The 71,407-nt window shown below is 45.5% G+C and overlaps 1 protein-coding gene and 4 gene segments (V, D, J or C); all 5 read left to right on the top strand.

The window, feature by feature from the left end:
- Window positions 1-11,322: 11,322 nt before the first annotated feature.
- Window positions 11,323-12,138, top strand: LOC141579982 (T cell receptor beta variable 27-like). The segment is given in 2 exon segments: window positions 11,323-11,500; window positions 11,630-12,138. Coding segments are annotated over 2 exon segments (558 nt in total).
- Window positions 12,139-16,671: 4,533 nt separating this feature from the next.
- On the top strand, window positions 16,672-19,729 carry LOC141580016 (T cell receptor beta variable 28-like). The segment is given in 2 exon segments: window positions 16,672-16,798; window positions 16,943-19,729. Coding segments are annotated over 2 exon segments (663 nt in total).
- A 9,346-nt stretch (window positions 19,730-29,075) lies between these two features.
- Window positions 29,076-70,334, top strand: LOC101037060 (T cell receptor beta constant 1-like). The segment is given in 8 exon segments: window positions 29,076-29,214; window positions 29,500-29,793; window positions 56,590-56,622; window positions 64,862-64,906; window positions 68,632-69,018; window positions 69,547-69,564; window positions 69,698-69,804; window positions 70,085-70,334. Coding segments are annotated over 8 exon segments (939 nt in total).
- Window positions 38,292-42,959, top strand: LOC101033484 (anionic trypsin). The gene is made up of 5 exons (XM_003929787.3): window positions 38,292-38,419; window positions 40,481-40,640; window positions 41,698-41,951; window positions 42,347-42,483; window positions 42,772-42,959. The coding sequence occupies exons 1-5, from the start codon at window positions 38,338-38,340 to the stop codon at window positions 42,922-42,924; spliced, it is 786 nt and encodes a 261-aa protein (XP_003929836.1). The 5' UTR covers window positions 38,292-38,337; the 3' UTR covers window positions 42,925-42,959.
- On the top strand, window positions 55,850-61,214 carry LOC101032951 (T cell receptor beta constant 1-like). The segment is given in 5 exon segments: window positions 55,850-56,115; window positions 59,099-59,485; window positions 59,929-59,946; window positions 60,392-60,498; window positions 60,826-61,214. Coding segments are annotated over 5 exon segments (699 nt in total).
- Window positions 70,335-71,407: the final 1,073 nt, after the last annotated feature.

Raw genomic sequence — 71,407 nt, 5'->3', positions numbered from 1 at the left:
TCACTTTACGCTATGGACTCCCCCTGAATTCTTTCTTGCATGAGATCCAAGAATCCTCTCTTGGGGTTTGGATAAGGAGCCTTTCCTGTAACTGCTTTCTGGTGACGATGAAGGGACTATAGTGGGGAAACCCCAGAATCAAAATAACTTTAGGTAAGTGTTGGGGTCCCATAACATCTTACCGGCAAACCCTGAAGGAAAGCTACTAAGGAGACCTCCCCACAACCCAAGGAAATAGACTGTAGCACTGATTGGACAACTTTGGATAAGCGGTGGAGAACCTACCCAGGTAAAGAATGAGATTGTGATGGAGGCCCAATAGGGAAGTTAGAGTCTCTCCTAAGGCAGAGTGGGTTAAAGTCCCTTCTTAATAAAAGGCAAGACTTGAAGGACTTTGGGTTAGAGGCCCAAATTAAGAGGGTTAGAGACCCTTTCTAAGATTTAGGGGGTTAGTGGCCCCTCTCAGAAAAATCCCTCTTGGTAAAATCCCTCTAAGAATAGGTTTTGCACTATGGGATGTTAACTGCTATTATCTTTGTATTAATCTGCCTTGAACTCCTTGCTGACAGCTGTGGGTGACAGGATTAGGCATGTATAGGATCATGGGACATGGGAAACTATTTCCTCCCTAAAAGGGAAAACTTGAGAGCCCTTCACAACCATCAAGTGGCCACATGAACTGTTCAGTGTCACTGCAATGGGTGGATCTTTCTCTCGGGCCTCTGAGTGCCTTGCCTTCCCAATCCTGCCTCAGGCAATGCTTTCCTTTTCTTCTTCTCTCCCCATCTGTCTCTTTCTCTGTGCAAACTGGTTGAATGAATGGTAAAAATCACTGTTTATCTCCTGTAAAGTTTTGATTAATGGAAAAAAGGATTTGTGAGGCTAGACATAAGTTTTAGTGAATCTGGTGTGCTCTGTGTGTTTTTCTGTATTGTTCTGTCATAAAGAGGGGTACTTTATCATAGAACACTGGCTTAGGAGACCTGTAAACTCACTTTTCAAGACAACTCAGCAAGTTTTTGGAAAAAAAAAAAAAAAAAAAAAAAACTAAATGAGGTTTCCTTCTTGTCTTGCATGTCCCTGGGAGCTTGAAGCTGTAACCAGGTGGCCACGTTTTCTCTTTTCACAATGGAAGTCTGTGTTCAGGGTTCTAGTCCTGTCTCAGGGGATGAGTTTTTGTATCTTCTTCTGTGGGTACTTATGTGTATTATGTGTGTGATGTTTATTTCTAAAAGAGCATTGATTAATGGATTTAACAACGAGAGCCTAAATCTAATATTTTGTCAAAAAAGTAAAAACTGTAATGCCTTTTAGTTCTTGTGACTTAGCAGTTTTCTGAAATAAAGACAGTTTTAAAGATTATCAGTAAAATAAAAATATCTTAAAAAAGGTAAACATTTGGCTTAAATTAGGCAGGTCAAATATTAAACTGCTAAATGCTTGAAGGTCATAAATGGCTTCTTTAACTTTTGAAAATTGTTCCATTTACTTACCTTGAAGCCGTTAGATTCTAGATAAGACCTGGGGACTTGTGGAGTTAGCCACACCCCCTAACTATACTGGAGTCAGCCTTTATCTGCACTTCTGCCTGGTGTGTCCCAGGCTAGGCTCCACACCTAGTACATAATTAAAACCCTAAACTTATCAAGGGTTTTCACCAAAAGTAAAAATTGCTAAGAGTTAGCATTATAAAATATAATTGATAGTACTGAAGCAACAGTTTTATATGCAACTTGTGTAAAGAAAGTGAAATGTATTTTTGGTAAAAAGTATATATATAAATTTAGACTTTATACATATGTGTATATATATGTGTGTGTGTGTACATTATATATATATATATAGAGAGAGAGAGAGAGAGAGAAAGAGAGAGAGAGAGAGTCATGGGAATTCAGATTTTTGTCTAGATTAAAGTATTAAAGAATCATTTCAAGTTAGGATAAAGCTGAGTGTTCAAGCAAGCTGTGGAAATCTTGTGAAAAAATAATTGTAAGAGAGATTGTGTGAGTATAGGCTAAAATTAAAAGGGTATTACTCAGTTACTCTGGAAACTGAACAGTGGAATAAAAGCACTAATCTGCTCTTTAACAAAAACTTGTAAAGGCTTATAAAAGGTTTATAAAAATCTTACCTTATGGTCAATATAATTAAGATTGAATCCATTTGTCTATAAAGTTTTACTAAGAATTGGGTTTGACATCAATAATGCATGAATGCAACAGTGACATTGGCTTATTTAATATTACAATCATACAAAAAGCATTATCAAATACAAAATGGTGTTTGGTTTTTTGGGGGCTGTATTTGCATAAATGTGTTATTGGTACATGTCCCACAATTATAAAAACCTTCCATAATTCTGATATGTCTTAGTATATGTTATTAATAATTGTTAATTAAAATAATTGTGTGCCACAAAGGCAACCAAATTTTTCTAGTCAATTTTGACTTTAATTGTGGCTGTCCTAAGACTTTGGTCATCCACAAACAATTGTCTCATTTTGGTCCCCTTTAAAAGGTGGTTTAGAATTAACTGTAGGACTCTATAGTGCTCTGAAATGCAGGTTTTCTGATAACTTCAGACATTGTGACATCAGAACAGAGGAAAACCTTTCAGCACTCAGGGAGAGCTGAAATGTTTATGAATATCAAGCAGAACAGAAGTTAATTTAACTTCATGGACTAAATTAGTAAAAGTCTAAAGTAGTATTTTTAACTTTTTGATAAAATATTGCTGATCTTTTTTGTTTCAAAGTCAAGGAAACTTTTCTTTTGAGCTACTATAGCTTTTAGCAATCAAGTAAAGTATGCTTGTGTGAACAAAATTGAGAGCATATTTTTTCTCTTTACCTGATTTCTCCAGATTTGGGGAATTCGCTGTGAGTATTATTAATTTATGGAAATATAGTTATTTGCATGAGTGCAATAAGAACCTGCTTTCTTTTGTAATAGGACACAATTGGAGCAACTGGTTGTTTTACCAAGACTTTGATAGAATGGTGTACTCTCCTTTAAGGAATCAAACTTAACTTGCCAAGTCAATAAAAGGCCCTTGGGGAACAGGCCTCAGAGCTTTGCTACAACAGTGCCTGTACATTATTTCTGACCTGTGGTGAGTTAACAATGTCACTTTCTAACAGGTCCAGGAGCCCCAAGTTATCTTGGGATCCCAAGAGGAGAGGAATTTACTCAACTCATAGATATTTGAGGGTACAAACCCATGGTAGGGCTCAGTCTTATCTAAGATTACTTCTAAGAAACAAAGTTCCATCAAACCCAATGTTAAAAATTGATATGAAAAACAATTTTTCTTGCTGCACTTTATACAAATAATCAGGCCAAATATAATAAAGCAAATTGGTCTTACTATGACTTGTTTTTAGTAAAAATGGGAAACAGGAGAGAGAATATGCTTCAAGAACTATGTTACACTTGTTATTAAATTCTAGTCTCATCAGTTGTTAAGTTTGTTTCTACAGTTTAGGCTAACCCTGCTTATTTCTGTGAACCAAACAGTGATCTCTGCCGGCTACTCTGAAAAAAACAAGACATTTTGTTAATGTAAAAATCTGGATCAGTAGTCTTATTCTGGGCATGTATTAGAATTGAATAGTCACCTCATGTCAGCTTGGTTCCAGTAGTTGCCCAGTTCATGAAGAGCCTTCTAATTAAGTTTACTTGGAATAATTTTGCTTATTTTGTTATATTGCTGTTTTATTTTTTAGGTAGGAATGCAGACCAACCTTACTAAACATTTTCTTAAACTGAATTCTTATTATTCTTTCAGATATCACCTTTTGTCAGGACTCAAGGGTTCTGAATGGCCCTCACCATACTGAAGCTTTCTGACTGCGTTCCTCTCTACTCTGAACAAAAGAGACCCTAATAGTTAGGAAAGAATATCGTTGCCCCTATTCAGCCTGAAGAAGTTATGGTAGATGGATCTTTGTCCCTCTACAACCTTAGGATTAAGGGTTCTCTTATAAAAGGGAAGGGGGAAATGTCTACAACATGTGAACTAGAGCAACTTCATCCTGAATAGGTGTTGAGTAAAGTAAGGCAGAGACTTACGGCGCTGCATTCCCAGACAGTCAAGGCATTCTAAACCACAGGATGAGATAGGAGGTCAGCACAAGATACAAGTTTTTAGAACCTTACTGATAAAAGAGGTTGCAGTGAAGAAGCCAGCCAAAACCCACCAAAACCAATATGGCCATGAGTGTGACCTCTGGTCATCCTCACTGCTACACTCCCACCAGCACCATGATAGTTTACAAATGCCATGGCAACATCAGGACGTAATCCTATATGGTCTAAAAAGGGAAGGTGTGAATAATCTACCCCTTGTTTAGCATATAATCAAAAAATAACCATAGAAATATGCAACCAGCAGCCCTCAGGACTGCTGTGTCTTTGAAGTAGCCATTCTCTTATTCCTCTTTCTTAATAAACTTGCTTTCACTTTACTCGGACTCCTCATGAATTCTTTCTTGTACAAGATCCAAGAACCCTGTCTTGGAGTCTGATTGGGACCTTTTACTTGTGACAGATTCTAACAGTTTCTGCTCTTGCAGGTTTCATTTCTACAAATTCCTCATCTGTACAGGTTTAGGATTAGAATGTTCCAGCAGAGAACCCTAGAGCTGTTTCTATCCTGAGAGAGAGTATTCATCATCTTGGGAATAACCCCTTCCTTTCCTGCAGCATAATGTGCTGCAGCTAAGTAGCACTCAGTCATAAAGGTGCTGCCACCGAGGAAAGTAAGGACGTTGTAATAAAAAAATGTAGAAAGTGACCCTCTGAACAGCAAGAGAGTAGAAACCATTCTCGTCATCAGAAATTTCAGAGAGGAAGCTCACTCACTGTCCAGCTTCCCTCTCACACAATGGAAGCACACAAATGCAAAGCCATTTTGTACAAGAAATTAGCACATAGCACCCCAGAAGAATTATACCCTGTGATGTTTGTTTCTGGAGGAGCATCTAGATAAACAGTTAAAACCATGTGCCATTCACAAAAGTCTATACATGAAACATGAATGTTTAGAAAATGAGCACATTTAGAACAATATCTGTTTCCATTTAAGATGCCAACCTGGGTACAAGCACACATGCAGTTTGACAAAAATTGCTGTAATAATGTAATAATCTAAAAGGAATACTAAAGGTAACGGATTCCTGCTGTTGATATGGAAATCACACTTTTAGCATGTAAACAAAGCCAATCCTGCTTGGGAGGTTCACCCTGAGCCTGCAAGAAACGTGGCGAGACAGTATGGGACGCCTGGATGTTACAGGTAGTTAGATAGCATGAGTGGGGCAGGAGAAGGCTCCCTTCCCCTCACAGACCAGGAAGGTCAGACAACCCGGTGTTGATTCAGAGGTAATCACATTGCCTCTCTAAAAATGATAATTCAGCAGCCTGAGCCAGGGAGAGACAAGCTCCTGCTGATCCACAGCTGTTACCATTAATGTGGCAATTGAAGGCAGGCACCAGGGAGAAGCATATAGGGCTGCCAATAAAATCTTAGGTATCTGGCAAGTGAACCCAGGCATGCACATTGAGAGACAAAATGGTAGCATATGACCTTCCAGGGGCACTTCGTCACAAAAAGGAAGATGTGCACACATAACAACTTCCTAAACACATTGCGCATGCTCACTTCCCAAGCATAAGGAGGGTACCGCATTCGGGCAGCCTGTCCTAAGGGAAGAATCATGAGAAAAGGGCACAGGATGGCAGCCTATGAAGTCCTAGGATCAAGGCTGAACACCGCACTTGTTCAAGTCACCTGCTTGGATCTCTTCCAAGTGCTTTTTATTTTCTTTCCTGTTCTAAAGCCTTTTTAATAAGCTTCCACTCCTGCTGTAAAACTTGCCTTGGTCTCTTTTGCTGCAGTATGCCCCTCAGTGGAATTTTCTTCTGAGGAGGCAAGAATTGAGGTTGCTGCAGACCAGCAGGGATTCACTGCTGATAACTCAGATACCTTCCACCAGTAACTTGGGGATGACTGACAGCAAGAGACAACACAGATAAACCAAAGTGTATTAATTCTGTTTTAGGTGTAGAAATTGGAGTGATTGGAAAACAATTCCTAAAAGAAATTGAAAAGTTGAATTGTCAAACAGTAAATTCACCATCATATTTAACAACAAGCATGTAGAGAAATTGAAATATTTACACATCATGGTTGAAAGTGCAGAATTTGCAGACAGTTAGTTTCTGGCACTTAGTAGCTTTAGAAAGTGACTTAAGCCCTCTAAGCCTTCAGTTTTCACATCTATAAAATGAAGTAAACAATATAAGCCTCCCAGAAGTGGGGTGAGGGTTGAATGAAACACTATGTGAGTAGTTCAACACAGAGACTGGCACAGACATGATAGTCAAGAAAGTATTGTGATAGAAGCAGCAGTAGAGAAAATATTTTGAACAGCTGTATACATGGCAATCTTTTCACCTCTTTATTCACAGCAACTCATTTAATTGCTACAACAAATATGTAAGATAAGTACTTTCTTTTTTTTTTTTTTTTTTTTTAAGATGGAGTATCACTCTTGTTGCCCAGGCTGGAGTGCAATGGTGTGATCTTGGCTCTCTGCAACCTCCGCCTCCAGGGTTCAAGTGATTCTCCTACCTCAACCTCCCAAGTAGCTGGGATTATGGGCATGTGCCACCACACCCAGCTGATTTTGTATTTTTGTAGAGACAGGGTTTCTTTCATGTTGGTCAGGCTGGTCTTGAACTCCTGACCTCAGGTGACCCGCCCATCTCAGCCTCCCAAAGTTCTGAGATTACAGGCATGAGCCTCTGTGCCTGGCCATTAACGTAAGTACTTTTATTATTTACATTGTTTTTGATTGAGCTGTGCTACCCTCTTCGATTCATATGTTGATGTCCTAAACCCCAGTGCCCTATGATGTGACTGACTATATTTGAAGATAGGTTCTTTACATAGGTAATTAAGTTAAAATGAGGTCGTTAAGGTAGGCCCTGATCCAATATGCCTGGTGTCCCCATCAGGAGGTTATGACACACACACAGGGAAAACCAGAAAAAAGATACAGAAAAAAAAAAAAAAAATCATTATCTGCAAGCCAAGGAGAGAAGCCTCAGAAGAAACCAACTTGACAAATTTTAAAAGGTGTCTTTTGGAGAACAGAACTGTGTTAGAAAATATGTAGAACAGAAAAAAACAATTTCTTCTAGAACTGAGTTGGTCTAAAAGTGCATGTCTTCCTAAGACTCTGTGAGGAAAAGACCTAATCTGGAGAGAAGCTGTTGGGGCACTCATCTGTGTGTGGCCTGTGGCCCACAGGGGCAGGTATTCTCAGAAAGCACATGGGAACATCACGGTCCTGGTGTCCGGGCTCTGGGAACAGGCTCTTCCACATGGCTTTCACATGGGGTTCTTGGTGGGCTATGTAGTCACTTTCTGCATCCTTTTTCTAAGGGCTCATGAATGTCAGAGTAACACAGACCCTGAGTAACAAAGTAACACCACTTCTCGAAGGTCCCCAAATATGTCTCCACTGCTGACACTCTTGGGTCTCCATCTACAACAGTCACTCTACCTAGAATACCATTTCTCTCTCTGGTATTCATCTGTTCTTTAGCTGCCCTCTTTGTGCAGAGGGCAGCTGGCTGTGCAGTGCTGTGAATAAACCTGGTCAGAGAAGCAGGAAACTTATATCGGAATGTTTTCAGATTATCAACCAGACCAAACGTTCTGGAATCCATAAGATCCAGGGCTGGGATAAATTTAGTCTATTAATTACTCCTCTGAAGTTGGCCGCTTTGAAAAAGATGCCCTGAGTCAGCATAGTCATTCCAACCAAAAAAAGGAAAAAATAATCATCTTTCCCAACTCTTAAATCATCCAGCACTAACCAGACATCTGTATCCCTCTGCAGCACAGTCTATCAGGGCAGCCACGTCCTCACTGAGTGGACATGTCAAACCCCAGGGGCGCAGGGACCTGCCCTATGAGTTCCCCACCCCCCACACACACTCAGGATGCCCCAGAAACTCCGCACTCTGATATTACTTGTTCCTCTACTGTTCTCATTCTAATTACTCTCTTACACATTTGGCCACAGATTTTTGGTCTGGTGCTTGTATTAGCTTTCTGTTGCTACTATACAAATTACCACGCATTTGGCGGCTTAAAACAATACAAATGTGTCATCTTACAGTTCTATACTTCAAAAACCAACATAGGTCTCACCCTGCCGATACCAAGGTGCCGACAGATCACTTTCCTTTCTGAAGGCTCTAGGGGAGAACCAATTTTCTTACCTTGTGGCTTGCTTTCTCTATCTTCAGAGGCAGCGTGTTCTGTTGCTCTGACCCTGCTTCCATACTTACAGCTCCCTCTAAACACTGCCGGGAAAGGTTCTCCAAATTTAAGGACCTGCGTGATTACATTGGACCCACCTGGATAATCCAGGAAACGCCTCCTATCACAAGGTCAGCTCATTAGCAGCCCTAATTGCACCTGCAGCCTTAATTCCCATCTGAGATCTAATTGAACATAGTTACAGGTTGCAGCGATTATCAGCACTTGGACATCTCTAAGGGATCATTTTGCCCACCACTGCGATATTCCACTAGAGGGCACTAACATATTCCTGTAATAGAAACATTAAAATGCAGATAATGGTGGGAGGGAAAGTTTGATAAAATTCAATACTGTATTATCAATTTTTCCAAAACCATAATATATAAGTATCTCTCATTGGGGTCTTTCAAAAGTTATCATATAGTACAAGAAAACATAGACTGGAGTGACTTTCTCAGAACTGAGATGGCCTGAGCATCAGTGAAATAGAATCCGAAGTGTGGTGAGAATTCTAGAGAATACCTGGGCTCAAAATCGTGGGAAAAAAAGGGACTATATATTTAAAGGGACAAAGCATAGGTTCTCTTACAAGGGTTTTTAAGAAACAGCTCATCAGTTTAGTAGGTGTAAGCCTAATTACTTGTGTCAGGATACTGTTGCCCTGGATGGGTGAATGAGCAGTCTCTAAAAGGAGGAGGAAGAGAGCGAACACCGAAAAAGTATGAAGGAGAGGAAGGGACAGCATGGCGGAGAATGAAATGCTTTCTATTAAAATGCAGAGACAAAGGGAGATGTTTCCGAGTGCCCAGCTGTCTAGAGGGTTCTGTTTGCTTTCCATTCCTACTGTTAGGAACACGGGAGTCTGCCCTACATTAGGGAAGTGGAATAGAGTACGTTTCCAAAATTCCCTACATTAGGGAAGTGGAATAGAGTACGTTTCCAAAATTCCCTTGTGGGGGAATTGGGTAGAAAAGATCAGAGGGAATGTCGCAGGGAGGAGGGCTGAGAAAGTCAAACAATGGCTGCTGCCGTCAGGCTACTGGGGCCTCGGGTTAACAGCATCATTTTCGTGCCTTTGGTTAATGTAGAAAAGAAAGAGAGAACGGAATAGCCTCATAGTCAAAGGGACAGAGAGGGAGAAGCCACATAGCTGAGGAGAGTGAATTAGTTGGTAGAGGGACAGAATATAGAATTAGCTACCTCCTAAATCTCAATAATATGAAAAGAGATTGGGAAAATTATAATACTCTGAAGTGTAATTATGCACCTCTTCGACTCTGAAACCACCACAGAATGTGGGGAAATCCAATGTCCACTAAGAGAGAGCTTAGCTATGTGGATACAAGTAAATTGTGAAAGGTTTTGCTATTTGGGATGGCAAAGTTTACTAAGTAACATGAAACTATTTATTTGCGGTGGGCTTTTAGAATCGAAGCGGTTTTCCCTGTCTTGAGACCACCGGAACTCACAGCTAGGATACGGAGGATTTGCCAGGACAATGCAAACACCTACAGCTGAAGCAGAGCCAAACTCTCTCCCTGTATTTCTTTCCAGAAAGGAGTGGTGCAGAAATAGAAAAAGAGAGAATACTCCTCCTTAGATCAGAGGTAAGGTCCTGATAGGAATGACTCCATCCTCAATGCATGCAATGGAAAACTGTTAGAGCTGCACCTCTCACCAGGAAGAGGTCTGGGGGCAAGGAACTCATCTCTGAGGTTTGAGGGTAGCCCTGAAAACTGGGAGGGGGGCCCCTTCTTGTCTGGAGATGATAATGATTTGGCAAAACAATGACAGGTTCTGTGAGGCTCTACCTGGGGGAGGAAGCAATTGGGAAGAATAGGGTAGCCTCCTTCCATTCCACCATCCAAAAGTACATCGGTTCCTACAAAGCACAAGGAGTCAAAGGTATACATGTGTCAAAAATCACAATGAGCACTGTAAGTATATACCTTAATTTAAAAAAACTAAGAAAAGCTCAAAGGTGTTCCAGGAGCAAGACATTCTGGGGAACTCTAGGAAAGACACTTCAGTGCAGGAAGAACATACTTAGGCTGAAAAGAGAGCAGCACCAGCAGCTTCTGGAAGTGCTAAGAGGAGCTTGACGCTCCTGGGCCCAAACACTGCCTGGCTACGACACAATATCCAGGGACAGAAACCTTCCGTGTACAGCAAGCTGGGGCGTGGCAAGAAAGCAAAGCACATACCAAAAGCAGGCAGGAAGCCAAGCTGGCTGGTGAGGCTCTGAGGTTATTGCAGGAAGCAGATGTTGCCTGTCTTTCACCAGCTTCTTCTAGGGAAGAAGAGAAGGAGAAAAGAAGAAAGGTGTTCCAGATGCCATCGTTGATGGAAGCAGCTGCTAGCTCTAGCAACGATGACTAAGTCAATTTTGCTAAAGAGCAAAGAAGCTGTGTGTCTTGGATTTTAAACAGCGTGTAGACTAGCAAAATAATCCATGATGTGAATCTGAGGTTTTATACTTTAGACTCTTTTAAAAGGTAATGACTACAAATCTATACTAGTGGATAAATGAAGTCAGGGATATACTTGGAATTTTTTCTGCCAGAGTAGAAATGACTTCAAAAAATATGATAATGCAGCTTTCATGTAATCCCAGCTACCTGAGCCAGGAGAATTGCTTGAACTCGGGAGGCAGAGGTTATAGCGAGTCAAGATCACACCACTGCACCACAGCCTGGGTGACAGAGCAAAACAAGACTCTGTCTCAAAAAAAAAAAAGAATGATGGAGCTTTCGATAGCATAAGCTTTATGTTCTCACACTTCTAAGTGATAATCAAATGTGTTATACCACTTTATACCCTGAGATCCAAAATACACAAATATTTGACAATTTGTACAAGACTGTATTAATAAGAAAATGTGGCACAAATATAAAAAGCAGCAGCCTCACACAAACTAAGAAAAATGACACTGATCACCAATGTCCCCAACCTGATTTGGCTGTGTCGCCTTTGTATACCTCAGCCCTCTGAGCTGCAGTGGGAGTGGTTTCTCTCCTGAAAATGTCTCTGAGGCTCAAATAGCTGAAGAGGTGGAGACATTACAGAAACCAACTGGAGCCCCCAGAACTGGCAGACACCTGCCTGATGATGCCATGGGCCCCCAGCTCCTTGGCTATGTGGTCCTTTGGCTCCTAGGAACAGGTGAGTCCCAGAACACGTGGACAACTCTCGGCCTTATTTCGTAGATCTCAGCCCAAGGCATCTCCTAAAGGCTTCAGCACTGGAGATCCCCTTCAGCTCTGCCTCTAACTGTGTCCCCTTCCTTTACAGGCCCCTTGGAAGCCCAAGTGACCCAGAACCCAAGATACCTCATCACAGTGACTGGAAAGAAGTTGACAGTGACTTGTTCTCAGAATATGAACCATGAGTATATGTCCTGGTATCGACAAGACCCAGGGCTGGGCCTAAGGCAGATCTACTATTCAAATAATGTTGATCTGGTTGATAAGGGAGATGTTCCTGAAGGGTACAACGTCTCTCGAAAAGAGAAGAGGAATTTCCCCCTGATCCTGGAGCGGCCCCGCCCCAACCAGACCTCTCTGTACCTCTGCGCCAGCAGTTTATCCACAGTGCTGCACAGCCAGCTGCTCTCTGCACAAAAACGGAGGGCAGCTGCAGGAACAAGGAGGCTCCTCCTTCAGGAGAGCCCTCTCCGACCAACAGGAAAAACTTCCTCCATCATCCCGCAGAAGCTCTTCCCCACGCCCCAGCCTCAGGGACTCTGCAGTGCAGCTGCTCTGCGGAACCAGGGGTCCATCCTCTACCTGCTGTACCAATGAGCTTTCAACGTTCAGGAGGACAAGCTAACTGTGTTAGGCCTAGTGCCAGGGTACGCTCCCCAATCCTTTCTTCTTGTGGAGCTTAAATCTTTAAATTCGACTAAGCTATTGCCCAAACTGAAGACTCCATTTCCAACCTAATGGCTCTCAACAATATTCGGTCCTGTATTCCAGGTCCTATTCAGGAGGTTTTGTCACTTGGAGGAACACCATGTTTGGGGTTATTGATGAAATCCAACACCTCCTATTTTCTTCCTCTCAGCATATGGTCCTGCCATCTGTCCAAATGCCCAAGCCAGAGACGCAGGACTGATCTTCACTGTCTCTCTGATTTTCTCCTTCCAGAACGAATCCACCACCCCATCCTGCATTTTTCTAAATACTAAATTCTTCACAAATTTTACTAACTTTTCTAACTTCACTGATCTCACCTGGATTCCTTTAGCCACCTTTCAAGTAGCCGCACATCTGCAAGCTTGCGACCTGCTCCCACCCACAAACACCCCCTCAAGCTTAAAACCCTTTGGCTTATTTCTATTAACTAGCTAACGTCTCAAGTTCATCTTAGTTTGCAAGCCTCTCAGCCCACTCCAGGATGTGACCTTTGCATATCTGTCCACAGTCTAATACTGACTTCCCCTACCCTTCAAGTACCACAACTGCCTGCATCTACTCCAGAAATTTTCCGCCTCTCACAGGTCCCCAAATGTCCACTGCTGACTCACTTCTGGATCTTCCCCTACAATGGTCACTCTACCTAGAATATCATTTCTGTCTCTGATATTCATCTGTTCTTGCAGCTGTCCTTTCTGTTTAGAGAACAGTGGTTGTGCGGCCCTGTGAAGAAACTCCTGGTGCAGACATACAGAGGTCTGGTTGGGACTGGGCAACTCCAGGATCAGGGGAAGTTCTCCTTCATAGACCAATTTAGAAGTCACTTCCTCCAAGACTATTTCCTTGAATCACTGACTGGGTTGTTTCTCTGCTGTGTGTTCTTGTAACAGCCTGAACAGAGCTAATACCAACACTGAGATACCACCATGAACTGACCAGCTGTTGACTTCTCTGTTCTATAGCTTTTTGTCTCCTTGGAATAGGTAGGTCACGAGTAGAAGTATGATGTCCTTGAACCTGTTTTGCTAGACCCTACATTAAGCCTTTTCCTGGTGGTTACACATCAGTATATTTCCCACATTCTCTCTTTTAATCCACAATGTCCATGAATGCTGGTGTCACTGACATTTTAGTTTATCAAGTTTCAGAGTCAGAAAAGAAAGTTTGCTAATACAACCAGAATATGTTTTATGACCTCTATGTGCTGAGCCAGACAAGAGCCAGGAATGAAGCTACAAGTAATCTATTTCTCAGTTGGTGCTTAGAGAATAAACAAATAGAAAGTCTCTAATAGACCTGTGTCTCTTGAGATAAGACCGAGCATTTCTTATAACCTCCAGACATCCAGCCCTTCGCAGACACTGCCAGCAGCAGTTACCTGCAGCACTGCACAGCCACTTCCTCTCTGCACACTAAAGGCTGCCACAGGGAGAGATGGTCTTACCTTCCTGAGCCTGCCCTTACCAGAAGAAGCCACTGACACCACAGAAGCACTCAGGAGCCTCTCCCAGATCCTTGCACTGAGACTTTTAGAGCTCTGAGGGCCCTGGTCTGTAAAAGTTTGTCCCCGGCCAGTTGCAGTGGCTCATGCCTGTAATCCCAGCACTTTGGGAGACTGAGGCAGGTGGATCACGAGGTCAGGAGTTTGAGACCAGCCTGGCCAACATGGTGAAACCTTGTCTCTACTAAAAATATAAAAAATTGGCCAGGCATGGTGGTGCTCACCTGTAATCCCAGCTACTTGAAAGGCTGAGGCAGGAGACTCTCTTGAACCTAGGAGGCAGAGGTTGCAGTGGGCCGAGATCAAGCCATTGCACTTCAGCCTGGGTGACAGGGTGAGACTCCATCTCAAAAAAAAAAAAAGTCCAACCTCAGGTAACAACGCACCTGTAGACTGAGCTGTCAATGTCTTCTTTCCCTTCGTTCTCATTTGCTGTCTCAACAGGGCTTCCTCAGCCTGGGCTCTTTATTAGAATTTACCTGCATCAATCCAGTGCTCCCTCACACTACCTACTAGAGAAGGCTACATTCTACGTACAGTCTTCAGGGATCCTCTCCAGGGCCCCTTTATGTTCACCTGTGTGCCAGAGACAATTTGAATCTTCGTCTAATACTTTCCATTTAAGTAGGTCAGACTACACTATGCACTTACAGATTTTGCCAGTAGAAGCTTTGAGACTTCGTGTCTTGTAAAATTAAAAAAAAAACTGTAATAAAGATAAGAATGTTTATGGATGTAAAATTCTGTGTAAGCAAATAGTCTAGTAAAACTGAAGTTCAAAGGGTGTTTGTGTTGGGTAGCTGTGTCAGTATGCTTGATTTGTGGTAAGGCCAAGTCTGTTGGATTAGATATTAGATGTTCACAGTAATGTCAAAACTGAGGAATATAGTCTGAATAATTAAAACTATTTTATATTACTGCAAACAACTTAAAAACTATTATACGACTATGATTGATGTGTATTGTGCGACTATGATTGATGTGTATTGTGCATAGATACAGTTTCAAAGAGTGTTTAGACCATCAGAACGTTTTAAGGAAAAATGTTAGCAAAATAACCACAAGTAAAACGTTACTGGAAAATGTAGTATAAGCATTGCACTGACAGTTGCATCTGACCCTTTTGTTCTGATCGGTGCTTCTCGATGTGTACCAGAATTACTTGGTGAGATTTCTTTGTATTGTGGGAATAACACTTAGCATAAAATCTAACCTTTAAACAAAACTAGTGTGAAGTATGATATTGTTAACTCTAGGGGTGATGTTGTATAGCAGATTTCTAGAATGTAATTATCTTGTATAATTGAAATTTTACACCAGTTGAATGGCAACTCAACAATACCCTCTCCCATTTTCCTGGCAATCATCCTTCTACTCTCTGCTTCTACGTGTTTGACATGATGCTAAGTGAAATCAGCCTGTCACAGAAGGACAGATGTTGCACTGAAGGAGTCTTTTATCACCAAAACTGTTTAGAATTTCTGGCACGTGGTGATAATAAAAGCAAAATCATTTCACTTGGATTTTATGATTATTTTCAAATGCTTTGCACTCTTTATGGCTTGCACCTGGGGCTAAATATCTACCTCTACAACTCCATTATTGGTCCCCCACCATCTCCCCAACCCGGTCAGGTAAACCTACACATGCGAGCACTCACATGAACCTACACATGTGGATTTGAACCAGGTTCAAACCCAGGCACTTATAGTTCCAAAGCCTGCCCTTCTAACCAATATGCAACTTGTAGTAATTATTAAGTATATTGTATGAGAAACTAAGACTTCTGTCAAGAAAATATATTTTGAAAGTGGGGGGCGGAGAGAGAGAGAGAGAGAAAAAAAAAATGGTAAGGTTCTCCTAATCACAGTTGGTCAGGAAAAAAAAATTACCTTCACTTTCAAAGACTGAGACTCACCAGAAGGATTCATGGGACTCGGCGTGTCCTTGTACCCATAGTAAAGATGTATTACAAGGATGTAGTAAGAATACTATGATCACAAGGAATAAAGACATGGTGGAGTTTGGAGAAATTCACATGAGACTTCCTCATGTGCTCTGCTTCCCCGAGACAGCACAGTCTCATCCCGACACTGAAAATGCAGCAACGTAAGAACCACATTTCTGCCCAGGGAAGCTCATTAGAGACTCAGCACCTCCAGAACTTTTGGTGGCTCGTGTTAGGAACTGAATTGTGTCATTAAATATTCACATGTTGAAATTCTAATCTCCAGTACTTGAGAATATGACTAAGTTTGGAGATAAGGATTTTACAGAGGTGGTCAAGGTTAAATGAGGTCTTCACTAGCATGCCTGGTATCCTTATTAGAGAAAATTAGGACACAAACATGCACAGAGGGACGGCAATGTGCAGGCACAAGGGGAAGCCATCTGCAAGCCAAGGAGAGAGACTTCACGAGAAACCAACCCTCCTGACACCCTGATCTTGGACATCTACTCTCCAGAAGTGTAAGAAAATTAATTTCTGTTGTTTAAACGACCCAGTCTGGGGTGACTTATGGCAGCCCTCAAAAAATAATTCAGCTGATCACAGCAGCACCCTCTGACTATCATGCAGCAGAATTCCAGACTTCAAGTGAAGCAGGTGTTCGGCCTAACCCACGCGGTTTGTGCAAGCAGCCTAGGCACAGTAAGCCACGCTTACCAGTTACTGATGGTGGGAACACTCCCCACATTCAAGTTCGCAGATGCAAATCAAGAGCCAACCATGCAATCTGGCCCTTCTAAGGACAGCAGTCTCAGGCCCGCTGTGTTAACTCTTTTCTATACACACACACACACACACACACACCCCACCCCACACAGTGACAATTCCATGAGAACAAGGGATTCCCTTCATTCTCTAGTGCCTCTATACCCTTTCTCGTCTAGACAGTGCCTGAGGGATTATGGGTGTGGGCTGGGACAATGACATCACAGACCATCAACCCACAGCCTGGTCCTGGAAGAAGACCTATTCTTTCTTCAAAACAGCCATGGGAATCAGGCTTCTCTGCAGTGTGGCCTTTTGTTTCCTGGAAGTAGGTGAGTCCTGGGAGTAGCTGGGTCTGGGGAGTTGGTGGCCACCCCTGTCCTGCTATTTTGAGGCCTTGCATACAAAGCTATTTTTCTCCTCAGGCTTCCTGGTGGCCTTTTTCTTTTTTCACCCTTGCTACCTGTCTCTCACAGGCCTCGTGGAAGTGAAAGTAACCCAGAACCCAAGATATCTAGTCAAAAGGGTGGGAGAGAAAGTTTTTCTGGAATGTGCCCAGGATATGGACCATGGAAGAATGTTCTGGTACCGACAAGACCCAGGTCTGGGGCTACGGCTGATCTATTTCTCATATGATATTAAAACCGATGAAGAAGGAGATGTTCCTGATGGGTACAGTGTATCTAGAGAGAAGAAGGAGCAGTTCTCCCTGATTCTGGGGTCTGCCCGCACCAACCAGACATCTGTGTACCTCTGTGCCAGCAGCTCATCCACAGTGCAGCACAGCCACATCCTCTCGGCCCAAAAAGAGCGGACGTCAGAGAGAAGAGGCCCTAACTCAGGGCTGGTGCTGGCTCCAACGGCACATTCGTGCTCAATAGAGAAAAGGGATCTCTCAGGAGAAACTAGCTCCATAAGCACATTTCTTTGCAAGGAGAAAATGAGGTATTATTCCTCACCCCTTTACAAGTCAGGGACTGTTCTAGATTTAGTCTTCCCAATCCAATGTGTTGTAAACTCCCGAGTCCCAACAAGGAGAAGCCCTCTGGCATATGCACACTTAGCCCGGTTCTACCATTTCTTTAATTAATGTTACCTTCCCTCTTCTATCCTTGTCTCTTGCTGTGCATTTTCTACTTTGCTTAGTGTTTTTTTTTTGGTTGATATTTCACGAGAGGACATTAACATATTCCAAATTCTTTAGATGCTTCTTACTGTCCATGTGCTGATTCAAGAGAAAGTTTAAGGAATTTGAATTCTGTTATTCAATTTAGAAAGAGAAAAACTGATTTTAAAAAATCTTCCTCCAGGTTCTCTGATCAATCTTATTTTGCTGGGAAAAAATATGATCACAGAAGGTTTAAATTACACTGCAGAAGGTGGAGGAATTAGGCTATAACTGTACTCACTATCTTCTGGAAAGTGTATATTTGTCTGTTTTTAAGAATAAAACACATACTCTCCTGCCAGTAAAAATTAACAGTGCTTTGGAAATACAAGTAAATGTAAAGGGTATTAGAAACCTCAAACTGCAGAGCACTTACACAATTATTATCGGCAAGACAAAACAGGCACATGAAAACGTATTTTGATTCAGTGCTAAATTTTTAAGTGAAAGAAGTCAGAGAAAAAAATCAAATCAATATGTATTACAATATTCAAGATTATGTTTGTATGAGATAGGACTTGAGCTGATTTTGAATACAAGTAAATGAGGGAAGAGAAACTACTGAAAGGAAGAAATACCCTGCAATGTTTCCATGACAGATTCTACAGGAATGAAGAGGAAGATTCTTTCCCTGAGAAAAGGCAGGAATCACAATTCTCCTGGCTGAGATCAACATCCAGAACGGAGAAATCACATCTTCCTAAAATATCATTAAATCCTTTCTCTTTTGCCCCAAGGATACAAGTTAGCAGTGCTGGAGGCTGCAGCGTTTAATGAAATAACACACAAGGTTTGATAGAAGAAATTCTTTCACCACCTTCTAAAAATTACAGTGCTTAACTACTACATCCTGTTCAAGAAGAATTCTGAGCACTTGATTAGCCATACAAGCTTCAAACTGACATTGATTAAAAGGGTGCTGAAAAAGCATCACGACCTAGGGCAGCAACGTCTCTGAGGTCGTCCATGCTCTGATGATGTCACACCTCTTTGCCTGTCTGGAAGAGGCTTCCCCGAGAGCATTACCACCAACATCAAAGAAACAAAACACAATGGGTCACTGCAACTTTTGCTGCTCGCCAGTGACAAGGATGGCAGGAAGATCTGTAGAGAAAGGCAGTGTTTTTGCGTGGGATGTGATGTTCTGATTTCTGTTGTTCTGTGCTTTGCAATATTCCCCCATAAAAAATTATCGAATACTGATTATTATATATATTTCTGTTACATTAGGATTGGAGACAAGTTCTGTTTAGAAATAACTGCAAGAACAGTTTTTATATTTTATTTTTATCTTGATAATCAGTCAAATTCGCTTCAGCCTCAAAGAGCATGTTTATGTCAAACTAAATGAACGCTGGCAGCGAGCTGCACCTTTTCTACTAAACAGGAAAAGGGTTAAATACAGAACACCATGTCTACGATCTTCATAGTCAGTGAACCTTCAGGGTTTCTGAGAGTCTTACATTTTCCCACAGACTACATATTTCTTATAGCAAGTATTGCCCAGACTCAGATCAACTGCAAGAGATGGGAACAGGTACCAGCACGGTGTGTCCATTCCCAGGGCTATGTGGGGCCATTTCCATCATAGTGGTCATCACCTCGATTGAGTCCCTGGTAGAAAGAGTGCTATGCCAGACTCTTCTGCATGGTTGCCACCTGCTCCCTTCAACACAGCCTCACTTTGCTAAGGAAATCTAGCCCAGGGAGAGAGGAAGAACACATGAATAAAATGGAAAATAGGTAGAGATGGAGTATCAAAGAATAGAGTGAGTAACAGAAGACATCTAAAGGGGGCGAAAGCATTATAGATTGGGATAGTAGGTTTGAATTTAGATTAAAAAAATGAAAAAAATGTTTACTAGGGAGAGTTCAAAGTTCACAGAATAGACTTTTAAAGGTATGTAATTGATCACAGATGTTTACCATGAGGGTACAGAGAATAATTCAGAAAATGTAAACCAGTATTTCACTAAACATACATCACATTAGGAGGCCAACAAATTCACAGAATGTAAGAATCGCTACTCTAAATCTCCAAGTAAGCAATTTTTTAAAAAAATTTTATTTTGTTTTACTTGAAGTTCTGGGATACATGTGTAGAACATGCAGGTTTGTTAGACAGGTATACATGTGTCATGGTGGTTTGCTGTATCTATCAACCAGTCGTCTAGGTTTTAAGCCCCATGAGCATTAGCTATATGTTTTGATGCTCTCCCTCCCCTTGCCCCCAACCCCTGACAGGCCCTAGTGTGTGTTGTTCCCCACCCTGTGTCCATGTGTTCTGACTATTAAACTCCCACTTATGAGTGAGAACATGCGGGGTTTGGTTTTCTGTTCCTGTGTTAGTTTGCTGAGGATGGTGACTTCCAGCTTTATCCATGTCCCTAGAAAGAACATAGTCTCATTACTTTTTGTGGCTGCATAGTATTCCATGTTGTATATGTGTCACATTTTCTTTTCCAGTCTATTATTGAGGGGCATTTGGGTTGGTTCCATGTCTTTTAAGCAATGTTTTAAATTATGTGATTTGGGAAAATATAACAAAATAAATTAACAAAATATATAAAATATAACAAAATTAACAGGGCTCTTTGCTGAGACATGGCTGGGAAGAGGTATAGTCTCCTCCTGCAGGGAACAAGGAAGATTTAGAGAAAGAAGCAATTTCTTTTCTCCAGAGAGCACCGAGATAGCACAGGTAGTTTATACATATAACATACAACAGTCCTGACCTACAGGTATTATTTTCTCCTAATTAAAAATACATTTAAATAAGCTAAGTGTAATTAAACCTAAATTTAAATGACTAGCCACACAGTCATTAAATAGCCACAAAGCTGAAAAGTTAGTGGAAAAGGCATGTTTCTATATTGTTTTTTAAATAATAAGATAATTGAATCCAAGAGAGATATATCTTCATCCTCAGCTGAATGGGTCCCAAATCCAACCATTAGGGCAAAGATGTAATCCACGCAGCCCAAGAATTGGACCTTCTTTCTTTGTACCAGCAGGATAGCCACAGCACCAAAGACATTTTTCATGTCTTAGCACAAACTTCTAACCACCTCCATTTTGAAGTAGAAGGATGAAGGCTTGAGAATAGAAACTGGGTCTTGTTAGTGATGGACGAGTGGACATAGTCATACTAGTTAAGTGTTTTACAACATTCTTTGATAATCCCTATTAAACCAGCTGCAGATGTATTGTTTCATCATTTATCTTCCATGTCACCATCACATCATCAGATCAATATTGACGGCTTTGCACATTTGCTGCTAAAATTAAATTATCTCAATTTCCAGTATCCTCCTAACTGACCTGGCCAATTTTGTACGGCTTAAAAAATTGGGAAATGTCTTCTTGTCTGTGCTAGATCTTCTTCGATTAATGTCAATTCATTAAAACAGAAATAGCAAGAAACTAACAGTCAAAGGGGTTTCTTCATCCCATTATTCCCTATAAAAGGCAGCGACAGGCACCCAGATATAACGTAGATCTCTTCTGCCCTCTGTTGAGGACATCGGAACTGGCTCAGTTCACTCAGACATTGGTGGCAGAAAGTTGAGGGAGATTTCCTCTATGTTCAAGCTTTTGGTACAATCAACTGGTACCTGTTCTATCCAACGGATGCCGTCTTATTTAACCTGGGACACTGAAGGGGTGCTATTCACAAATGAAAACATTAAAAAGCAAGCCATGAGATATCTTTAAAGAGAGAGCAAATGTAAGGAAGGATGTGTAATCATTGCATAGGGTATCAGTCTGTTTTCACACTGATGACAAAGACACAGAAGAGACTGGGAAGAAAAAGAGGTTTAATTGGACTTAACAGTTCCACATGGCTGGGGAGGTTTCAGAATCATGGCAGGAGGTGAAAAGCGCTTCTTACATGGTGGAAGCAAGAGAAAAATGAGAAAGAAGCAGAAGCGGAAACCCCTGAGAAACCCATCATATCCATCCTATCTCATGAGACTTATTCACTACCACGAGAATAGCACGAGAGAGCATGATTCAATTACCTCCCCCGAGTCCCTCCCACAACACGTGGGAATTCTGGGAGATACAATGCAACTAAAGTTTTGGGTGGGCACAGAGCCAAGCCACAGCATTCTGCCCCTGTCCTCTCCAAATCTCACGTCCTCGTGTTTCAAAACCAATCATGCCTTCTCAAGAGTGCCCCAAGGTCTTATTTCGGCAATAACCCAAAAGTCCACAGACCAAAGTCTCATCTAAGACAAGGCGAGTCCCTTCTGCCTATGAGCCTGTAAAATCAGAAGCAAGCTAGTTACTTCCTAGATACGATGGAGGTATGGGGATTAGGTAAATACAGCCATTCCAAATGGAAGAAATTGGCCAAATTACAGCCCCCGTGAAAGTCCAAAATCCAGCAGGGCAGCCAAAATTTAAAGCTCCAAAATGATCTCCTTTGACTCCAGGTCTGACATTCAGGTCACACTGACACAAGAGGTGGGTTTCCATGGTCCTAGGCAGCTCCACTCCTGTGGCTTTGCAGGGTTCAGCATCCCTCCCGGCTGCTTTCATGAGCTGGTGTTGAGGGTCTGTGGCTTTTCCAGTTACAAGGTGCAAGCTGTTGGTGGATCTACCATTCTGGGCTCTGGAGGACAGTGGCCCTCTTCTCACAGCACTACTAGGCAGTACCCCAGTAGGAACTCTGTGTGGGGGCTCCAACCTCACATTTCCATTCTGCACTGTCCTGGCAGAGGTTCTCCATGAGAGCCCCGCCTCTGCAGCAAACGTTTGCCTGGGCGTTTCCATACATCCTCCGAAATCTAGGCAGAAGTTCCCAAACCCAAATTCTTGACTTCTGTGCACCCACAGGCTCAACACCACATGAAAGGTGCCAAGACTTCCACCCTCTAAAGCCACAGCCTGAGTTCTATGTTGGCCCCTTTCCTCCATGGCTGGAGTGGCTGGGACACAAGGCACCAAGTCCCTAAACTGCACACAGCATGGACACCTTGGGCCTGGCCCACAAAAGCACTTTTTCTTCCTGGGCCTCTGGGCCTGTAATGGGAGGAGCTGCCAAGAAGGTCTCTGACATGGCCTGGAGACATTTTCCCCATGGTCTGATTACCCTAAGGCTCCTTGCTACTTATGCAAATTTCTGTAGCTGGCTTGAATTTCTCCTCAGAAAATGGGTTTTTCTTTTCTACTGCATCATCAGGCTGCAAATTTTCTGGACTTCAACATTCTGTTTCCCTTTTAAAATGAAATGCTTTTAATAGCACCCAAGTCACTTTTTGGATGCTTTGCTGCTTAGAAATTTCTTCTGCCAGATACTCTAAATCATCTCTCTCAAGTTCAAAGTTCCATAAATCTCTAGGGTGGGGACAGAATGCCACCAGTCTCTTTGCTAAAACATAACAAAGGCCACCTTTGCTCCAGTTCCCAACAACTTTCTCATCTTCACCTGAAACCACCTAAGCCTGGACCTTATTGTTCATATCACTATCAGCATTTTTGTCAAAGTCATTCAACAATTCTCTAAGTTGTTCTAAACTTTCCCACATTTTCGGGTCTTCTTCTGAGTCCTCCAAACTGTTCCAGCCTCTGCCTGTTACCCAATTTCAAAGTCGCTTCCACATTTTTGGGTATCTTTTCAGCAACATCCCACTCTACTGTTACCAATTTACTATGTTAGTCCATTTTCATGCTGCTGATAAAGACATATCTGTGACTGGGAAGAAAAAGAAGCTTAATTGGACTTACAGTTTTACATGGCTAGGGAGGCCTCAGAATCATGGCAGGAGGTGAAAGGCACTTATTATATGATGGTGGCAAGAGAAAAACGAGAAAGAAGCAAAAGTGGAAACCTCTGATAAACCCGTCATATCTCAGGAGACTTGACTATCATGGGAATAGCACGGACGGGAAAGACAGGCCCTCATGATTCAATTACCTCCCCCTGGGTTCCTCCCACAGCACATGGGAATTCTGGGAGATACAATTCAAGTTGAGATTTGGATGGGGACACAGCCAGACCATATCACATAGTATATACTGAAAATGTGTAGTCAAGTATCTTGGATGAGATACACATCACCAGACACCATACAGCGACCTGCCTAACAAAAGAAGCCAATAATTACAGTCTATTAACCGTAACATTAGACAGACAAATGGTTACAGGGTAATGTTAGAACTCATGCTTTAGGATGCTCTGACGTGATTTACTCATATATTACATTCTTGTCTAAAAATAATAGATAAGTGTTCAGAAGACATTGCCCTCAATGAACTCATATTACTTCTTAATTATTGCCATTCTGCTTTACAAATGCTCAAAAATCTATATATTTAATAATCAGTTATATTTTATGCATGTGTAGGGTTATAGGGTAAGAAGAGAGCTGATGTTAAATTTACTAACTTATAGTTTCTAGGTATATAACTATTGCTTACTCATATCTGAATATTAAAGCTGTATTTGCCCTTCTTTGAATTTTGATTACACTCTCTCTTCCATTTATTAAAAATTATGATCAGAGAGAGTGTGTATAGTTGGTATCCAAAGCAGAAAATTGAGTTATAGATGTCTAGTTTATAAATTAAACAGAAATCCCTTACCCTCACCCTTCACAGACCATCTAAGCAATATATCAAATGCTAGTGGCCAACATTCCCCTTTCTGAGGAGAAACTAAAAGTTTATTCTAAGAAACTAAATAAGATCTTGAGCCCTGGAATTACATGGCATATCAAGAGTGATATGAGATGCAGGGCTCTCATAGACAAAGAGAATAATTGAGATATATATATATGATATGAGATTTTATATCTATATTTTATTTACAGATATAAAATCTCATACCATTAACAGTTCTCAACAAGAGAAACTGGATAACTGACTATATGAGACTTGTAAGCTAAGACGTTAGCTCGACAACATTCCATTCCATGAATGCTAGCAGAAGACAAGAGACTACTGAATCACAGACAAAGTATTTTTAACACTCTCAACACAGCAGGCAGCATGAGCTTCACATGTCTATAAATGACCTGTGCCTGCTCAGTTTCCCAACAGTGACACAAAGCAGCTTCTGGATGCTGTGGCTTTCCCCTAACCTGATCAATCTTTGTCCCACAGAGGTACATTATGTTTATTATGCTGTATAGCAAACAGATACAGAAGGAGACGTTATCTCTATCTTCCAGGCTGATTGCTATACAAACATTCTTGACAAGGTAGCCCAAATCAAAAGTTGATGTAAGATGTGCAGTAATGTCAGAGACCCATAAAGAATTAACTCTCAACACCTCTCCACTGCCTTTGTCACAGAACAACTAGGTAACTATACCCACGGTAACAGAATAATGTATTTTTATTTGAAGAAATTGAGCACCCATAGAAAAGAACTTACAAATACTGATATTTCAGTGTTCTTTACAAAATGACTGGTTCCCCACCAAATCTCTTCAAGTAAAATCTCCTAGCATATAAGTCCCATCCATAGTACCAGGCTTCCAGTCAGGTTTTTAGTGCTCTCTTCTTAAAAATCAATATGCAATCAAAGATCACTAGTATACAAAGTTTCTAACATTTGTAAGATACAAAGAAAAAGAAAGGAGACAGACATTAAAAGAAAGAAGAGAAAGGAAAATAAAAAGCAAGAAACAGAAAAAGGAAAAGAAATCAAAGAATGGGAACAAAGAAAATTGAGTCAAGCATATAAAATAAAGAAAAAAAGTGGAGTTCTGAGTAACAATCACGTAAATGCTTCTTTCTATCCCAGACAGACATAAGAAATATGTCACCCTTAAAACAATTTAAGATAAATAAGACGATATATGTGAATATACTTTAAGAAAGCCAAAATAAATTTTTAAAATAAGAGTCAAAAGAAAACTAGATATATCATCCCAGAAAATAAAACAAAAAGTTCAAGAAGTTAAATAACAGAAAATATGAAAGGAAATACAAGGGACTTGAAGGATGAACACAGGAGAGTCAATGGCTGTCCAAGAGAAATTACATTAAAACAAATTTTTTTAATTATTAGAGAAATAATACCATAAAAATTAGTTCTGAGAAATGAAAAAACTTAAGCCCCCATATTTTAAAATGCCTATTGTTGGATAATTAATGTAAAACAATGGATACTAAGGCATATCTTCATGATATTAGAACACTGGGGATTAAATGATTTTAAACCACAAAAGGCAAAAAAAATGTTAAAAATCAAAATTATACTTAGAGAAAAGCCATCAATAAATGCAAAATTAGAATGACATCACAGTTCTAAACAGCAACACTGAATTCCTTAAAAAAGGTGCAAGAAATATCAATAAAATTCTGATAGAAAATCATTTTAATCTTAGATTTCTCTACTAACAAGATATCAATAAAATGCAAATAAAAAGACATTTTTAATTATGTTAGGATCCAAAACTTTTACCTCTATCTCAAGCTTTCTTAGAAAAGTACTGGGTAGTGTATCTCAGCAAACAGAGAAAACAAACCAAAAAGAAAAAAATAAATGGTATCCAGAAAGTAGAAAATCTAATTCAGAATAATGACAAAGAAAAGTGCCAGGACAAAAGCTGGGCAGTGAAACCAACTGGCCCAGACTAAAGCAGAAGGATTCCAGGGTTGCATTTTCAAATAGTGCCAAAATGAAGACTACAGATCTATTAAATGATACATCTGAGTAACTCATCCACAATTTTCTAGCATGAATTTGCATGGCCTGTCAAAAACCCAGGTCCATCCTGAAGAAGGTGATCCCATTAAAAAGAATCCAGATTATTCAGCAATATCAAATATAGGTAGAAACCAAACGACAAAAATCTGCTGACTTTTCCAAGCCATTTAAAAGATTGATGCAGTTAAATTCCAAACCCGTTTATGACAAAAACACTCAGAAAATTAGAAAAAGGAGACTTCTTGAATCTAATAAAGGCACCTAAAAGAAACCAACAACTTATGTCACACTTAATGACAGAAATATTAAATGTCTTCTCATTTTTATTTCTTAAATATGAACCTTGTTCAAGATCATAAACAAGTCAATAATGTTCACTCTTACCACTCCTATTCCATATTGTGCTGATGCATAAAGACAAGAAAAATACTAAAAAGCTAAAGATCAAAAAGATAAGAAAAAACTTTTCTAGAAAGGACTACTTACATTGAAATACTAAAAGAAAACTATGTATTAACTATCAAATTAATTAATTCATACATTAATTTATTATTACAATATACAACCATCAATTATATTTTGTATATTAATGGTAAACAATTAGATAATTCAACTTTGAAACTTGAATTTAAATTTAAAAAATAGAACATTTAAATAGCAAAAGACACACAAGACCTGTATACAGAAAACTAAAAGTAATTGCTAAGGAAAATGAAATACAGTTTTAAAATATGGAAATATAAATCATGTCCAGGGATTGTTGCAGCCTCTGCCTCAGGAGTCTCCTACAACCTGGAACACCTAACAAAAGAAATGCAGGTACAGTGCCAGGGATTGGAGGTGGCTCCCCACAAGTCCTAGAAGCAAACCTGGTGAGGGGGGCATCTCTCTCCCCCACCCACCTCAGAGCATGCCTATGAACAAGAAAGTACATGAGCCACACAAGCTGGGTATTAGTCTAACTACCGGCCATTACTCTTATTTGCCATCCACTGGATCACAGCAGCACAAACTACAACACTAAAAATTATCCTGCTTATATATGCAGGATGTGAAACCAGGTGCCCATCAATGACAGATTGGATGAAGAAATATATACATTATGGAATACTACACAGCCCTAAAAAAGAATGAAATCAAGTTGTTTGCAGCAACATGAATAAAGCTGAAGGCCATAGTCCTAAGTAAATTAATGCAGAAAAAGAAAACCAAATATTACATGTTCTCCCTTGTAAGTAGGAACTGAACATTGAGCACACATGAACATAAACATGCGAACAATTGACACTGAGTGCTACTTAAGGGCACAGAAAGGGAGGTTGACATGGGTTGAAAAACTACCTTTTGGGTACAATGTTCACTACCTGGACGCAATATACCCACGTAACAAACCTTCATATGTACCCCCGTATCTAAAATAAAAGTGGGAATTTTAAAAAAGACTAAACATGTTAAAATGAGTACTCTCTAAATTTTACCTACAGTCATTAAAATCTCAATTGTTATCCCAACTGTTTTTTTTTTTTTTTTCTAAGAAACTGAAAAGCTAATCTAGAAGGTATATGAACACATAAAGAATTTATGCGAGGTCCCACTCTTGGTTAGAAGCCCATGTACGATGTTTCAGGCCATAGGTAATTAATTACAAAGGCTTTAGCTGGCAGGCTTACAGGGTATGGGAGGCTGTTCTGCCCACCCCAGACTTGGTGCACAGCTAATACACTGTAGCCTTTGAAGGGAGTTGCAGTCAAGGACCCCTGGTTGGTCACGCCCTTGTGCATTTTTACATTTCCAGCTCAGGATCCTTCATTCTTAGATCTCTTTGTTCAAGGCCTATGCAGAGGTCTTCTGCAGGTACCTCTTTCAAGGCAGAGAGGCTGAAAGATACTTTTCTCCACTCTCAGTACCTACTGAGTTTTTACTTTCATCTTGCAAGGCCCCCCAGCAGTGAGACAACCCCATGTCTATACTAATCCCACCAACCCTTGACCGGTGCTATTTCCATGGGGAAAAATGGAACAAGGGGAGTCAGTAATTTCTCTACCTTTAGACTCTTGCTTACACAATTGAAGGAGATAATTAAAGACTTAACTCTTTCCTCTTGGGCTTACTGCTTTAATTGGCTCGCTACCTGGGTGCAATACACCCATGTAACAAACCTGCATATATACCCTTGTATCTAAAATAAAAGTTGAAATTTTAAAAAATCATATTGCAAGTGTCCAGGAATTAAACAAAGACAAAAAAAAAATAGTTATGACTATGATAACTGAAACAAGGAAAGAGATATAAGAGACAATGCATTTAATGCGTGAATTGACAAATAAGGCAGGTGAGGGGAAAAGAGGCTTATGGAATTCTTGAGCCTAAAGTGGAAGAAGAGTGGGATGCCACTTGCTGGGGGAGGAGAATTGAGGAATAAGAGCCTGTTTATTGGTCTGTGTATGCGTTGGGAAAAGAATGAGTTCAGTTTGGGACAACCGTGAAGACCCAGGAGACAGTTAAGATACTGTTATGAAGTTCCCTTATATTCTAAAATGTTACCTTTAGTTCCTTGAAGTCAGTTCTGCACCCCACTCTTTGTTCTATACCCAGACAACAGCACAGACCCATGTTCAGTAATGACGGACGGACAAGCAGTGGGAGAACCATGGTGAGTGGCGGGTGCCTGCTGCGATGCTTGTGCATGAAGACTTATCCTGAGTGAAGAACCACACAGTTCCACTAGGGGGAAGACTGATTGTTTTCACACCCTCCAGAAACTCAACCACCATTTAGAGGAGGAGAACAGAGCAGGAAGGAACTCCGTTGTGGGAAGGAAAGATGAACTTGAGTTTGACTTCTTAGTGCCTTTTCTCAGGGAATAGGCCATCACTTGAAGATGCTGACTCTTCTGCTCCTTCTCCTGGGACGAGGTATGCGCCTTGTCTTGTGAGGAGTCTGGGATTAATGGTAACACTGGGTGGAGGGGTGGAAAGACTTTCTCTCTAGAGAGTCTGAAGCCACCAGACAGAAGATGAAGGGGATATGTTTGATTAAAGAATCGAAACAGAGTAATTGTTGGCACAACAAAAAGGAGGCAGTGCCCCGGGGTCCTTTGGGAGCTGAGGTGGTACTGGAGAGATAAAGGAGACCTTCCTGCCTGGGGAGACATCTAACCCCAAGCTTGTCGGCTTCCATGAGTACCTCTCTGGAAATAGGTTCTGTGTTCGGTGCTGTCGTCTCCCAAAAGCCAAGCAGGGGCGTCTGTCAACGTGGGACATCCATGACAATCCAGTGTCATGTAGACAGCCAAGTCACCTTGATGTTCTGGTACCGTCAGCTCCCCGGACAGAGCATGACACTGATTGCAACTGCAAATCAGGGCTCTGACGCCACATATGAGAAAGGATTTGCCAAAGACAAGTTTCCCATTAGCCGCCCAAATCTAGTATTCTCAACTCTGAATGTGAGCAACGTGAGTCCCGAAGACAGCGGCGTATACTTCTGCAGTGCTGGAGACACAGTGCTGGGCACAGATCAAAGATCTGAGCAAGAACCTTAGCTCCCTCCTACCCAGCTCCCCTCACATGAGCCTGAGGGCCCTGCCAAGGTGGGACGGAGGGAGGAAACCACAGCTCTTGGGCAGACACAGCTGTTTCTGTGCTTGTGGGTGAGCATGGGTATGACTGGGGATGAGGAGAGCATCTCTAGGACGAGCTGGAGCGTTCTGTCCACAGGCAGTAAGAATGGCACCTGGAAAGTTGAGGGTAAAATTTCTTCCAGATGGATGCTCAGAAATACCCAACAAAAACAATCAGATACAGTTTTCTTCAAGTGGCGGGGTCAGTCGTAGCCTTTTAACTGTTTTATCTCAAGGTTCTATTTAGCTGGTGTTCGATCACAATATATTTTGGAAGAACTTTAGTCATCTTGAAACAAAGCTGATACATTACATTGATGACATCTGGTTGTTCTCAGTGAATAGGAATTATAAAGTCCTCTAGATGCCTTAATATGACACATGCATCCCAAATCAATATAAAGTCTTTAAAGTTCAGGAGCCTTCTACAATGGTGAGTTTGGGAGTGGTCCGAAGGTTTGGGGCATGTTGAAATATCTCCTCTAATGTGAGAAGTAAGCTGCTGTGCCTTAGTTCATCTACCACAAAGGAAGAGGTGCAATGCTTAGTCCTCTTTGGACTTTGAATTGAACTTTGGATATGCTGCATTTGATTGTGCTACTCTATTCCATTGAGTCTGTAATCCGTAAAGCTGGGGCCAGTGCAAGAGAGGGTTTTGTGGCAGAACAAGTCCATGATGAAAGCTTCCTGCTGCTTGGGCCATAGACTAAGCAGACCCAGTTGTTCTTAAAGAACCTGTGATAGATAGGGATGCTCTATGGAGCTCCTGGCACTCCTCAGTAAGAGAACCACAAGGCAGTGTGGAATAAGTTCACCGTGCCTTGAATTGCAACTTCAGACCATGGCATCTTGGGCTGTACTTTTGTCGCTTTCCAGATTCCAGAGCGAAAGAATGCTCTCACACACAAACTACGAGTGCTTATTACTTACATATAGGCAACAAGGGAAAACACAGGCCAAAGATTTAGGGAAAGCCAGTCCCACTAGGCTCAGGAAAGCTGCCCAGGGTGGATGAAATCTTAACTGTTTCTTCCCTACATGCACTGCCACTGAGGGAACCAGAGAGCAGCCACCCTGGGTTTTATATCCTAGAGCAACTTGACATGTTTGGCAAAGCACTGAAGGACATCCTATTTCTAGGAGGGACTGGAACAGAGCCCAGGCTCTGTTCCTCCTTATCTCAGGATGTTACATTCCCAGCACATTCTACAGTTATTCTTGAGAACTACAAGCAATAAATGGGGGAGAACTGAGTTGGTCCAAGGCCACCAGGCAAACTGCCCAGCAGACAGGTGCAGAGTTTTGGTGTAAAACCTGCCAACGACCATTCTTTTTTTGAAAAGTTGCTACTGGCTCTGTAACGAATGCCTCATAATGGCATTCAGAACAAGGTATTATCTGATTTGCAAAATTGTGAAGTTGGCTGTGCCCAGAGAATTCTCTCTGTTAATAAATGGAAACTACATCATTAAGACCCTACTTAAGCACAGCTAGAAGAAGGCACAATTCACTTTCAAGAGCACATCTCAGAATCTCATGGTACTCATTCATACTTTTCTCCTCTTTTCTTCAAACCACACCCAAGGTTTTATGGGAATTCCATATTTTCAATTGAGAAACATGGGCTTATTTTTTAGACGGGTCTTCATGTTACCCTGAAAAGATCATTACAGTCTAACACAAGTATGGTTCCGAAAGCTAACAGTGAAGGGAAATCCTCTCAGGGCCAAAACTCAAATTAGTATACCTGACTGTTGTCCACATTTTATTGAAGAGATGGTCAGAAGTATAGCTATAGCTTGTGTTCACTTTCATGCTATCATCTAGCCTCTTTCCCTATTCAGTCATATTTTTCCTCTTTTTGCTTCTCTGTGATGCAATCTGGGTAATTTCTTTAAAACTACTGTTTAGTTTACTAATTCACATCTCAATTCCAATAAGCCTCTAATTCAACTTTTCAACTGACTTTGTTCATCTAAATTATATAATTTTTATCTCTAGAAAATCCATTTGGGTCATTTACAAATATGAGTGGCCATTCATCTTGTTCCTTTTGTATTTTAAAATTATTTTCTTTTTATAAGTATATTAAGCACCTATTGGGAATTTCTATCTGACAATGCCAGCATTTGATGCCTCTTTACATCTGGTTTTCAGTAGTCTGCTGGCTCTCATTCAGGGTGGTTTATTTCCTTGTGCATTATGTAATTTGATATAAATTCATCTTTTCAGAATTCTTTAAATACTGGAGTACAAGTGGGTTTTCTAGGAAATATTCATGCTCGCCTCTGTCAAGCAATTGGGGTGCTACAGACCTAATATTATTTTATTTTGTAATTCTCAGTATACATCTTCTTGGTCATAGAATGTCTGTCTCAAACCCCAATGGGCTGACTGTTCAGTGACCATGAATATTCAGAGTAAATTTTTTAAAAATCCTTCACCCAAAGCCAAGATCAGACTTTGTTAACTGCTTCTACGATTAGTTTTCTAGCTCATCCTCTCACTAATGGTGTAGCTCTTTGTGTACCTAGCTTTATAAAGGAGTGATTCCTATCTAGTTCCTGGTTCATGTAAGGTCCCGTGGGCCTTCTCCAGTTTTCATGTGCACTAATTCTCCGGGTCACAGGAATGTATACGTACAACAGTTTTATCTCATGGGTGTGGTGCTAGCTTACCTTCCTGCCTCATCCTCCCATTGCCTTCCTGCCTCACGCTCCCATTACAAATTAACCTGTAGTGAAGCCTTGGATTATGAAGCACATTCCCATCTCTTTAAAAGCAGTAAAGCACTGTGGCTAGGAACTTGAACTTTGTCAAGAGAGAAACCTAAGTTTAAAATTTGGTTCTTCCGCTTTAACTCTAGGTGTAACCTTAACAAGTTACACAATTTCTCTACACCTTAATTTCTCTGTAGAAGGTAAGAATAATAGCAAGCTTTTTAATGAAGGGTTTTTTTTTTAATAAAAAAGCGATGCAATTATCTGCATTAAAAGTACAGAGACAAAATAAGCAAATAATGTAGTTGCTACCTAAATGTATTTCTCACTGTAAAAACGCATTTTACCACTATCAATTCCTTCCTCAAGAATAAGTGTGGCCCTCTCTCAGAAAATTTTATTCTTACAATTGCTTTTCTTTTAGCTATTTTAATTACATTAAAAATTCATGGTATTATAAAATATGCATATTATCAAAATAAGAAGTCAAAATCACTCAATTAATAAAATTAGATCATACAATACATAGTTTTAGAATTTATTCCCTTAACCCAACAATATTTCATGAATGCCATTTCATGTCAAAAATATTTTACATTAACTTTAATAAGAATAGTTCAATATACTGATGACCATCCTTCATACAATCAAAACCCATGGCAAGGTATATATCCATAGGCTAGATGACAGGGTTATGTAATTTTAAATAGCAATTGGCTGTGTGTGTTGAATTATTTCTAGACTCAGAAGGAAGTTATGAAAGCCCTCCTAACTCTACCTGCAAATGGCTGGTTCCTTTTTACTCAAGTGTTAACTTAAATGCCACCTTTCCAAAGAGACCCTTCCTAATCACCCTCCATAACAGCACTTCAGCAGTCATCCTATATTATATTATCACTTTTTCCTACTTTAGTAATATGTACTCATCATTTACTGAAAACAGTATATGTGCATCCCATTTCTATACCTCCTCACATGTGCATAAATGCATCCACATGCACACGCAGATGCCCTGAAAACAAGAACCTTTTCCATCTTCTTCATTGCTGCTTCCAAATAGCCTGGAACAACTCCTGGAATATCACTGCAAGAACTGCAGTAAATATTTGTGTGTCAATAAATATGAAAAAAAAAGAGGAAGATTTATACAGCTGCAGTGGATTTCCCTGGAGGAAAACTCTACAAAGGCATTTGAGTTTAGATAATCTAAGCCCATAAAAAATTAACTAGATTATTCTAACAGGAAAGGAATGAGCACTTCAAACTTTGTATGTCTTATTCTTGTTTTAAATGTATGCTTTAGTTGGGGGGAAGGATAAGAAAAGATTAAAGGACACAAAATTACAGCTAGATAGGAGGAATAAGTTCCAGCGGTTTACAGCACTGAAGGAGGGCTGGAGAAAACAAGCTTTGTATTTGAATAGAAAGGCACGCATTACATATGCCAACCCCGCTCTGCTGACTTACCCAAGACTGGGAAATGGAACAGATGATACAGGTTCTAGAGAGAAGAAAAGTGCAGAACCTGTTCAAACACAGTGGTTCCGGGGTGGAAGGTTCTCCGCTGAAATTGTGTTGGTGCCTGTGTGGATGCAGCACTTAGTTTTGAGCCTTGGGGGCCTTTTGAAGGTCCTTCTGGGCAAGATGATCTTGAGGAAATGACTGACCCGTTGGCTGCCTTCCAAATGGATGACACAGTCTAGCCTTTTTATAAGCTAAATGAGTAGAAGGAACCCAATTAACTGGATTTATCACCAAACCTAACTTGTGGGCCTCAATCTAGAGCTAGTACAATTTAGAAAAATAAATACACACATCATATATTAAACTCTGAGTATCATGAAAGAGATCCTAGATGTTACAATAATAAGAGCCTACATGTGTGTTTCTCCTACACTCTGTCCTGGCTTTCTTCTGCTTCCCATCTAAGGGAGCCTGGACTCATGTAAGCAGCTCTAACAGGCCAAACAAGGGAGAGTGGTCAAGGAGTAGCTGAAGTGTGAACAGAAAGACTCACCGTTATATTACAGCAATCAATCTATCCTTAAAATAATTTAGGTTTAGTCTCAAGTGCTAGAGGCTTCCCCATTTACTGATATACGGAAGCCTGAAGAATAAACAGAACTATAAACTTTCCTCTGGGCATAAAACTTGCATGTATATCATGGATTCAAGGTGGGGAGCAGCTGGGCAGGCAGGAGGAGGAGTGGGGGGCAGGAAAGAGGAGGGGCGGGAGGCAGGCGCGGAGGACCGCACTACTCCCTTTAGCTGATCAGTCTTGACCCACGCATACTCTTTGCCTCCATCTTACAAGTCAGACTTTCCTGACTCACACAGAGCACTCCTTTCACACTCCAGATTCAGTGATTCCTGGGATGAGATAGTAATGAAAACAACTCTTTATTGGATAAAGAGAAATTGTGCCATGGGGGAAATTTCTAAGTAGCTTAGAAAAAAATATAATGGATGAAGAGAGGAGCTGGAAGTTCGCGGGGAAGGCAGCCTAGAATCTGACAATCCAGTTAGAGAATGATGAAGAATCCCGGAACCCAAGGAGGAGTTGAGTAAGAGTTTAGGAGAGAGATCTGGTGGGATTTGAAGAAGAAAGTATTTTTTAAAAAAACTAATTTGGAATCTAACGCTTTTCAGACTACTAGGAGGTCTGAAAGACTCAACTATGTAGCAAAATGAAGGGGAATGAACTTTGTCTGAATAGGGAAGGTTCTAGTACGATCTCTGCTTTCCTTAGCCAAGTGACCCTGGAGAAGTCACTTGACCTCTGAACTTTAGATTGCTCATCTGTAAAAAGGAGAGAACAATATCTGCTGCCTACCTCCTCAGTGAGGCTGCACCAAGGATGAACTCAGAGGAGGTGAAGCAGAATGCCCTATGGCCGAGCAAGCATGCCCTAGAGTCGACCACCCTACTTACATCCCATCTTTACAACCTACTGGCTGTGTGGCCTTGAGCAAGTCACTTCAGCTCCAGAAAGCTCATTTGATCATCTGTAAAATGGACAATCTCATAGGTGATTGTGATGATAAAATGAAAAAAACATTCTTAACTTACATGAGTTACAAGCTGTATAGTAAGTTACATGGTGTATAATAAGTTATGTCATATAGCGTAAACACATAAATGATTCACTGTTATCATAATTGAAGAACAGTGGTTTGTATGCTCTGCGCTAAATATAAGCCAGAAAGATGCCTTGGAGAAGTAGACCAACAAATCTATAGCTCAGAATGAACGGTACCCAGAATGGCATGTCCTCCAAACTGAGCTTGGGCAGTTGGATCTGAACTTATCCTACACTCTGAGTCTAGAATATACGGTAACAGTCTCTACCTATAGCTGTCTTTTTTGTCTGTAAGGTCATTCCTTTTTGAAGGAAGTTGACCTCAGACTATACTGCAATAGTTAAAGGAAGAGTGTAAAATACTGGAGAAGGCTAGTCTTCAAGCTCTATATACAGAAAATTCTCATATTCTTGAGTGTTCCCCTTCAGACAGAGGGTCAAAGCCACAAGCACTGATCTAAAAATCCTCTTTTCCAGCTGGGCGCAGTGGCTCACGCCTATAATCCCAGCACTTTGGGAGGCCAAGGCAGGAGGATCATGAGGTCAGGAGTTCAAGACTAGCCTGACCAATATGGTGAAACCCCATCTCTACTAAAAGTACAAAAATTAGCCAGGTATGGTGGTGCATGCCATTAATCACAGCTACCCAGGAGGCTGAGGCAGGAGAATTGCTTGAACCCAGGAGGTGGAGGTTGCAGTGAGCCAAGATCAGACTACTGCGCTCCAGCCTGGGCAACAGAGCGAGACTTCATTAGAAAAAAACCCTTTTCCAAAGCAGTTTTCCATCTTCTACCAAGGATCACCTCCCTGTCCAGTGCACACTGGTATGTACAGCTGCCAGAGCAAGAGTCTCTCCTTGTCCCCTAAGGCGGGAGTTCTGTAAAGACCCCATGACAAGGGGACAAAACAAAACAACATGTATTGGGACAACACAGAAAAAACCCCTATTAACAATGCTCCAAGACCTAGCTACCTCAGGCTTGGCCAATTATCCACAAGCAGAGGTGTGGCATCTACATGGCAGTCATGGCCTGAGTGGGTCTGGAACTGTGGCAAGGTGAGGCTCTGAGACAAGGTGCTAGGAGAAATGTTAATTCAATCATCATTTCTGCCAGGAAGAAAAGCACCAGGAAGGAATGTATAGTTTGGGCCAGGCACAGTGGCTCAAGCCTGTAATCCCAGCACTTTGGGAGGCCGAGGCGGGCAGATCACGAGATTAAGAGATCGAGACCAACCTGGCCAACATGGTAAAACCCCATCTCTACTAAAAATACAAAAAAAATAGCTGTGGTGCTGTGCGCCTGTAGTCCCAGCTACCAGGGAGGCTGAGGCAGGAGAACTGCTTGAATCTAGGAGGCGGAGGTTGCAGTGAGCCAAGATCGCACCACTGCATTCTAGCCTGGTGCCTGGCAACAAAGCAAGACTGTCTCAACAACAACAACAATCAAAAAAAGCAAAATTAAAAAAAAGTAGTTTGTCCTCTGGAGGCCTCTGCCTTGATCCTCAATAAATCTCCTTTTAGATTTCACTTGCAGCAGTTCTCACACTTCACAGCACTCTCCATAGCTTCTGTTGGCCTATGGTCAGCTCTGCCAAGATCTGTGTTCTTGAGCGAGACAGAACCCTTCTGAATCTCAGTCTCTTCCTCTATAAATGGAAATAATTTTGCTCTGAACAAATCACAATTAGCATGTTTGTGGGAAGTTAAACTGTGAAACTCAGCATAAATAAAAAGCAATGTACCACTGTTGCTTATGTGAAAACTCTTATAAAGCTGTCAGGCATCATGCACCATCTAAGTATAGCAGAGTTAGGTATGAGCCCATTAGTGATTAGAGGGGGTACTGGGTGTAGCGGGGGTCTCTGAGCAGTGGGTCTCCTGGCTCGGCAGTCATGCCAGGAGCTGCACCTGAAGTGTGCGTCCTCCCAACTCCATGGGCCCCAATTTGGCATTTTCTCAATTCCCTCTGGTTTCCGTTTACTTCCTCCCTTTAGCCCCCGGCCATGTCTAATTTCACCACCGAGTTTCTGAGCTTTTCTCACTTTGTTCATCATCTCCAGAACATCCCTGCTTCTTTTACCTTTCAAAAAATTCAATCATGAACTTTGCTCACTCCTGCCCATCACCAACCTGAGCTCAGAGTTGCTGAGGAGGGAAAGCACCCTCCTAAGGAAGCTCCTCCTTTCCTTACATCATTAGACTCGAGTGCAGACAGCATATGCATCTCCACACTGCTCTGCCAGGATGTGCCTCAGTCAATCACACAATTGTTTGATTGGTAGGGCCCAAATCAGGATATTCTCTGGGAAGATGCACTTCATACTGAGCCCAGCATCTCACTGCATCTAAAATGGAAAATTCTAGACGCATCCCTCCATGTCTTTGTTATTAAACTCAATATGTGACTTGTTTACCATGTGCTAAAATCTCTACATCCTGCTGATTCTCAAATCAGATCATAATCCAGATTTACCATGGTCCAAACTCTGACATTTGATTTGGGGCATGTCATTGGGGTTCAGGCTGTCAGCCCTGAGCAGGTGGGTCAGTTTGCATCACCCTGAGTGCAGGTTGCCAGGGCAACCGTGAGGCTGCATAAAGAGAACCCATGACAGGATGCACATGAGAGAGACAAGTGTCTTCACACTGAAGAAGGGGAGGAGCACACCATTGGTTTTCCACCCTCCAGATGCACTGAGTAAGCTCCTACCTAAACTGTGCCCCTCCTTCTTTGAAACATTTCCCATCCTTAAGCCTTTGTAGGAAGGAGAGCCATCTGGAAGTCCAGAATCCTATGGAATGCTGCGTCTCCCTTCTTACCCTTCTGTGTTGGAGTTCTCATTCACCAAAGCCTTGGATTTGCCATTCCTGCACAGTGACTGGAGAGAAACATCTTTACATTCACAGGAATGAGCCTTAGATAAGACTTCGCTCCTCTCATGGGGGCTCCAGGACACTGAAAAGCCAAGCTTGCCACCAGTGCTTGCCCTTCCTTAAAGTACATTAAATAAATTCCCAATAGTTAAAAATATTCCTAAACAGCCAGGCCATTCTCCCTCCTAACTCTCATCTCCTCACCCTAACAAAGCCCAGCTGTGTGATCTGGGGCTTGGCCTCCCCTGCTTTCCCCATCCCAGCATCCTTCCAGGAAACAGCTGGTCTCCCTCTCAGCCCTCCGAAGGCAAGTTTCCTTATCACCTGTGAATCACAAACCCACAGAAGTGGCCAAACATAGCCAAGCTGATGCAAGACCCTGAGAAGGGGAAAGCTGCAGGTGTGTTTGTGCTGGGAGGAGTGGTGACCCTCACCTCACAGACACCTCCTCTCCCGATCCTCGGCAGGTATAAAGATGGTCCTCCACCACCAGTCAGTCACATTCTACCACCATGAATCCACTCCTGATCCTTGCCTTTGTGGGAGCTGCTGGTGAGTCTCATGCCCTGCCTCAGGCCCCACCCACCCCCTTTCCTGGCAGACACATGCCCTACCATTTTTGCCACCTCTCCTATTTTGACTATGCTCTGACATTCCATTTCCTCCATCTGGCATCTCTCCTTCCATCCTCCCTGGACTCTCTTTAAGCCTCACCTGTTTCATCTTCTCCCCGATTTTACTCCCACGCTGCCGTTCATCCATATCCGAGCTGTGGCTGGAGAAGCTGGGAAGGGAGACCAGGTGGGGCTGGCCAACGAAATGAAGCAGCAGGCTTCAGGCTTGGCTCCCACAGCACCAGAATAGCACCTCTAGAGCTACTCTTAACCTTGAATGCACCTGGGGAGGTTGAAAATTACTCATGCCAGAGACTCAAGAAATTCTAAGGCCGGGCGCGGTGGCTCAAGCCTGTAATCCCAGCACTTTGGGAGGCCGAGGCGGGTGGATCACGAGGTCAAGAGATCGAGACCATCCTGGTCAACATGGTGAAACCCCGTCTCTACTAAAAATACAAAAAATTAGCTGGGCATGGCGGTGCGTGCCTGTAATCCCAGCTACTCAGGAGGCTGAGGCAGGAGAATTGCCTAAACCCAGGAGGCGGAGATTGCGGTGAGCCGAGATCGCGCCATTGCACTCCAGCCTGGGTAACAAGAGCGAAACTCCGTCTCAAAAAAAAAAAAAAAAAAAAAATTCTAACTTCATTTGTCTGGGGTGTGGCCTGTGTCCTGGGCTTTTAAGCTTCCCGGGTGATTTTTCACATTTCCAGGCATGCAGCCAAGGTTAAGAATTGCTGTTCTATTGGCCCATAACAAGGTCTACCTTTGTTCTGCTGAAGTGAGCCTTTGGGGGCTGCCCTCAACTTTGCCTTCACTGCAGAGATCTGAGCTGTAGAGGAAGCTGGTCATGGCCAGGTCTACGCAACAAGGCGGTTTCCTAGTTTGGCCAAAATATCCTGACAACCTGGGGCTCAAATAGTCAGGGGGAGTGCACAGGTGATGAATAAGAGAGAGAAGCACTCAGTGGGTGAGGCAACCACATCCTAACTCCTATCCCACCGGAAGCATTGTAAGGACATTCCTTGTGTCCTCAGCCTGGTGACCCCAGGAGAGATCTAAGCCCCCGCAGGGTACCTAGCTATGTACCCTGAAGACACAGAGACTTGGGAGCCACATCCTGTGATGCTCATGAGGGGGTAGCAGTGCTTCCTCCCTTGCCTGGCCTCACGGTGCTTGTTAAGGATTTCTAATTAGCTGGAAGCAACCACAGGCTGCGAGTGCCACTCTAACATGATACCGACTTGGTTTCTCCCTTTCCATCTCCACTCCAGTTGCTTTCCCCTTTGACGACGATGACAAGATCGTTGGGGGCTACACCTGCGAGGAGAATTCTGTCCCCTACCAGGTGTCCCTGAACGCTGGCTACCACTTCTGCGGTGGCTCCCTCATCAGCGATCAGTGGGTGGTGTCAGCAGCTCACTGCTACAAGTCGTAAGTGTGGGGCCCCTGACTGCAAAACTCCCAGCCAGGCCCCCTGGGAGAGCTTGGGTTCAGCCCAGGGGAGCACTGAGGTTGGGTAAGATGGATGGGAGAGGTGGTGGAGAAGGAAACTTGTTGACAGCAGCTGACTCTCCTGAGCAGAGAGTGAACACAAGACAGGAACCTCTCACACCCAGGCAAATTCATGTAACAGCGAGGGCTAGGGTCATGAAAACAGGCAGGGATGATCCTGGGGTGGTAAGAGCTAGTAAGAAAAGCAGGCAAGTACCTTTTGCTGGTTAGCTACACATTAAAGCCACCTAAGCATTTTTTAAAATACTGATGCCTGTGTCCTATCCTAGGGCAATTAACTCAGTTTTCAGATAGAGGATGTGAATATCAGTGAGGTTTAACATTCTACCTCTGGTAACTGTAGAGTGTAGAGAGAGAGCTGAGACCCACTGCCTGCACCAAGAACTCTCAAACCTGAGTAGGCATCAAAACCACCTGTAGGCTTGTTAAGGCACAAATCACTGGGTCCCATCTCCAAGGTTCTGATCAGTAGTTGTAGGAAAGGACCAAGAATTTACATTTCTAAACAAGTTCCCAAGAGATGCTGATGCTGCGGCTGCCACTGGATTAGATTTCACAAAAGGGTGGTGCTCACCAGACCGAGAAGGGACGGAGGGAGGAACAGGTGCTGTGCACACTTAGCAAAGGCATGGGGCGAAGAATGCTGGGAAAGCTTCAAGGAGCTCCTGGTGCCCACAGTGCTAGTGCCTGTGGAGCTTGTGGGGAAGAGGCTAGAAAGGCGGGTTGAGAAGCAGCCTCTGGTGGGATCCCTTTGCCTCCTCCCTACTCCATCACCAACAACCTCTGAAGCAGAAAGATCTTGGGTCTCACACCTACCCTGACCCACATCCCTCCACTGTGCATGTGATATGGCCACACACCCCACCCCCTGCCTCCAGAGCTTTCCATGAGCAGGGAGCTTGAGGACCCTGGGGAAGGTGGGGTGAGTGCCCTGGCAGTGGGAGAAGGTTTTCACCACGCCTGCCCTGCCCATCAGCCGCATCCAGGTGAGACTGGGAGAGCACAACATCGAAGTCCAGGAGGGGAATGAGCAGTTCATCAACTCGGCCAAGGTCATCCGTCACCCCAAATACAGCAGCTGGACACTGAACAATGACATCATGCTGATCAAGCTCTCCTCGCCTGCTGTCATCAATGCCCGAGTGTCCACCATCTCTCTGCCCGCCGCCTGTGCAGCCACTGGCACCGAGTGCCTCATCTCCGGCTGGGGCAACACTGCGAGCTCCGGGGGTGAGTGGGACTCTTTGTCCTTCTACTTCCCTCCATCCTCGCACTTTCCAGAACCAAGCGTGCCCCTTAACGCGAATCCTTTTGCCTCTGGGATTCAGACACATCACTTGTGCTCATTACACACAGGCTTTGCACTGGGTACCAGAGAGATGCAAGGTCTCAAGGACTTGGCTCCTAAAATCAAAAGACAGGACAAATAGAGAACTTGCTGTGATCGCCTCTTGGGAGGGGTTCAACAATGATTCTGGGAACTAAAAGCCAGAGTCTCTTGCCAGGACTTAGGTTTTCGGAGTCCTCCCCAGGGGCAGCCCTGAGGGTTCCATCCTAGATTCCTGTCTCCTTCTCTGGACTGACCCACATTTCTCCTTTCCTCCATCTCTTCCTGGTCTTCACAGCCGACTACCCAGATGTGCTGCAGTGCCTGGAGGCTCCTGTGCTGAGTCAGGCTCAGTGTGAAGCCTCCTACCCTGGACAGATTACCGAAAACATGATCTGTGTGGGCTTCCTCGAGGGAGGCAAGGATTCCTGCCAGGTGATTTGACCCCTTCCCATGCTGAGGTTTCCACTGATACCCAGACCCCACCCGGAAAGGAGATTTGAACTCCCAAGGTGGCGGGGCTGAGGAGGCTCCCTGCAGTGCCCCTATGAAGAAGTGAGGAAGGCTCCCTTGGGGGTGCATGCCATGTACTTAGGAAGAACAGAGAATGGGCCATCGTGAGAAGGACGAGCTGGCTGGAAAGGGGTCATTTAAGGTTCAGAGTGAATGTGGCTATATTCCTCCTCCATATCTCTCTTCATACAACTTGTCTCTTCTCCCCAGGGTGACTCTGGTGGCCCTGTGGTCTGCAACGGAGAACTCCAAGGAGTTGTCTCCTGGGGCTATGGTTGTGCCCAGAAGAACAAGCCTGGAGTCTACACCAAGGTCTGCAACTATGTGGACTGGATTAAGGAAACCATTGCTGCCAACAGCTAAAGCCCCTGGTCCCTCTGCAGCCCCTATAGCAATAAAGTGACCCTGCTGTCACTGACTGTGTCTGTGCCTGTTCCCTCCTGCTCCTTCACACTAGAAAGTATCCTCCAGTCTGAGGTCAGATGGGGCTGTCCTCCTTCAAGATAAACAGAGCCTTCAGCTCCCAAAATACATTCCATGGTACACTAGATTGGCACATATAAAGAGATGAAATCCAAAAGTAATAAGAAACTTGGGGGAGAGGGGGGCTGATTTCTAGAGAAAAGTGTGTTTCAGAAAGGTGGTCTTTTGTGGGGGATTGATTTTAATTTGGGCTTCTCACAGCGACCGTGAGAGCTACTCTGCCTTCAGAACAATCACAGCCCAGAAAATGTGTCAGCATCCTCAAGGCAGCCCCAAAAATCTGACGAGCTGAATCTTACTGCTTAAAATACAATAACAACAAATGCTGATGGTGATGACGTGCCTCTCCCAGGAATGTGTTGGCACCAAACCCTCAACCAAGCCCTCCCTTCCTATTCGCCTGCAAAATCAGACTCAAGTAAATCTCCCTGGCCCCCAAGTCTTCCCTCAATTCCCTAGTTCCATCTCTGTGAGCAGGCTAGAGAGATGTTCCTCCTACTGCAGCGGGAGCCAGACTGTGACTTGGGAATTAAGCCCAGCTCTGCACGCTGCATGTTTGTCTTCTTTGCCTTTGGGGTTAGGAGGCTGCAGTGAATCCCACAGCTAACACCAGCTCCCCACTCTAGCCAGGGAAAGAAAGTAGAGAGGGCCTGTATTCACCCATTTGATCAATTAACTGAGGAAGGATTCATTTTTGTAAAACTTGCTTACCTTAGAGACACTTCAAGTGAGTTATTTGGGACTCTTTTAAAAAAGGTAGAAAGAGGCCAAGCACAGTGTTTCACACCTGTATTCCCAGCACTTTGGGAGGCCAAGGCAGGCATATCACGAGGTCAAGAGATCAAGACCATCCTGGCCAACATGGTGAAACCTCATCTCTACTAAAAATACAAAAATTAGCTGGGTGTGGTGGCGCGTGCCTGTAATCCCAGCTACTCAGGAGGCTGAGGCAGGAGAATTGCTTAAACCCCGGAGGCAGAGGTGGTAGCGATCAGAGATCGTGCCACTGCACTCCAGCCTGGCAACAGAGCAAGACTCCATCTCAAAAAAGAGGTGGAAGGAAAGACACCTGAGGGCCGTGACACTATCCAGCCACTCTAGCCACACGTCAGCTTGCTTGCACTCGCTGGACGCAGCAGAGGGAGGCAGGACCCGTGGCACCTGTGGCACTGCTGAAGCCTCCTCCTGCCAACTCTGAGCAGGGCCCATGTAGGGGCCATGGCTCATCCAAGCTTGTCACTGAAGATCCAAGCAAGCTTCTCTTTGGAATCCCACTTTCACATTCTGTCCCAAGTGGTTATGGATACCCCCAGGAGTTGGTACCAAGGGCCAGGTGCAGCCAAGAAAGACAGATGGGTTCAGAGCACATTTCCAGTTACAGGGAACAGAGCACAGGCTTCCAAGTGTCCACAGAGCAGCATGCGACTTGCAGTGATGGGTAGAGTAAAGCATCTGCGGGGAGCACAGGATTCCCGGCAAACACGGGCCTGCAGGCCACAGGCTGTGGAATACACCCGAGCATCAGACACTTGTTTGGCAAACAGTAAGTGTGTAAGATCAGTTACCTCCAGAGGGCCATCGGGGCTCCCGATGTGTGGTTTGTGTGAGGACATGGCTACCACTCATTATCTTCAGAGGAAAACGGGGCTCGGGGCTGGCACACGATGGACAGATGCACACAGGTCACCCAGAAAGTCACTGTGTACAAACATCACTTTGTTCAACGTGGATTTCGTTTTTACAGAATCCAAATGCAGACCCTAGTCTACCTTACAGCCTTGAATTTGTCTGCTTTTGGAGATACATATCCAAACAGATAGACGGATACATTTTTTTCCCTTTCTTACCATAATGTCAATGCCTCGTCTAAATATCATCATCCGTTAAGAGTCAAGGGAAGAACCAAACGCTTCACATAAACAGGGCTGGGCGGGGAGCGTTAGTTTCCACTGTTTTCTGTCTCCAGTCAGATCATTCCTGTCAAAGCCCAGCTGGTTACCTGAAGCCAAGAGGCAGACACAGGGATCCCACAGGCCTTCCAGACAGCTGCTTCCACCTCCTACCTGGGCCACTTGGACTCTTTACACAGAAAAGTGAGTCGTCCCACTCAGAAGGGTTGCCAGCAGAAACAGGGTATGAAAATCACAGGTAACTGAGGGATTTCTTCCAAGTGATCCGTTTAAAATAAACCACCACCACCACCAAAAACAAAACAAGCAAAAAAAAAAAAAAAAAAAAAAAAATGCTTATTCAAAATCCAAGACAAAATGCTGTGAGAGAGCCAGGCCATGGGGTTGCCTTTTCTCAGGTCACACAGCTTTCCCAGTCCATTTGCTCACATGGAACTATGAGATGTGAAGCCCGGCAGAATGTGTGCTCGGGACGGACGCTGGTACTGGTCACCTGTCGGTCCAGACCAAAGAGCAAAGAGGCAGAAAGCTGCAACTCTGTCCTCCTGCTCACAGAGGCTCCGAAGAGCCCCACCTCAGCCTTCACACAAAACAACTCCTCCTGGCTCAACTACATCCAGGCTGGAATGCAGCGGCACGATCTCTGCTCACTGCAACCTCCGCCTCTTGGGGTGAAGTGATTCTCCTGCCTCAGCCTCCCAAGCAGCTGGGACTACAGGCACCCAACACCATGCCCAGCTAATTTTTTTTGTGTGTGTATTTTTAGTACAGATAGGGTTTCACCATGTTGGTCAAGATGGTTTTGAACTCCTCACCTCAAGTGATCTGAAGGTCTGGGATTACAGGTGTGAGCCACCACTTCTGCCCCAAGCTCCATTTTAAAAAAATAATTTCAACTTTATAGATTCAGGGGGTACATGTGCAGGTTTGCTACATGGGTATATTGCGTGATGCTGAGGTTTGGAGTACAAATGATCTCATCACTCAGGCAGTGAGCATAGTTACAATAGGTAGTTTTTCAGCCCTTCCCACCCTCCTTCTCTCTTCCCCCAAGTAGTCAGAGTGTCTATTATTCCTGTCTTTGTATCCATGTGGACCCAACGCTTAGCTCCCACTTATACCTGAGAACATGTGGTATTTGGCTCTCTGTTCCTATGTTAATTTGCTTATGATTATGATCTCCAGCTCCATCCACATTGCTGCAAAGGACGTGATTTCGTTCCTTTCATGGCTACATAGTGTTCCATGGTGTATAGGACCCACATTTCCTTCATCCAGTCCACCGTTGATGGCCACCTAGTTGATTCCATGTCTTGCTACTGTGAATAGTGCTGTGACGAACACGCAACTGTGCGTGTCTCTTTGGCAGAACAATTATCTCCCTTTGGGTGTATACCCAGTAAAGGGATTGCTAGGTGGAATGGTAGTTCTGTTTTAAATTATTTGAGAAATCTCCAAACTGCTTTCTGCGTTAATTTTTCCATGAAGTAATTTACAGCCTCGCCAACAACGTGTAAGTGTTCCCTTTTCTGTGAGGCTTCACCAGCAGCTTCTATTATTTGAATTTTTAGTAATGGCCATCCGTAGCCAAGCTCTTTGAAGGCCAATGTGGAGAAGAGCTATAAAGATCCCTTTTCCAGAAGCGAATTCTGGCCTGCCCACTGGTAGAGCTCTTGTTTCCATCTGTCTTTCACTGTTTGTTTTTCAAAGAAAAATCAAAGGTAAAGTGGTATGATCTTTCACACCTGAACCAGTCTGTAGCCACCAGAGCCTGCTGGGAAGGGGCCCGTCAAGGATGCATGGATCTTGTAACCTGGAATTTGAGAGATCAACAAGCACCATAGCAACCTACCATACAACTGCCCATCAGCTCTCTCCTTTTTCAGAATTAGTTCAATTCTGGCCCTGCAGACACTGGCAGCCACAGGTGACAAACCCTGGGCCTCTGCGGGCTTCCCTTATCACCCAGGGCCATAACGGACTGCCTGTCCTAGGCTGAGACAGCAACTTTCTCTTCAACTGAAATTAAGCGTAAATCCACTTCACCAATAATCATCTCAGGGCACAGTCCCTGGCTCCTTCCTCGAGGCTTTTAAAACACACATCTCTCTGACCCAAACAGGTAGGTGAGACCTGACTTTAAATGGGGGAAATGGGGATGAAGTGGGTATCAGGAATGAGCCCCAAATGCTTTTGCGTGGAGAGAGGCATCCACCTCCCGAACTGTACCTGGAGATGGAGAAAAATGCAGGAGAGGAGAAGAGATAAAAAGAACAAAGCGGCTGCACCACTTTCTCCGAAAGTCCTGGAAAGCTGCTCTCACAGTTGTTTCCTGCCCCGGCTGCTTCGCCAAGGTCTTGGGTGCAGGCAGGGCAGCCTCTGGCTGGGGAGCTTTTGTTCTGGAGATGGGAGAGAGTCCTGCTCATCCGTGGTGCTCAGCAGCAGGCGGTGGGGGGTTGGGGGGGGTGGCCATGGCAGGTGCGGTGCCAGACTCTCAAGCCGGATCCTTGCAGGGCTGACAGAGGCCTTCCTCCTCGTCACCAGGAGACTGCCCAGGGCAGCTGTCACAGAAGTCCAGGGGGCCATCCAGGGCATCCTGGATGAGCGTGTTAAATGCTTTGGAGCCACTGTCATGCTGGCCCTAGTTGCACGCGCACACACATTTTGGTGCCTGAGTCACCTGTGAAGCTGCGATGTCTCCAGGCATCTTCTCTTTGCTTGTGGGGAAGGGGAGCAGGGAAGGCTGGGGATACTCTGTCATGCTCAGAGCTGTACTCTTTTAGCAGCTCCTTATATTCTAAATCCTTGCCCAGGAAGGCCCCGAGTCCAACTCCCCCAGGCTGGCCACAGAGCCACAGGGCTCCATTCCCGGGTCTTAGGTGGCTGCTGGGTCAGCTGGTGTCAGAGGCCCCCGGGTCAGGTGCTTGGGGGTCTTGTGGTGCTCCTGCTGGGCCCAGACAAGAGGCTGCTCTGGGCTCCCTGGGAGCCCCAGAGGCACTGCCACCTGCAGAGCCACATGCCACAGGTGGAAGTCACTATATGGTTGGGGAAGAGTTAGAAGTCGGGAAACCACTCTCTCGTAACAAGGTAGTAAATAGTTTGGCAAAAACTCTGAAAATAAAATGGCACTGCTGAGTAATCATGTGCTTCTGAAAGTGATTGGATTGATTTCCTGTTGCTCCTGCCTGGTCTGAAGGCGGTGCTCGGCTCAGCGGTGGCAGCAGACAAAGCAGCAGCTCAGGAGAATGCTGAATGATGGTGGCCCACACCAGCCAGAGCCACCAGAGCCACAGCAGTGCCCTGTGTCACAGGTATAGCTTGGTGTGGTCGTTGGTACCACACAGGGTTATCCCACGGGGGTTCACCCTGACTGAAGGGCTGGGCAGCACCTGGAGGACCAGGAACACCACACGCCACACCCCTCCACACACACACCGCCCTGAGTCTCTCCTCTGCAAGCCCCTCCTGCTCCTGCACCTCCATCATAGCACGGCCACCTCCTCCTTCCTCTCCTCCACCCTCCAGAATGGTGATCTTAAAGAGGTTTCTTGGTCTTGGCAATTGTGTGGGCTCCACATGTGCTGATGTGTGACACGCTGGCATGCTTGGCAACATGTCACTGCCACCTTTGACTACACAGGGTCCTCTCTGTGCCCAGAGGAAACACATGCAGGGAAAGGCCAGCACTGACAGCCTCAGCTTCCCCGGAAGCCCCTCTCCACATGGCTCCTGCTCACCCAGCCTGTGCTCCCCACAAGCTGATGTCCTGCTTGGAGGTCATCCTGCTGGCCCTATTGCCCAACAACAAGCTCGTGTGTCTGGAGGGGAGAAGATAAATCTCCATCCCTCGCGCTCCTGAGAAATTGGCATTTTATTCCTCTCCCATAATAATACCAACATGTATACACTATTCCTATGCATAGACATTTCCCCATTTAGTTTCCTCTCCCCTCCAGAGTAGTTAATAATCCAGCGGTACAGATAAGAAAACAGGTTCAGAGAGGCTTATTAGTTTACCCACGTCCTACACCCAGCAGATGGTAGGTCTGGGCATGACTGCTCGTTTGCCTGGCTTCAAAGCCCACGCTCTCTGTGCCCCGCCTCACATCCTGCTACGACTATGTCCGAGGCGAGGAAAAGCCCATCAGCTCTGACCTTTGACGTTTCTGCAGCCCCATCACCATCACCCTTGCCCTGCCTCCCTGTACCTCCTGAGGGACTCCTCCCACTCATCCCCTTTCATACGGCAAGACGTCTGCTCTCAGAGAGCTCCTGGTCATGGCATCGCTCTAACCTCCCACAGTGATCAAACTAGAATCCAAGCTCCCTATGGAAATGTAGGGTGCTCCGGGCACCACCCCTGCCTCCACTCCCAGCCTCATGCCTCTTCACCACTCTCCTCTCCATCCCCTCCCTTGCTCAGAAAATCCTGGTGGCTCACCCAACAAGCCATGTACCTCCAGCCTCTGTCTCTGGACACTATGGCACCCTCAGACTGGGAGCCCTTCCCAACCTCCCCTCCACCCTTTTCAGAAAGTCTTCCTGATTATTCCTTGTCCCCATCTCCTTTGGGTCTGGCCCTGCTGCCCGGCCCTTGGGTCTGAAGCAGGAGTCCTCCTCCTCTCTCTGCTAGCCACTGTCCTGCTCAGGTACTCAGGTGCCATGGATGTGTCTGGGCAATCAGCTGTGTGCTCCTCGAAGGGGAACGTCTTGTCTTATGTATTGCAGTATCTCCAGTGATTAAGCAAAGCCTGGGCTGTAATAAGCACGCAGTGAGTGGAGGAATAAACATGGAGTAGGACTGGAGGGAAATGTGCTAAGATAAGAAATACCCTTCCAGAGGAATGGCTCTCAAAGAGTGGTTCCTAAGCCAGAAACACCAAAATCACCTGGGAATTTATGAGACATGTAAAAGCTAGGCCCTACCTCAGACCCACTGAGTCAGCTATCCTGGGACAGGGCCCAACAAACAGCCTTATTTTTTTTTTTTTTTTTTTTTTTTTTTTTTGAGATAGGGTCTTGCCCTGTTGCCCAGACTGAAGTGCAATGACATGATCACTGCTTACTGCGGCCTTGATCTTTCAAGCTCAAGTGATCCTCCCAGCCCAGCCCCCTAAGTAGCTGGGACCACAGGCACACACCACAAACCCAGCTAATATTATTATTTGTAGGGATGGCGATCTCGCTATGTTGCTCAGGCTGGTCTCAAACTCCTAAGCAAAAGTGATCTGCCCACCCCTTGGCCTCCCAAAGTGCTGGGATTACAGGCACAAGCCAGCACACCCAGCTGGCAACCTGCATTTGAACACATCTTGCAGATCTTCTGATGCCTGCTGAAAACTTGAGAATGGATATGATAAAGCCATCCCTAGACCAGTATTAAAACCGCCATTGCAAAATTATAACTGAGACAGTGAAAGAGATCTGACCCAACCAACTCCATCTTGCTTTTAACCTCTAAGCTGTCCTTATTCCTTCCTGAGCGTAGGCTGAACTAACTTTGGGAAGAACTTAGTTTACAGTTTGAAACAAAGATGATAACAGTCTTTTCCCAAAACAAATCCCTTTTTTGCCTGAAGACCAGACTGCCTTTATAAAACTAACAAATTTGCCAAAGGATTAGTAATTGTGGTTTAGGAGTCATGCAGCTGGAGCCTGCAAGATTCCAAACCTCCCCAAATCGCTCCTGGGGATAACATCACTATTGTAAAACCTAAGATCAGTGCTTGAGATATTTTGCAGACCCTAAGGTGGATGGATCAACTGGCACCACCCAGGTGGATAAACTAGCTCATTTGGTGTTGCAGCCCACACTCAAGAACTGATAAGAAAACAGGAGGGATTTTATCTCCAACACAACTGATGAGCACTCCCAACTCAATGCTTTCCCCTCCATCCACCAAATTATCCTTTAAAACTCTGTGGGAATCACTCTTTCTTTATGGCGATTCCCCTGTCTTGATAAATGGACTCTGTCTACATGGCAGGCAAAGTGAGCCTATTGAGCGGTTATAGTATCTCTCTGAAAACAGTCACTAACATCTTTCTTTCTTTTCTTTCTTTCTCTCTTTTCTCTCTTTCTTCTTCTTTTTTTTTTTTTTTTTTTTTTTTTTTTTTTTTTTTTTTTTTTTTTTTTTTTTCACATAAGACCTAACACCATAAAAACTCTAGAAGGAAATCTAGGCAAAATCATTCAGGACATAGGCCTAGGCAATGACTTCATGATCAAAACACCAAAAGCATTGGCAACAAACGCCAAAATAGACAAATGGGACCTAATCAAACTCCACAGCTTCTGCACGGCAAAAGAAACAGTCATTAGAGTGAATCAGCAACCAACAGAATGGGGAAAAAAATTTACAGTTTACCCATCTTTCTTTTCTTTCTTTCTTTTTTTTGACTAACTTTTGCTCCTATTGCCCAAGCAGGAGTGCAGTGGCGCAATCGTGTCTCATTGCAAGCTCCGCCTCCCCGGTTCAAGCAATTCTCCTGCCTCAGCCTCCCGAGGAGCTGGGATTAGAGGCGCGTGCCACCATCCCTGGCTAATTTTTTGTATTTTTAGTAGAAACGGGGTTTCACCATGTGAGTCGGGCTTGCCTCGAACTCCTGACCTCAGGTGATCCGCCCACCTCGGCCTCCCAAAGCGCTGGGATTACGTGCCTGAGCCACCGTGCCCAGCCTCAGCCACTAACATTTTTACTGAGTCTTCTGGCACCGTGATTAACCGCGACACGCAGTGTCTCGTGCAATTCTCACAACCCCGTGAGGTAGGTCTCATTCGTGTTCCCATCTCTCAGACAAAGAAACAGAGTTTAAGAGGTTTAGCCACGCCACGGAGCTCTGGGAGCCTGGCAGTCTGGCCGCAGGAGGTGGGCTTCACAGTGGCGGCATCCCCTGAATTTAAGGAGTCTTGGGGGCGCGGTGTCAGCTCTGCTGTTTCATCATTGGGAGATTCGTTTTAGCCTCTTCGGATTTGAGTTCCTCAACTGAGAACACCACCAGAAGGAATTTAGGTTGAAACGAACATGCTGGAAAGCTTTCAAGAATTGCACGTGTAACATGTTCTTCGCGTGCCCGCCCCCGACACTGAGGCGCAGGAGTAACCCTGCTTCCTTCCCGTCCTCGCCCCACCCCGCGCTGCGCATTCTTCTCGCCCCCTCAAGTGGCGGAGCTCAAATTGCAGTTACTTGGGTCTAAAAAATAAGGAAAGGCTGCCCCCTGCTGCCCACGTGGATGAATAAGCCCAACTTGTTACCTGCCTAACTGGTCTTCCGGGGTTTTATGGAAAAAAATGCTGCGTGTGCGCTTGGGTATACCGCCCAGAGAGGCAACACTGGGCAAACGCCATCAGAATTTTTTAAAAACCATGATGCCAAGACTGCGTGGCATTATTACTCATAAGGCAGTCAGGATGAAGGCTCCCACTAGGTGATTGAAAGACGCTAACTTAGAGGATGAATTGTTGATAGGTAAACGGGGTGAGTGAACCAGGAAAACATGCAGATTTTAGATCAAAATAAACTATGTACTTCAATTAGGAAAGGTACTGGGAAGAGGCTTTGACACATTCCAATGGATGAAAGCAATCAACTTTTTTTGTTTGGTTTTGTTTTTTTTTGAGATGGTGTCTCACTCTGTCACCCAGGCTGGAGTGTAGTGCCATGATCTTGGCTCACTGCAACCTCCACCTCCTGGGTTCAAGTGATTCTACTGCTTCAGCCTTCCAAGTTGCTGACTGGGATTACAGGCATCCTCCACCATGCCCAGCTAATTTTTTTTTTTTTTTTTTTTTTTTGTACTTTTAGTGGAGTTAGGGTTTTGCCATATTGGCCAGGCTGGTCTCAAACTCCTGACCTCAGGTGATCTGTCCTGCTCGGCCTTCCAAAGTGCTGGGATTACAGGCGTGAGCCACTGCACTCAGCCTACTCCACTCATTCTTAATAGGTCATCATTCTTGTCAGTTTCTGTTGTATATTTACAGTGTTTCTGTATATAAAATCAAGTAAATACAAAAGGATATTTCTTTTCCCCACTCTGTTAGACAAAGCTGACATTTAGGTATGCTATTCTGTGACTTTCTCTTTTCTGATTAATAATGTATCATGGAGAACTTTCCATAGCAATACAAAATATTTTTATTCATTTTTAGCATTGAATATTACTCCATTATGTGAACATATCACAGTTTATTTATCCAGGACCTTACTAATAGGCATATAATTCAACTTTCAGTCAAATTAGTGAAATGTGTATTTTGATGAATTTTTTTTTAATTTTACATTTATTATTGTCATTTGTTTTCCTGATAGGTACTGTTTGGATTTATTTTTCTCTGAACAATTTGCTCTTTGCCCATTTTTATTGGGCTGCTTGATTATTTTCTTATAGATTTCTAGGAGTTCACCATATGTTGAGGAGATTAGCCCTATGGCAAGAACTGAGAATATTTTTCCCAGATTGTCATGTATATTTTGATTCTGTTTATATTTTATCATGCAAGTGTGTCATCATTATGCAATTAAGCTTGTCTTTTTTGTTTTTTCTGGATTTTAAGTCACAGCTTAAAATCCTTTGAATGATGAACACCCTCTGGGTAGGGCCAGGTAGTGACAATGGGGGCTGTGGCTTCTCGACAGGGAGGTGCCCCAACATGACGACATCTTGGAGAGGGGTGGGTACTGGGGAAGACCAACCCCTTCAGCAAACAGCCTTACAAAGACACCCAGCTCTAAGGAGCTCAGAACATCCTGAGGACAGTGCCTGGAGGTGAGGAGGAGCCCCTGGCCTGGGCCATACCCCACCATCAACTTGCACAATGGGGGTGATGTCACCCACACTCCACTCCCCTTAAAGGAGCAGCTGCTCTGGTGGTTTCTCCCAGGCTCTGGGGGTGGACCCATGGGAGGGGCTGTTTTTGTACAAAGCTGTAACATTGTGGGGACAGGGGGGCCACAATGATTCAATTCTATGGGAAACCTTTACAAAAACCTCTCTGGTGGTTCCAGCTCCCAGAGTTCCTCTTCCTTCCTCCTGGGTCACAGGTCTTAACGCAATTTGGTTCAGAATGCCTCTGCCTCACTCCTGACCGCATGTCAGACCAAGACCGTGGACGAGGACGGCCCAGATCAGAACTAAAGCTTCCCAGGCAGAGAAAACTCAGACATAAGAAGAATACTTCAGGGACCTCACAAGTAGAGGACTCAGGGAGGGTCCTGATCCCCGCAGAATGGGGACAAGGTCAGAGGGAAGGTGCATCAGAGGTGACCAGCTCTCCAGAGGACTCATGAAGAAGCCAGGGGTAGCTATGGATGGAGCCACAGGCTCTGGGTCCCTGCCCTCCTCTGAAGGCCACACCCTTTCCCTTTTGATGGACCCTCAGAGAGGGAGCATTTGAATGGGGCATCCTTTGAGGAAGGGACCTAGGTCCCTGTGGATGGACTCTGTCATTCTCCATGGTCCTGAAAAGCAAATGTCGAACGTGTTCTGTGCAATACCCATAAAGCACAGGAGGAGATTTCTAATCTCAGTGTCCACGACCCTAGCCAGGGCCCTCTCCTCCCTCTATGCCTTGAATGTGATTTGCACCTTGACCCTTGTCACTGTGCGAACACTGAAGCTTTCTTTGGAGAAGGCACCAAACTCACAGTTGTAGGTAAGACATTTTTCAGGTACTTTTGCGGATCTACCGTAGGGAAAAGTGGGTTCAAAGTATCCCTTTTAGAGTGGCTGTAATCTTATGTGCTAACTATGACTACACCTTCGGTACAGGAACCAAGTTAACGGTTGTAGGTAAGCCTGGGGGTCTCTAGGAGGGGTGCGATGAGGGAGGACTCTGTCCTGGAAAATGTCAAAGAGAACTGGGGCCAGACTGAGGGAGATGTCATCTTAAGTCCCGGGATTGAGTTCAGAGGCGGCTCCTTGTGAGGGCAAATCCACCCCGGCTTCCCAGAGCCTCTGAACAGAGTCCGCGCTGAGCCCAGGACGATGGGACAGAAAAGGGAAGGGGAAGATGCCTCTCTTCATAGTTCCCTGAGATAGGAGAGCCCAGAGAAAGCCTAATAGGCAATTAACAAGCCACAACACCTCTCTATCTGCTTCACTGAAAGAGGTTCTCTGTAGATTCTTTGTATATTCCTGTGTCTCTTTCTGTCACCTGCCCGGGTCTTGGGCAAGCTCTGGAAGGGAACACAGAGTGCTGGAAGCAGAGCTGGTGTCTCTGTGAGGGAAGAGTTCCATGAACTCCCACCCTCTGCCTGAATCCCAGCTGTGCTCAGCAGAGACTGGGAGGTTTTGAAGTGGCCCTGGGAGGCTGTGTTCTGGAAACACTGTATATTTTGGAGAGGGAAGTCGGCTCACTGTTGTAGGTGAGTAAGTCAAGGCTGGACAGCTGGGAACTTGCCAAATGGGGCTGGAATCCGGATGGAGCCTTTGTCTCCGGGGCTTAGGTTAAAGTGTATTTTTATCAGGAAGACCCATGAGGCAGACGAGGAGGGGACAGCGTCCCTCTCCACTGTGTCATAGGCTGCCTGTGCCAAGTTAGTTTCCCCTACTGAGAGATGGGTAGACTCAGCTTGGAAGGGGTCACCTTGAGCATCTCCTGTCTCCTTGAAGGGTGCCCATCTGACCTTACCACCATGGTCCTGCCATTTTTCTCCCTCACACAGAAAGGACACAGAGGAGGGAACTTGGGGCATCACACGGGGCCTAATCACCGCATTTTGGGTTGTACCACCCTCTACCTCCTGGGGTTAAAGTTCTGCTACGGAACAGGAGAGCCCTGGGGAGGCAGGAGTGGAAGGCAGCAGGTGGCAGTTTTCCTCCCAGTCTTTAATGGTGTGCAGCTAATGAAAAGCTGTTTTTTGGCAGTGGAACCCAGCTCTCTGTCTTAGGTATGTAAAAGACTTCTTTTGGGATAGTGTATCATGAGGTCGGAGTTCCCGGAGGGCTCCTTGGGGTGGGCAGAAACTGAGAACACAGCCGAGAGAAGCTCAGAGCATGTGGGTCAGTGGAGCGTGTGGTGAGGTCCCCAGGAGTTCTGTGAGGAAGCAGCTTCTGGAAGGAAGGGCCTGCAGCGGTTCCTCTGGGGTTTGCCGCACTCGTGATACACTGTGTAACAATCAGGTGCAGCATTTTGGAGATGGGACTCGGCTCTCCGTCCTAGGTAAGTTGCTGCACCAGGGCGGTCGGGCCACTGTCCTTTGGAGGCAGAGTTTTCTGCTTCTCCTCCCCGCGCTGGGGGAGGGAGATTGAGTAAAGTTTCTAACCCCGTGGGGTTCCGCAGAGCTGTGCCTGCCTTCCCTTTCGGTGTGTCTTGGTTGAGGCCTCTCTTTCTCTTCCCTAAGTCTTCAGTCCATAATCTGCCTCCTCACTCCCTTCTCGGCTTATCCTCTGTCTTAGGTGCACGGCTCTGCGTCTCCTAAGCTGCTTCTTCTTGCCCCTCATGCCCCACAGTATGCTTAGGCCTTCCTAACAGAATTCCTTTAGTCCAGACTCGTAGGCGTCCCCAAACTTTTTACACAGGGGGCCAGTTCACTGTCCCTCAGACCGTTGGAGGGCCGCCACATACTGTGCTCCTCTCACTGACCACCAATGAAAGAGGTGCCCCTTCCTGAAGTGCGGCGGGGGGCCGGATGAATGGCCTCAGGGGGCCGCATGCGGCCCTTGGGCCGTAGTTTGGGGACGCCTGGTCCAGAGCCATGAATCCAGGCAGAGAAAGGCAGCCCTCCTGCTGGCAGGGAGCTAAGACCTGCCCTCTGGCTGCAGATCTCCAGGTGGGTTTTATCTAAGCCTCTGCAGCTGTGCTCCTATAATTCCCCCCTCCACTTTGGGAACGGGACCAGGCTCACTGTGACAGGTATGGGGGCTCCACTCTTGACTTGGGGGTGCCTGTGTGGGGCCACAGTGATCAGTTGCTGGGAAGGGAATTGGGTGTAAGGACGGAGGTCAGGGTCGCCCCTTCCTACCTGGAGCGCTGTGCCCTCTCCTTCCTTCCCCGGAGCTCGTTCAGCTTGTTGCTCTGCTGTGTTGGCTGCAGCTCCCCAGCTGCAGAGCTCCTTGCTTAGTCTTCAGGGCTGTGTGTTTTTTCACTCTTCTTTTCATTGTTTTCTGGGACCCTTCTCGTCTCTCATTTCTTAGCGGATGTGTTGCTTCACTTTCCCTTTTTAAATTGCGTTGTCTCCAGTTTTTCCTTCCCATTCTCACTCCAGCTCTGTATTCTTGACTCCATTTGGTGACTAGCCCTATCCTCTATGTTAAGATTCTCCCCAGTACCCGCCTCCAGCACAGAACTCTGCTCGTGCCTTTATCTTCCTCCTTCTTTCTTTCTCTACCAGTCGCAGAAGATCCCTCTCTGTCTTCCTGAGGTCGTTTAAAGGTTCATGAGTCGGGGGGACCAGGCTGGGGAGACAGGTAGTTTCAGGGCTGCTCTTGAGACCTCCTGAGGGCTGAAGTCTGTGTCACAGCATTGCGTGAGCTGCAGGGAGTCTCCAGGGTGCACTGGTCTTGGCAGGTGTTTGGGGGATAGGTCCGAAGAGAGTGTTACAATTGGAAACTGACATTATCTTAGCAACAGGTAAGGTATACAGAAGACAAAATGGGTAGGAGACTCCACTTACTTAAGCCTCAGAATCTATACTGGAATAATAGGGTAAGGAGCCCACTAGGAAACTATCGCACAACCTTCCCCATGCTGGGGAGGAAGCAGGCAGGTGACGGAGTGGGGTTGGGAGGGGATGAGGTCTAGGATGGAGACACAAGCAAGGGTGGAGGAATGGGACACACAGGATCTACCGAAGTGTAGGGGTTGGGCAGACATTCACGCAGGTGGGGACACACACCAAGGAGTTGAGTGGAAAGTACAAATCACCATATTCAAAGGTCTGGGTTCAGGGGCTGTGGTGGGGGAGGTGTGCAACTTAAAAAAGCAACTTAAGTGGTCTCTCTAAGACATATCAACTAAGGGACTAACTAATATGAAAATCTTTGGTAAAGGATTCAACTTGTGACAATCCTTTTCATTCCTGCTGCTTATCATCACTGAGTCACACGGTTTGCCTTTTTCCAAACCTGCATCTCAATTTTCCCATTGAAAACATTTCCCACATTTGGATAAAGAACACATATCTAGGCTCGCCACGTTTCTGCACCGACAGCTCACTCCCAGGGTTGGAACAGAGCCAAGCAAAGGGCACGGTAAATTGTGGTTTCCTCCACTCCTCATGTGTCTTCAGATGAGGTCATTCCTTCCAGTAATCCAAGAAATCCGTTCTCTGCTCTGTCAAGCATGTGGAAGGGCGCAGGGCTCGGCAGTGTGAGCCTTCTGCTGCAATGGCCCTCGGACTTTGTGGTTTGTTCATACTCAGTGGGAGAGCTGGCCCTGCTTTTGAGAACGCAAAGCTTAACTGTGAATGGATTCCATCCTGGCCAGGCAGGGTCGCTGGACACTCTGAGACAGTACAGGGTTAATCCCACCACCATCAGCTTCCATGCAATTTCAGTCATCCTGTGCCCCAGGGGAGGAGTAAATGTGGACCATCACCTCAGGTATTGACCAGGTTTGGCTCTTTAAAGAAGCTTACAACATACAAGAAAACAAAATTGTTTAAAAAGGTGCTGGGCAGGTAGGGGAGTCAGATGTAATGGAAAAGTGTCTTTTCTAGAAAAGAAAAGCTAATTCTAATATGTAGTACTAGCCCAAGAGACAAATATATATATACCTTGATTTTAAAAAGGAAAATAATTAGAAAACATCAATTTCATTATTATAATTCAGATTTCGGGATTAGATAGCCATGCACCAAGCAAGGCTTTGAAAAATCAAGATACACAGATAAATTATTTGGATAGATGATCAGATGAGCCTCAGAGTAAAAACAGCTAAGACAATCCGGATATGATGTGAACGTAGGGAGCCGGGGAGACAGGAGGCAGTGCACATCCATGGGACAGCATAGAAAGAAGGGGCAAAGTGGAGAGAGAGCAGCAGACACTAGGATGGTGACCCCCAAACAATAAGGACCCAGAACAACATCATTGTGCTCCACTAAGGCCCTTCCCAGCCCTCTCTCTCTCATGCACACAGAGCCCCTACCAGGACCAGACAGCTCTCAGGGCAGCCTTGGTCCCAACCCCTCTTCCCTCTCCAGATGACCTGAGCAAGGTGTTCCCACCCACGGTCGCTGTGTTTGAGCCATCAGAAACAGAGATCTCCCGCACCCAAAAGGCCACGCTGGTGTGCCTGGCCACAGGCTTCTACCCCGACCACGTGGAGCTGAGCTGGTGGGTGAACGGGAAGGAGGTGCACAGTGGGGTCAGCACGGACCCGCAGCCCCTCAAGGAGCAGCCCGCCCTCAATGACTCCAAATACTGCCTGAGCAGCCGCCTGAGGGTCTCGGCCACCTTCTGGCACAACCCCCGCAACCACTTCCGCTGCCAAGTCCAGTTCTACGGGCTCTCGGAGGACGACGAGTGGACCCAGCCAAGGGCCAAACCCATCGACCAGAATGTCAGCGCTGAGGCCTGGGGCAGAGCAGGTGAGCGGGGCCTGGGGGGGTGCCTGGGGGAGATTGGGTGAGACCAGCTACCAGGGGAAATGGAAAGATCCAGGTAGAGGACAAGACCAGATCCAAAAAGAAAGAAACCAGCGCACACCATGAAGGAGACTTGGGCACCTGTGGCTCATTCTTTCCCCAGATTCTCAGCCCAACAGAGCCATGCAGCTGGGTCTCCTTTCTAGTGGCCTGTGTAACTCTCATCTGAATGGTGCCCCTCCAGTCCCCTCAGTGCTGCCACATGTCATGGATTGCAAGGACAATGCGGCTGACGTTGGCATGGCAGAGAAAAGGAGGTGCTAGGCGTAGGCGGTCAGAGGAGGCTGGTCTGGGTCTGGGAGTCTGTGCCAACTGCAAATCTGACTTGACTTTTAGTTGCCTATGAAAACAAAGTTTCTTATTTTCCTCCCCTTGCTTTCTTTCAGACTGTGGCTTCACCTCGGGTAAGTAAGCCCTTCCTTTTCCTCTCCCTGTCCCATGGTTCTTGATCTAGAAACACAGCATGGAGAACTCACAGACACTGGAGGGTTGGGGAGGCAAGAGCTACCTGTGCACAGAGATCCTCTGACTTGGAAACTTATTTTTAGTGGGAGATGTGTCTTCCAGTTTAAGTGACCAATCTGTTTATCAATTTCTCGCCAGTGAATTAAATGGGTACAAAAATGTCCCCTGATCACTTGTGGAAGGATAGAAAATAAAGTTATCTAGAACAGAGAATCAGCCCTATTCCTACTTGCAGAATTCCTTCAAAAGCCCTCCTTGTCTCACTGTCACTATGGTGACAGAGTCCCAAATTCTAAAGGTGGCACAGGAGACCCGATGATTTTCCCTGCCTCCTTCCACACTCTCCTCACTTCTCTCATCCCTGTCCTCCTTCCCTGCCAACAGTGTCCTACCAGCAAGGGGTCCTGTCTGCCACTGTCCTTTATGAGATCCTGCTGGGGAAGGCCACCCTGTATGCTGTGCTGGTCAGTGCCCTCGTGCTGATGGCCATGGTAAGCAGGAGGGCAGAATGGGGCCAGCAGGCTGGAAGTGACACATTGACAACCCAAGCAACTCAGACCCAGAAACATAGAGTCCCTGCCAGGATTGGAGCTGGGCAGTAGGGAGGGAAGAGGTTTCATTCAGATGCCTCAGAAGACAGCTTGCACCTCTGGAGGATCACAGTGGAAGGCTCATGCTGGGAAGGAGAAGCTGGAGTCACCTGAAAGCTCAATGGATGTTGTGACCTTACTGTTTGTATGGTCAATGGGCCCTATTAAGTCCTCTCAATCCCCACAACTCCTAGCACTTAATAATCCCCAAAACTTTCTCTTCTGCAGCTCAAGAGAAAGGATTTCTGAAGTCAGCTCTGGAAGTGGAGTTAGGAGCTTCTAACCTGTCGTGGTTTCAATACACATTCTTCTTTCGCCAGCGCTTCTGAAGAGCTGCTCTTGCCCCTCTGTGCAGCTCAATATCTGTCCCCTATATGCATGTACACCTGCACACTCAGGGCTGAAATCTCCCTAACCCAGGGGGACTCTAGCATCCCTAAGTGACTGAACCAATAAAAATGTTCTGCTCTGGCCTGACTTTGACTTGTGAGTGTCTGGATAGTTCCTCGGCTGTCTCTGAACTCCGTGTGACTCTCCCCGTTCAATCAGGATAGAAACCAGAGGTATTTGAGGAAAATGGAGACTCTTTACATAATAGGGGTGAGGGGCCCACCTTGAGATCAACAGCAGAGATTAACTCAATGTAAAAGGCAGTGATGGAAGGTGAAGAGGTTATCCTAGAACAATCTAGGAAGACACTGATGTTGAGTATAGGAATTTTCTTCATCTAACTATACTGTTCTGCCAGGAAAAAAGTGCTCAGAGGAAGAGCCAATGTACACAGGTGTGTTCGCCCTCCAGCTGGCCATGTCCCCATGACTAACAAAGCTGGATTCCGTATGCATCACCCACCTTCCTTGCAGCTCTTCCTGAACACTCCACTCATCCTCATTGGTTCACCAAGCTGATTTCCCAGCTCTGAAAAAGAGATGCTCTGACTTGGAAACTTATTTTTAATGGGAGATGTGTCTTTCAGTTTAAGTTACCAATCTATTTATAAATTTCTCTCTAGAATTAAACGGGTATGAAAATGTCCCCTGATCACTCCTGGAAGGATAGAAAATAAAGTTATCTAAAACAGAGAATCAGCCCTATTCCTACTTCCAGAATCCCTTCAAAAGCTCTCCTTGTCTCACTGTCCCCATGGTGATGGAGTCCCAAATCCTAAAGGTGGCACAGAAGTCCCGATGATTATCCCTGCCTCCTTCCACACTCTCCTCACTTCTCTCATCCTGGAAGCCCCTGAGCTGCTTCTTTCTGGCCATTTTGCGCATGCTTTTCTTCCCCGGGGTAACAAAGTACTCTTCTTCCCACGATAACTCCTGTTTAGACTTGAAGATTTAGCTTCAATGTCTTCCCCACCAAAAAAGCTTTTTCTGGCCCTTTCTTGTCCTTTCCTTGCCTTTTCCTCCCCTGAAACTAGATTAAATACACCCGTTATTTTGCTATCACAGTGCCTTGTGACACATCCCACTTGCTGGAAATTACCTCTTTATTTGTCTGACATCCCCAGGGACTATGAGCTCCTTGTTAACAAAGGGGCATTTTATGATAGTACCCCAGGGCTATGGTATGGTACCTCAGTTCAGTGTAGACACCATATAGGTTATGTTTGAATAAATAAATGAATAAATGTGTGAACCCAAAATGACCCAATCCAGGAGTAATCATCACCGTAAGTCCTGCCTGAAGTAGCTGTTATCCTTCAACTTATAGGACTACACCACACAGTCTTTCCCTCTTTATTGCAATACATACATGCATTCAAAGATGTGTGTGCATGTATGCACACATGTGTACATATATGTTTATATTTACACACGTGCACACATCATTCATTAAACACATATCACTGCAATGAAAAATTAAGATACCCAAATTACAGTCCCCAAGAAGTTTACCTGTTCACAGAGAGACTCATTTATGAACAGAAAGAGCCGAATGCAAGTCCATGCTTTGAAAGAGCAACATGAATGCTTACTAAAATGCAGTCAGAGAGTGGCCCTCAATTTCTGACAGGAATAATCAGGGAAGAGTCTGCGGTGACAATCTCTTCGAAGGAAGAACTGGCCTCAGTTGTTCACTCTAGAGAATGGCCATGCTGGTCAGAGGCAAGAACAAAAGCCCTGATGACATGGTGGGGTACCTCTGGGTACCATTTCACTGGTTGCAAGGGTCAGAAGTGGGAGTAACCAAAATTAGAGCTGAAAAGGCAGGTTGGTGCCTGCCACTCTGGGAATAAACTTACTTCCATGCAGCCAGTATGAAACCTGCACATGGTGGATGTTCACTAAACACTTGTGGAGTAGATGAAGAATATGGAGTTTGGACTTTGTTCAGGAAGCAATGGGAAATTACAGAGATTTCTGGACTGTTTGCCCTCCTGTGATAAGGTACCATCAAGTGCTCTGTGGATCTCCCTATGAGCTGCCCTGCCACCCCTCGCTCCTCCCACCCACTTCACTATAAATGCCAGTCTGAGCAGGTGGGCTCAGTGAGCCCCCACCAGGGACACACAATGACATAGATGTTCTGCTTAGGTGATGCGTGTTCCAAGGAGGGCCCTCTCTACCCCCCAGCATTACCATCACTGTGACGTTCCCCAAGCCCTTCCCATTTTAATTTTACTGCCTTTGTCTTTTCTAAGCCCCACACAATCAGACCAACCTCTGCCACCTGCGCTTCCTGCCTCTGCCCAGTGGTTGGGGGAGGGGGACTAGCAGGGAGGAAACATTTTTGTATCATGGTGTAACATTGTGGGGACTGGGGGGGGGGAGCACGATGGTTCAGGTAGAGGAGGTGCTTTTACAAAAAGCCCTGCCCTAGTAAACATCCCCACCCTGTCCAGGGAATTCAGCAACCAGGCGGGAAGAGGTCTCTGGGGTTGGTCCCAGCTGTGGTCTGGCAGAGGCCCCCAATCCAGCCAGCACCTGTGCATCTCCCTGTCTAGACTCAGCTTCCCAGGAATGAGAAGGCCAAGACAGCAAAGTAGGATCATCCTTCAGAACTTTTAATAAAACTTGCTCTTGGCAAAGTACTTGCACATGAATTGTTTGTTAAGAACGGACGAAAACCCTGAGGGAAAGATATTGTCACATTTTTCAGATGAGGAAACTGAGGTCGGAAAGGTTATAGGTCATATAACTAGGAAGAAGCAAGGTCTAGCCTGCAACATTGCCCAACTCCAGCCACTCCAGTGCCGCTAATGCCCCTTCAGATTTCAAATCCACTGTATTGTCCCCAAGCCAAGTGGATCCTCTGCAAATGGGTGGTGACCTCATGCAAGATCCAGGTTAAGGTGTCCAGATAACTCAGACAGGAAGAGATGGGCTCAGGAAAGAGAGAAAGGGTGTGCCCCAGGCTGTGCTAAGGGAGGCGGGGAAGGAGAAGGAATTCTGGGCAGCCCGTTCCCACTGTGCTCCTACAATGAGCAGTTCTTCGGGCCAGGGACACGACTCACCGTGCTAGGTAAGAAGGGGGCTCCAGGTGGGACAGAGGGTGGGCTGCCCAGCCTGGGTGACCCCAGAACCCTGTCCCTAGGGGAGTGGACACTGGGCCATCCAGGGCCCTCCTCGGGGAAAGCGGGGTTTCTGCCAGGGTCCCCAGAGCTGTGCGAACACCGCACAGCTGTTCTTTGGAGAGGGCTCTAGGCTGACCGTGCTGGGTAAGGAGGCCGCTGGGGTCCCGGAGCGCTCCAAGGGGGCGGGATGGGCAGAGGTGAGCAGCTGCCCTACTCTGAGAGGGCCTGTGCTGAGAGGCGCTGCTGGGCGCCTGGGCCGGGGACCCCTGGTTCTGGGTGCTGGGATGCTCAGCGGTGGGAAGGACCCAACTGAGCCTGGGACAGCAGAGCGGACGGCGCCAGTTTTTGTCCTGGGCCTCCAGGCTGTGAGCACAGATCCGCTGAACTTCGGCCCAGGTACCCGGCTGACCGTGCTCGGTAAGCGGGGGGAAGCCAGGGACCCGGGGAGAGGGCGCTCCGGGACACCGGGGGCATCGCAGGGCCAGTTTTTGGGTTAGGCCCGGGGGCTGTGAGCCAAAGCACTCAGTACTTCGGCGCGGGGACCCGGCTCTCGGTGCTGGGTAAGCTGGGGCCGCCGGGGCACCGGGGGCGGGACGGCACTCGGGTTTTTGTGCGGGGCTCGGGGGCCGTGACCAAGAAACCCAGTACTTCGGGCCAGGCACGCGGCTCCTGGTGCTCGGTAAGCGCGGGCGCGGGCGGCTTGGGTCTGGTTTTTGTGGGGTGCCCCCGGGCTGTGCTCTGCAGCGAACGTCCAGACTTTCGGGGCCGGCAGCCGGCTGACCGTGCTGGGTGAGTTTCTGCGGGGCCACCCGGGCGGCGGGGTCCGGTGGGAAGGCGGCTGCGGCAGCCGCTTCGCGGCACCCGGCTCCCCTGCCCTTAGCTGGGAGACCTGGGCTGGGTCCCCCGGGTGGGCAGGAGCTCGGGGAGCCTCGGGGGTTTGCGTGCGGGGCTGCGCCTCTGTGTTCCTATGAGCAGCACTTCGGGCCGGGCACCAGGCTCACGGTCACAGGTGAGGTTCGGGCGTCTCCCCACCTTCCAGCCCCTCGGTCCCCGGGCTTGGAGGGCGGCCGGGAGTTGGAGGAGCTGAGAACCTGGGGTGTGCTCTGCAGCGTCACCTTCCCGCTCCTGGGGAAAGACTGGGGAAGGGGCCGGGGGATGGGGGGCTTGCTGCTCAGAGTCCGGGAAGGTGGGCAGAGGACGAGGCCACTTTTAATCTTTTTTTCTGGGGTGTTTAGAGAGAAGCTGAGCGATGAAGAAGGAGAGGATTTGTTAGGTGTCTGGGAGGGGCGAGAATGGAGAGAACCAAGGGAAAGGCTGGTTTGGGGAATGGGTAGGAGGGGGTGTAACTGCTACTCAGAGGCAGAAAGAGCTGGGCGGGCTGAGAACCGCGCGGGTGGGCAAGGGTCCGCACTGCGGGCGGGCGGGTGGGTGTCAGGGCGCAGAAATCCTGCAGCCAAGGGTTCAGTAGAACAGAGAAGAAAAAGCCTGCCAAACGAGTAACAGAGGTCAAAGAGAGAGATGAACATGAGCCAGCAAAGAAAAGAATCAAAGTTTACTGTTTAGCAGTGTAGATCTACAATTCGACTTAAAACTCCTGTTCCTGGTTCCTATTCCTCCTAAGCCAGAGACCCCTGAGTGCAGGGTGAGGGCACAGCGTTCGCGCTTGCCCATGGGCTGGTCAGCAAAGAGGTGCTCGCCTGAGAGTGGGGCACATAACCTCAGCCACTGGGGTACACTTACCACCCCTCAACCGTGTAGCTCCCTCCCCTGTCCTGAAATCTCCCTTTATCACACGAAGTATTCTAGGTTGAACAGCCCAGATGTTCAGGGAGTTCATTTGCCACAAATACACATTAAAACGCAGATATTTTTGCCTGCAAGATGAGGAAAATTCTTTGGAAGATTTTGGGCCCTGAGAGCTGCAAAGGGACGCTACACATCACCTAGTGATGACCGCCCTGAGGCCAGAGAAGAGAGCTCACAACAGTGGCACATTAACCTGCACTATTTGTAGCTGGGCTGTCATTAAGCTGGGTGGAATGGGGCTCAGCTACAGTGATATGTACCCAGAGAAAATGTGCGGTTCCTGCACTCAGCTGGGGTGCAGAAAAGAGCCTGACTTTAGAACTAGATGAAGGCTGAGTTGAACCTCTGACTCTTTTGTGATGTGGTGACCTCGGGCAAATTAATGTGTGAACCTCAGTTTCCTCAACTATAAAATATAATGAACAATACCTACCACTTACTATTGCTGTGAAGAAGAGAAGAGGATCAACGTGTACACAGATTATTGGTGTAATTCAGTGCTCCTTTTCCCCATCGTCCCCTAGGAGGTCACTGGGGAGGCAGGGGCAGGGTCAGCCCAGTGCCAAAGAACAGGCAGGATCTGGAGTACAGCTGTGTCTATGTCAGAGGTGGGTTGGGAAGAAGTGAGACAAACATTACAACTTTACCTAAGGTGAGTGCAACACACAAGTAGAGCACAGGCAAACAGCGGCTCACTAGTACCCACACTTACACCAGCAGCTCACACACCAGCAGCTCACTAGTACCCACACTTACACCAGCAGCTCACACACCAGCAGCTCACTAGTACCCACACTTACACCAGCAGCTCACACACCAGCAGCTCACTAGAGTACCCACACTTACACCAGAAGCTTATTAGTACCCACACTTACACCAGCAGCTCACTGGTACACACACACCCACAGAGACAAGCCCCACACCACAGGGACTCACAAACACTGAAGGAGAATTGACTCTGCCCTCATGTACAGATAGCGTGTTGGTTACATTGAGGGGTAGCTAGTGTTCGCTATGCCCATTGCATCGATAACTATTCTAGAGAACAGCATACATGGTCGAGGGACATTTTTAACTTTTACAATGGGGACTGAGTGTTTGCTAAATGAAGGGATCAAAGGAGTGCATTCTGGAGGACTGGTAGACTCCCAGAGCCAGGGGTTTTGAAATGAGAGCGAAAATAAGCAGGCTGAGAGCAGAAAGAACAAAAGTTCTGCAGATAGAAGTTAGGATATTACCATTTCAGCCCCAGCTCAGCAAGTAAAGACTTACAAGCATAATAGTAACTAGCAAGGTAGGAGTTGTGGGGTGGGAGGGAAACTGACACGATGGGAAGCAGGACCAGCTCAAAATGAAAATGCGGGGGCTCTTGTTAAAAAACGACTTAGGATTTTGAAATGGTGACAGAAGAGCACTAAACCAAGCAGGGGGCCCTTCTAGCAGGAAGCCCCATGGGGACCCAGGAAGGAAGTCACATCCATAGCAACGTGAAGACATATCAGAAGAAATTTTCTCCATGGACCGGGAGATTCGGAATAGGTTCTCCTAAGAATGATATTTCTTCATTTTAATGGAGTTGCTCAGAAATGAAAAATAATCAATGGGAAGAAAAAGGATAAAAAAAAAAAAAAAGATGAGTAGGAGGGCAGGCTCCAAATAAGTGATTCAGCCAATGAGAAAGGTCCTCAGGGATTAAAGTGGATGCACTCACATGTCATCCCTAAGAATCTATAAAGAGGATGCTCAGGACAGGCACTGTATCAACACAACTAGTAGTGAGAAGTTACTCTGATGATGTCAGATGTTTATTTGGGAAACTTGCTAGTAGAAAAAAATACAAGTAATATTTAGATGCAAAGGGACACAGAAGGTTGAAGCGTCCCTAATTTTGAAATAAAGGGAGATTACTATCTGTCTGAGCTGAGAAAACTTAGGGGTACTTGGAGTAGAGGAATGGGTAAGATGACTTCATGCACAACAAAAAGAAAAAACCTCACATTCTCATGACCACACTGTAAAACCAAAGGGTGTCCTCATGTGAGTGCAAAAAGCATGCCATCTGTAAATCTAAAGAAAGCCCCCAGTTCCAAAATGTCTCCCTCATCCCATATTCCCCTTCATTCCTGAGCACCTTAGATTTGATACAAATAACCTGCTTGGGAGGGGGCTTTTTGAATCTGCGTTTAATTTAACCTTCATACACCTTCTGCAAAGTCAGTGTGGTGATTCTTACTTCACAAGCAGAAAAAAGGTGATAGGAATTGCTGTCTTAAAAGTCTCACTGGCAGACAAAGAAAGTTCTAGGATTTGGATCTTGTTTTTTCAGATTCCAATCCTTTGCTCCAATTAAAAAACCACCACCACATAAAATGGTGAGAAGTAGGCAGGCGAGTTTTTATTGATGGAGAGGAAATCAAATAATGTCAATGAAGAGACATTGCCTAGAATGTTAGGGAGTACTTAATCGGGTGATGGACAGAAAATGGACAGTGCTGACCCATAGGGTGGGTGCAAAAGACAGGCAAGGAAGAGGCAGAAAAACCAGAGAGGAATAGGCTGGTGACCCCAAAGCAACGAGGACCTAGTACAACATCATTGTGCTCCATTACGGCCCTTCCCAGCCCTCTCTCTCTCATGCACACGGAGCCCCTACCAGGACCAGACAATTCTCAGGGAAGCCCTGGCCCCAACCCCTCTTCCCTCTCCAGATGACCTGAGCAAGGTGTTCCCACCCACGGTCGCTGTGTTTGAGCCATCAGAAACAGAGATCTCCCGCACCCAAAAGGCCACGCTGGTGTGCCTGGCCACAGGCTTCTACCCCGACCACGTGGAGCTGAGCTGGTGGGTGAACGGGAAGGAGGTGCACAGTGGGGTCAGCACGGACCCGCAGCCCCTCAAGGAGCAGCCCGCCCTCAATGACTCCAAATACTGCCTGAGCAGCCGCCTGAGGGTCTCGGCCACCTTCTGGCACAACCCCCGCAACCACTTCCGCTGCCAAGTCCAGTTCTACGGGCTCTCGGAGGACGACGAGTGGACGCAGCCAAGGGCCAAACCCATCGACCAGAACGTCAGCGCGGAGGCCTGGGGCAGAGCAGGTGAGCGGGGCCTGGGGGATTCCTGGGGGAGATTGGGTGAGACCAGCTACCAGGGGAAATGGAAAGATCCAGGTAGAGGACAAGACCAGATCCAGAAGAAAGCCAGAGTGGAGAAGGTGGCAGGATCAATGTTCACAGGGTCAGCAAACCACAGTGTGCACTTTCTCCCCAAGAAGCATAGAGGCTACATGGGGCACCTCAAGGTCATTCTTCCCCCAGATCCTCACACCTTAGAGCTCAGCTGACAGGTCCCCCTGAGGACCAGCCATACAGGTCAGCATCTGAGTGGTGTGTGTCCCATCCCCTTCCGGGGTCCTGGTTTCCTAAGATGTAGTGACCATGTCTCTGGCAATGGACCAGGATGAGAGAGACAGAACCAGGGCTATCAAAGGAGGCTGACTTTGTACTATCTGACACGCATGTGTTCATGGCCTGTGAGTCCATGACCTTAAAGTCTGTGATGGAAGTCTCAGTGTCCTCACAAAGCAGCATTCTCTCATTCATTTTTCTTCCCCTGTTTTCTTTCAGACTGTGGCTTCACCTCTGGTAAGTCTCTCCTTTTTCTCTCCATCATCTCTGCTCTGGAACCAGGGCATGGGGAATCCACGGACACAGGGGCATGAGGGAGGCCAGAGCTACCTGTCCACAGGTACTACATGCTCTCTGTTCTTGTCAACAGCGTCTTACCAGCAAGGGGTCCTGTCTGCCACCGTCCTCTACGAGATCTTGCTAGGGAAGGCCACCTTGTATGCCGTGCTGGTCAGTGCCCTCGTGCTGATGGCCATGGTAAGGAGGAGGGTGGGATCAGACAGATGATGGGGGCAGGGTATGGAACATCACACATGGCCATAAGGGAATCTCAGCGTAATATATCCTATCATGTCAATGAAACCATAATGGACTGCCAGGCTGGGGAGAAAATGCAGGGAATCTGACAGAATGCATCACTGCAGGATGGAGAGAACCAGAGAACCCTACTCAAATTAAGCCTCAGAGCCCGCCTCCTCTGCCCTACTCCTGCTACTTCATAGGCCCTGAGACTCTGAAGATGTCCTCTCTTTTGCAGGTCAAAAGAAAGGATGCCTGAGACCAGCTCCAAAAAGCCATCCAGGGTCGTTCTTCATCCTCACCCAGGATTCTCCTGTACTTGCACCCAATCTGTGTTCCTAAAAGTGATTCTCTCTCTGCCTCTCATCTCCTTCTTACATGAATACTTCCTTCCCTCTTTCTTCTGCTTCCCTGAAGACTGAGCTCCCAACCCCCAGGTTTGAAATAGACTAAACAAATAAAAATGCTGTGCTGGGCCTGGTTACGTTTCAGGAGTGTCTGTGGAGTTCTGCCCGTCGCTGACCTACTTCTGATTTAGGGAAAGCAGCACCCCCTTGGGCATCCAAAGTGATTGGCCCTCTTTCTCTCCACCCAATGTTGCTTTCTTTTGTTCATCCTGATGGAGGTTCTCAAACACCATGTCCGTATCCAGGCATTCTGGGTCCCCACTGGAGGGTTAGTCTGAAGGGCAATGGCTGGGCTCTGGGAAACCAGCAAGATGAAGAGAGAGGGGAAGGAACACAGCAAACCATAATCCCTTGCCCAGTGTAGGACAGAGGATGGGAGCAGACCTATGGGTTACAATGTCCAGTCATTTCCCAATCCCAGATTCAAGTGTCATATGTTACACCTTTAGTTTTATTCATGCACAGTCTTAACACCTCCAGCTTACCTTGTTTCGGGATTTGGGCTTAAAATCGAGTGCTACTCTACATGTCTAGGTTTAAATACTAGAGAAGACAGAGTTGAGACAACTGATATGTAAAGCCTGGGGATGAATGATTTCCTGGGAGCAAGACACACCAAATCAGGAGCAGTGGGATGCAGGACCCAGTGGGAGCTGAAGGGCTATGTGCAGAGTAGCCCTTCCAATGGGCTTCTTTGCTTGATGGATGGACACCAAACCACTCCAAACACAGGGTGTTAAGTGCTCCTACTTGGGCAAAGACAGTTATCCTGACAAGGTAAATTCTGCACACAGACTGAATTCATTTTGGTAAAACACTACACGGAGGAAGAGGAGGAATGGGATTAAAGAAAAGCAGGCCTAGAATGCTGAGGAGCTGAGAGAGGTCATGTTGAAGGTAGTAGAGGAAGGCTGTCAGGGGCGAGAAGTGAGATCTGAAAGCAGAGGAAGGGTGGGAAGGAGGAGGGAGCCCTATGCTGAGAGCCTGCTTGCTTCAGGCCTTGGGCTGGACACTGCTACCTGTGCTGTCTGCACCTGCATGATGATCCCGGAAGCAGGTGTTATTTTCTCCACATTATAGATGTGGAAACTGAAGATTACAATCAAATAACTTATGAGTGGTGAAACCGTGGCATGTTCTGCTAAAGATGGCAA

This window comes from Saimiri boliviensis, chromosome 10, assembly GCF_048565385.1.
Source record: "Saimiri boliviensis isolate mSaiBol1 chromosome 10, mSaiBol1.pri, whole genome shotgun sequence".
Lineage (NCBI taxonomy): Eukaryota > Metazoa > Chordata > Mammalia > Primates > Cebidae > Saimiri > Saimiri boliviensis.
This window is presented reverse-complemented; position numbering and strand designations above follow the sequence as displayed.

Coding starts and splice junctions, on each gene's coding strand:
- LOC101033484 (XM_003929787.3), top strand. CDS start 38,338: ATGCACATGAGAGAGACAAGTGTCTTCACACTGAAGAAGGGGAGGAGC. Junction 38,420..40,480: donor CCACCCTCCAGATGCACTGA/GTAAGCTCCTAC, acceptor TCTCCACTCCAG/TTGCTTTCCCCTTTGACGAC. Junction 41,952..42,346: donor CAACACTGCGAGCTCCGGGG/GTGAGTGGGACT, acceptor TGGTCTTCACAG/CCGACTACCCAGATGTGCTG.